General features: G+C 45.1%; 1 protein-coding gene across 1 annotated transcript; it reads left to right on the forward strand.

The window, feature by feature from the left end:
- The first annotated feature begins 24013 nt into the window (after window positions 1–24013).
- Window positions 24014–48767, forward strand: LOC119398715 (uncharacterized). Its single transcript, XM_049417605.1, has 10 exons — window positions 24014–24251; window positions 27500–27610; window positions 27709–27930; window positions 32073–32157; window positions 33947–34111; window positions 37452–37673; window positions 38824–38959; window positions 40324–40408; window positions 43603–43679; window positions 48529–48767. The coding sequence occupies exons 2-8, from the start codon at window positions 27549–27551 to the stop codon at window positions 40326–40328; spliced, it is 897 nt and encodes a 298-aa protein (XP_049273562.1). The 5' UTR covers window positions 24014–24251; window positions 27500–27548; the 3' UTR covers window positions 40329–40408; window positions 43603–43679; window positions 48529–48767.
- The last annotated feature ends 23322 nt before the right edge of the window (window positions 48768–72089 follow it).

Here is a 72089-nt window from a genome sequence, read left to right on the forward strand (position 1 = left end):
ACATCGATCACAGTGCAAAGCACGCCTGTGACCGAAGGCCATTACCTCATTGATTGGCAGAGCGCGCTTCTCTCACACGTAATAGGAACGTTACTCCGGCTTCGTTCTATAATGCCGCATTGGAGGACGTATATATAACCATAGGGCTGCAGTCAACGCGTTTATTCGCCGACAATCCACTTAAAACGCCTACGGCGAAGCGCCGCTGCACAAATTTGCATACGCGCCGCCGACCGCTTATCCACACTTTTGCGGCGACAGTGCTGCCACCTACAGCCTGATCTCGCGGCGAATATCGTTGATATGACTTACAGGGAAGGAATTTATAGATATTCAGTGTATAACCAAGCGCCTTGTGCGCCTACACTATAGTCGGATATAACTTCAGTAGTCAGCGGCATTTCCTCCTCAAAGACTGATGAACACAAGCCCGCACCAATGGGCTCGCACTCGGGACTCACGTCATGAGCGGGGACGGGCACAGTGGACGGCCGGAGCATGCATGAGTGGGACTATTTCTTTAGTCGAGGAGGGCGATCGGCTGCCGCTCTTCGGTCATCTGGGTGGGGCCTCTCCTGACTTCTTAAGTTGTATCCGACTATAGTTCGAAAATCTTTCCTTTTGGATGGTGTGGAGACCTTAATAATTAACGTGTTATCTGGCGTACACACATGCACTGAATATCTCTGTGTGAACGTTCGTTGTGGTCAGGGAAGTGTCCCCGCGCACAGCATCGTGAGTCCGCAAAACATTCTACCAGCGGAGCTGTTTCAGCTTGGCAAATAGCGGTTTCCCGTCGACGAGATAATATAATCATCAGTACCTGCTTTGCGTGTGTAACGCAATAACTCGAGTTGCGCTCGCTCTCTTCGTCATCATCTTTTTCTTCGCTCCCCAAACACGTACGTCCTCACACGCACAACCCCGTTACGCCGAGTTGTGTGGCGTGGGATGCAATAACTCGGATGGGCGAGAGAGCGAGTACAGAGAGAGAGAGAGAGAGAGAAAGGAAAGAAATAGAAAGATACAGACAAAAGAGAGAATAAACAGAGAGCAAGGCCGAAAGAAAAAGAATGAGTGAAACAAGGAAATTGAGACAAAAATAGAGAGAAAGAAAACGTAGCACAAATGAGGAAGGGAGATTTAGGCAGAGCGAGAAAGGAAGCGAGAGAAATAGATACAGAGAGCAGGAAAGAAACAGGAAGAAATATAGAGAAAAACAGAAAAAGACCAGAAAAAGAGAAGAAGAAATACACAGAAAAAATTACACCATCTACCACTAAAGAGAACCATATCCTGATGCGCATGGGAGCGCATGGGCTGACTTTTAAAGTTCCGTGATTCCTGAGAGAGTGTAAGAGGGAGAGGCAACAGCGTCTTACCGAGCCCCTTACACAATCACCAACGCGCTAGTGCGTACCAGCGCGGTCTGACTAGGTTACAACGCGTTGGTTCATCGCCCGTCTGCAGAATTTCGTTCCTCGACGCCATCACATCATTGCTGAGAGAGTGTAAGGGGGAGAGGGAACAGCGTCTTACCCAGCCCCTTATATGGGCCCGAACGCGCTAGCGCGTGTCAGCACCCATGGTTCCCGCGCGGACGGTCGCCAATGGATGGACGGACACAGCCCCGAGAAGAAGCTGCTTCGCATCTAAAATAAGATAAACAAGAAAGGCCGGCCAGCTCCACTGTTCGTGCAACTAGAGCAAGCTGCGCAAGATTTCTTGAATAGCGAGGCTGTTTAAGCAGGAGGTAGGGACGTTAGCTTCTCGCAGAAACACCTCACCAAGTGATGACGTCACTACGCGCCACCTAGCAACACGTTATTTGAAGGAAAGGAGGAGGAAAGACGAGGACTTTAAAAGAGGAAGAGAATAAATAAAAAAAACCAAAAGAAAATTTCTTGACGAGGAAAGATTCCAACCCGGGTAACCACGGGCCGAATGCGAGCGTCGTAACCACTCGGTTATATAGTTTTTTTTAAAAGACAATAGTCTTTCTTGAGGAACTTAACCACAGAAATTTTGACCTGTATGTCTGTGTGTCTGCTGGCCCACCTTGCTGCTTTTGGTAATTCCCCCATCTGTGTAAGGGCACACCAGAGCATGAATACTACCAAAGGCGAAATGTCCGATCAGGACCTGGTCGGTGTGAGCGACGAAGAACTGCTGGACGGAGGGAAAGGCTCAAATGTCACACATGTCCATCGTATCAAGATTACGCGAGGCGACACTGCCGACCAAGTATTTGAAACTGAAATCTGGCTGCACGACACTGCCCAAGACCACAGGAAGCCGGCGATGTTGCTTTGAATATCAAAGGTTTTGTCTCAGGGGGGCCGAGGGCGGCTTACTTGCCCAAGTTCCTAAAAATGGGTCTTTCTGCTGACGACTGCAATCATGAGGTCCATTGTGCCAACTATGATGCAAACCACCCTACGTACTCCAGAGCTCGCCTGACTCCGAAGAAAGAAAAAGAAGGAACTACCATAAAAGTGAAGGAGAACATAACGTTCCGCGAAGCACGACAGCGTGCTTTTGTCGTTTCCCCTGAGAACATATTTTGCCGAAGTGCTGCAGCGGGGGCGGCACCAAACGACCAGTCGTAACTTCCCGGACCACGCCGCAGCATGCCTAGCCTAACGCCCCCCACCTCCACAGTGGGAGCAGCCAAGGCTACCCTGTCATCTAAGAACATGACCCAACCAGAGACCTCCGCAGGCTGTGGCAACAGCCAAGGCGCCGTGCAGGCTAAGGAGGTCCTGCGCACATCCGGCTGGTTGGGGTCGAAGGCTGCGTTACTCCAGACGAAGCCTACACGACGTTCACATAGCTCTTTGTAGCGAGAGCCCTGTGCCTCGCAAGAGGCTATGTACACCAATTCAAGACAGAAAGCACAAACAGCGCCTAAGAAGCGGAGACTCTCGACCGCTCTAAGAAAGACGAAACGCCAGTTATAAGCACTGACAAAGGCCCTGTAAAATAAGTCAGCCTGCTTACTTTTAGACACATAGCTCATTATTTGCTCAACGTGCATACAATCATCTAGCGGAATGTTCGAGATCTTAGTAACCTCGATGATGTCTGGAACTCCTAATTTTAAACGAAAAGCGCTGTGTGTCAAAGAAACAGATTTTTGTTTAAAGTACACCAACTTCTTCATAATATATATTATTTTCCGGAAAGGTCACCAGGATGCTGCCGCATCATCTGGCGGCGTAGCAATCATAGTTGATAAAAGTATGGCTTGTCAGCAGTTAAAGTTCCAAACCGCCATTGAGGCGGTGGCTGTAGGAGCCAGATTCCTCAATAAACCCATAACCGTATCCTTTATGTACATTACCAACGCAGTATAAACTCCATAAATGCGATCTAGAATCATGCAGTGGAACGCCGAGAGCCATATTTGTTTCCTTGAGATTTAGACGCCCACAGTAGCCTGTGGGGGGATTCTCGCTGCGATGCGCGAGGTCGCCTCATTAAGCAACTTCTCGTTTCCTCTGGGGCTTGTCTCCTACATACGAAGGAGTCCACGTATTTTAACACCACGAACAAATGATACTCTGCCATAGACCTTAGTATTTCATCACTGATGTTTTTCTCTTGTTTTGAATGGAATGCTGAGCAAAACCCGTATGGGAATGATATCTTCCCAATAATCCTGAGTGCGCTGAACCAAAACAACCTTCCTCCACAAGGTCCCTCGGTGGAAGCTCGACTCAGCCGATTAGGAATAGTTCCGAACCCTTACTCACGTAACGTGGGCTGAGACTTCCGCTCTAAACATAGAACATGCTAATATGTATTTTTAACTCTTCCGAGTGACGCCGCGTATAAATGAATTCCCGAAGCGAGACGCGCAGGTTCCAAAGGCCGTGTGCTTTCTAAACCTGATGAATGAGGACTTTTCATTTCAGAGTGGGCAAAGATAAGGTCTGATGGCCCCCAAAATTAACGTATAAACTCGAATACCAGACTCGTCATCTGCGTGGCAGCGCAGGAGCTCGTTAGGAGTGTCAAATGAGGCACCTCCACGAGACAGGTTAACATAGAGCCATCGAAAATTGGGGAAAACAATCGCAATTCGCAAGGGCGAAGCGATGAATGCGACAGCAACACATTGTAATTTCATACAAAGTAAAGCTGGCCGCTAACTCTTTCGGATTCGATCTCGCGTAAGTCTACAAAACGCTGGTGTAAGAGAATACGGCCGCTCCAGCGAGAGAAGCGGTTTTCGCAGTCTCATCGTGTTGATAGCACAGCACGCAGAAGGGTGTAAGAGCCGCCCGCTGATGCCTGCCGAGATAGCGCGCGCGCCAGCGATCGCGCCCTTAGAATCAAAGTTCACAGTTGCTGCTCGAGCACAGTTGCCTTATCTCTTTCTATTTGCCCTATCCTCACATTACTCACCTTCACTGCTCTTTCCCACCCCTTCCTGAACTATGCTATACGAGGCTATGCCGTGCCTTACCTTCTCCCCTCATCCTTTCCTTTCTCCTCACTCTCACATCACTCCTCATCCTCACTTCCCTTTCCCACCCTTTCCTAAACTATACTATACAAGGCTATACCGTGCCTTACCCTCTCCTCACCCTGTCATTTCTCCTCACTCTCACATCACTACTCATCCTCACTTCTTTCCTAAACTAAACTATAAAAGGCTACGCCATGCTTTACCCTTTCCTTCCTCTTCTTTCTCACGTCACTCCTCATCCTCGCTTCCCTTTCCTACCCTCTGCTAGACTATACTATACAAGGCTATGCCATGCTTTACCCTATCCCCTCATCCTTTCCTTTCTCCTCACTGTCACATCACTCCTTATCCTTACTCCCCTTTCCCACCCTTTCCTAAACTATACTATACAAGGCTATACCATGCCTTACCCTCTCCTCTTCCTTTCTCCTCACTCTCACATCACTCCTCATCCTCACTTCCCTTTCCTAAACTAAAACAATACAAGGCAATGCCATACTTTACCCTTTCCTTCCTCTTCACTCTCACGTCACTCCTCATCCTCACTTCCATTTCCCACCCTTTGCTAAACTATACTATACAAGGCTATGCCATGCTTTACTCTGTCCCATCACCCGCTCCTTTCTCCTCACTCTCGCATCGCTCCTCATCCTCACTTCACTTTCCTAAACTAAACTATAACAAGGCTATGCCATGCTTTACCGTTTCCTTCCTGTGCACTCTCACGTCACTCCTCATCCTCACTTTCATTTCCCACCCTTTGCTAAACTATACTATACAAGGGTATGCCATGCTTTACTCTGTCCCATCATCCGTTCCTTTCTCCTCACTCTCGCATCACTCCTCATCCTCACTTCCCTTTCCTAAACTAAACTATACAAGGCTATGCCATACTTTACCCTTTCGTTCCTCTTCACTCTCACATCACTCCTCATCCTCCCTTCCCTTCCCACCTTGCTAAACTATACTATACAAGGCTATGTCATGCTTTACCCTATCCCCTCATTCTTTCCTTCCTCCTCACTCTCGCATCACTTCTCATCCCAACTTCCCTTACCACCCCCTGATTATACCATCTTTGGCTATGCTATGCTAGCAGCCGCTTGGCACATACCCGTTTTTTCTGGCATATACCCTCTTCACCCTCTCCTCTCGTTTCCTTCCTCCTCACCCTCGCTTCCCTTTCACACCCCCTAGCTCTACTCAATCCATATCTATGCTATGCTAGGAACTACTTGGCACACACCCGCCTTCTGCTGTTCACGCGAATAGGCGGAACGAAAAGCTTAAACGGCTCCGCTGTCAAAAATATTGTTCTAATTGCATATGCACGTAAACTGTCCATCGGGCTCAGGAATGAAAGAGGAAGGTTCAATGCAAATATTCTCCTTGAACGAAAGGTGGGATGGGCAGGTTAAGGTGGCACTAAGTCTTTATGCATATTTTTAAGTTTATGCATGTTGCACACGATAACTGTCCTCCTAATCACGAATAGTTCATCAACTCTCTCTTGGCTCCGATTTATGAATACCATTAGTTACCTGCTACATATATAAAACCAACTGATATGGTCAAATCATGTTAATACAACATGCTCATCTGCTTATCATGCGCAAACAAACAGGACCATCAGAGGTCAAGCTGTTGGTCTATGTTTTGTGAGACCGCAATAAGATCCTGCAAGAGTTAAGTCCCACATCAAAATAAAAGGTTCACAAACTCGTGATTGCACGCCTAAAACAGCTTTCACTTATGTTTCGTGCTTCCCAGAGAAATAACTGGCCATCAATGCTCATTGGCACTAATTACACCACTGATTACCGAATACTGAATTTCACTGATTCAGTGATTACTGAATCGCAGCAAGTTACTGAATAGTAACTGCATGGCAGGAATTTCTCCACTCATTCAGGACTGCACCTCATGAACCTGTAACGCCACTCCTCTTTGTAACACAGCAAAGGCATTCATGGTATTTTAATAAATAAGTAAACAAACTTAAATCACGCATCTAGTGTTAAGAAATGTTGTGAAATTATTAAACTGCGACTTTTTTAGCTAATGTAATGTTTTGGGTGAGCAAAACGTAGAACACCGAGAAAATAAGCAGAAGAGCACAGCGATATCTAGAAAGAAAAAAGAATCTGGGTTGAATGACCCGCGCAATATATTTCGTACGGCATTTCAGTAACGCGTCGTGCACGCAGGTTACTAAACTTTCGTCTGTTGTCAATCTTGCGTGGCCTTGCCTCGTATTCACGCCGCTTGTTCCTGGAGAACCTTGGACCGAGCGGCATGTAGCTGGTTGACAACTCTTTGTTTTGGCCTTGCTTACAGATGAATTCCTGTAGTAAAATAGTACAGATATCAAGTATGAGGTCTAAACATAATAAAATACTACAATAGTATGGAAAGTAGGGCTAGTTCGTAAGGTAGCATGCTCGGTACTGCGCGAAATGACAAAGACGGAGTAAGATATAAGAGACGCGGACGAGCGCCGACTCGCTCGTCGTCTGGCTGCTGACCTGTTTTTACCGATGCACAGATATTCTCAACACACAGTTGCCATATAACTAGAGAGGTGATAGAGGCCTTCCATATTAACCAACTGGGTGACGCATGCGTAAGTCAGGCACTGTTCTCTCTTACCGACAAGGTGTTTGCGTAGCTGCTCAGCACGTGTGCCATTACGCGATAAGCAGTGTTTCTTTTCCCAACTCTTTTAAGACTTCTGTTTTTAAGACAATGTTAATATGTCATTGGTCTAACCTTCATGTGTTCCTCAAATAAATTTTTTTCAGTTGCGAGTCAGCAACTGTTGTCCGTGTCCTTATTTGTTTTGCGCTATCATCGTTGTTTTCGCGCTGTACCAAACATGATATCAGCAAAATAACACGCGTAGCGAAGAAACAGCGATTATTGGAAAATTGTGCTTTGACAGGTTTTGCATGGTGGCTTTGATAAGTAAAAATGAAGTAAATGAGCACGAATAGAACTGCACCTGTCCCCGTAAGGCTGCTAGCTCGTAAACACAAGCTTTCGTGGCGTGAGGAGGGAAAGATTGTATCGATCCGCACCCATCCCACGAAAGCTTTCTCAACCCAATGTCATTTTGCAGTGCCTCTGGGATCTGAGGCATTGGCTGAGCCTCACGTGCTCTTACAGCGCCTCCAGGATTGGCCGGCCTTTGAGCAAGCGACGAAGTCATGGGATGAAGTTATGATATCCTAGTCATCACATGACAATAATTTTATGCCTCACTCGTGTTGACGACAATCCCACCGACGTATCACTCTTCGTGCTTGATGAGGCAGCTAAGGCTTCTGCCTTAATAAATTTCATACATCATAGTAATGCGTGATGGGCGCAGAATACTAACCCTTGCTCTGCTGTCGATGCGGAGAAACCGTGCCCTCTATTCATGCCGCCTGTTCCTGGAGATCCCGGTACAGAGCTGGATCCTTTCTGACTGGTCCGTCTTTTCGCTCCGGTCATATCTGGATTCCTGTTGTAAAGGAAGTACAAAAATCGCCAATTATAGCTCTGCGTTAGTAAGATAACATGTAAAGTGAAGAAAAAAGCGATTATCGCTCAATTGTTTTCACACATCTTGCATCTTGCTTGTGATGATTGAATATGAAGCAAGAGAGCACGTATAGAACACAACCTGCCCTCGTTAGGCAGCAACAACACTTATTGAAGTGCGGTATGCAATTCGCCTCGGCTTGGCTACTGAGGCGTTGCAGTTCATTTAGGAATATTACGAAAGAAAGTCAGCCGGTCCCTCATGCATTTGCCTATCAATGATGAACCAAAGGTGCAAGCCATCTTCTTCCTCTTCTTCTCCGTCGATTGTATTGATGCCTCCCCTCCCTGAAAGCTATCTCCGCACAACGTGATTTACCACTGTATCACGTGTGGAGCGTCCCGCTTTGGGCTAGGAAACTAGCACGACCCAATGGACCTCAATGAAGCTTTACCATCCATCCATCCGTCCCGCAAAAAGGGAGGCATTCGAGCCTTTCTGCACCTCACGTGATTTCGAAGTGCCTCCGGGATCAGCCCACCTTTGAACAGGCGAAGGTGTCATGTGATGACGCCATCATGTGATATCAAGTTATTTACGTCATTAGGGAGTTTTCGAATAGGGGCCCTAAACGTTTTTGGGTCCCAGAGAAAAAGCGTCAAGGCCACTGCGCATGCGCGAGACCCAGACAGCGTTTAGGTGTTGCGTTGGGGACGCTATTTCTCGAATTTAGAGGGAGCCCCAAAGCCTGTCCCACAACCTTTCCGTCAAATACAGATGACGGCACCCACGGAAGCGACGGCTCTTGGCTAAGACTTGACTGACCTAGAATAGGGGGAATGTCCAAAGCGCCGCAGACCCTCTTCGAAAACTATTCGCTCCTGCTTGAGCCAAAGCCAGCCCACGCAAAGCGCTTTGAGGCCCCAAACTTTTCGGGCCCCTATTCGAAAACTCTCTATTGTGACTCATCATAACGTCACGAAGTGTGGCGACCTGCGACGTTATCGCCGGATGATGCATTTTTTAAATAATCACTCGTGTTAATAATAATATCTAAAAGCTTGGCATCGATAAATCACAATTCTACGCGCACGGACAACGAGACAAGACAGTGTAGACAGATTGGGAAATGGTTTTGCGTCCATCGTCAGCTGACTGAGGGTTGACTTCGCGAACGCAAGGCCAACCCCCGTCTACGTGCTACGAAGAAAGTTTCAGACATCGTTACAATTGCGGCTATTCAATGCATCAACTCGCTGGCGTGAATTCACACAGATTGTACGGTACATTCCAGCCAAGGAGAACAGCCGTAACTCCGTTGACCAGTGCTCCGACTTGCCGCTCGCCCCTCTGCAGGAGTGGGCGCGTCCAGTTTTCGAATTCGACGCACGCGGCCTATCTCGCTTGCCGCGTGGCTACAAAAGTCTCACTAACCATATTCGAGAAAAGTCGCCATCACTTCGCAGAAAAGAACCACTGTTTCGAGAAGGGAAGAATACCGTGTTCGGTTTGCTTAAACATAGGGAACCGGCTGCGTTAACGCAACAGATGTAGATTAGTTTTATGGCAACGGTCAACATAAGGGCACTTCGCCTTTTCGCAACAGGTTTATTATTTAAACTGGCTACTACGATAGCATGCAACGGAAAATGAAGTTGCCGTCATACCTGCCTTGCGAGAAAGGCTCGCACGAGAGCCCAGCAGTTGTGTGGAGTTGAACAAAACCCAGACGCACTTGCCAAGAGCAGATGGGGGCCACGGGAAGGTGCGTAAACCGATGCTGAGACACAACTTTCGCAGCGACACGCGCGATCCAGACAGGCCGCTGTGGCCGCCAGGGTTGCCGTTGGGTAGATTCGAAAAGGAGCCAGAATTCAAGCTAAATGTAGCCAAAGTAGCCACGTCTTTTAATCTTATCGCCAAACTTGTAGCCAAATGGCAGAAAAGCGGTATTATGAAAAGAGTTTTCATCATTGAATAATATATAATACCATTTTGTGTCAGCAATAAAATAGCATACGAGCACAGTTATTGTCTCCTCATGCTTTGTCTTCAAGCTGTAAGCAAATTGCAAATAAATGAACATATTATAAGTTCCGTGCACCTGTATACATTCCAGAGAGAGAGTAAGGTTGGAACATTCCAGCCAACCAGGCAGTAGGAATACTAATGGTAGAAGAAGGTCACTACTATATCACTACTTGAAGCTGGTCGTGCTTGAAGTCTGCGACTTCAAGCACGACCAGCTTCAAGTAGTGATATCCGCTTGAAGATGACCGGTCCAACTTCATTTTGTAGCGGATCTCTGTGTCTGTCAAGTTCACCCGAAAACACGCGCCGTGCATCAGCACTACGAAACTGACTCGTAGCGTCAGCATCGATGGCGGGCAGCGTGAACAGCGTGCTAGCCACGCGTATGCCAACATGCGCGCAATTTCGTCAGTTTTGATCTTAGACAAAAGGCGTACTTAATTTCATCTTTAATTTGTAAGTTATATTTCCGATTTCCTAATTTTTATTTAAATTAATAAAACCACCGATTTCTTGGCCAATCCTCCATAGTGGGTGAGAGACACTGACTAGGAGAACAAGAACGTCATCACTCCGTCTCGGCAGGCGCACCGCGCGTTACGTTCAGGTGCCTCGATGAGCACCATACTCATGGCGGGGCTAGGACACGCGTATACACCGGCTGACGCGTCAGAAAAGCTTGGAAACAAAGGGTAGTCGTCAGGCTTGCTCGGTATTTTATCTGCAGATAATGATAAAAAATGGCGACTGAATGCGCTAACATAGAGGTTCAAAGTAGCCAGAAAGTAGCCATGGCGCCAACCTGAAATTTTTGTCGCCAGACTGGGTCGTAAAGTAGCCCATTTGGCGCAAAGTAGCCACCAACGGCAACCCTGGTGGCCGCTGTCTGGGATGCTCGATGCGCGCGTCGCGCTCGGGCGGTTCTATTCTTGGATGGGGGTGACGGCGGAAATGCGATCGCGCCGGTAGCGCTTGTCCTGCGGGGCGCCCCGACGCTAGTATCCTGGACCATTGGGGCAACGAGGGTTCGGAGCCACCTCCCACCTCCCCGCAATTTTTCGATTTTAAGTGCGTATATGTACACGCACACATACAAACACATGCACGAGCATACATAAAGTACGCTGGAGCCTCACTCGAAAAACAATTCTTGGCTAAGAGAGAGAGAGAGGTTTATTTGTAGAAAGGCAGAGAGGTCGGCCTATGCGATATTATGCTCTAGCCTGCTACTCTACACCGGGGGTGGGGAAAGGGGAGAAAAAAGAATGATGGATGACGATGGTAAGTAAGAGAGGTGAGTATGTACAGTCCCGTCTAGGTGGTGCAGTGCTATAGCCGCGCATCCAGTCCAGTGGCTTGTAGGAAAGCTGCAACCGCTCTTATGACCACAGTTGTGCTGTTGGCGTCAGGCCATGGGCCCAACACAACCTCATCAGTTAATGGCCTATTATGCACTCCTTCAGTCGAGGAAATCAGTTTTTGTCGTTCGCGTGCGTATGCTGGGCAGGTACAAAATATGTGCTCGGTCCGCAGCGCGCGGCGCGCTGCGGACCCATGCAGTGCACTCTAAAAACTGAAACTCCTTCAGTGAGAGTTATAGAGCTGTGTTACTCCCACAGATCTCATCATACTCTCTCTCAGGGAGGCGCTTTACTCTCTTTTTGCCAGGAGGAGTGAAAAGGCCTTTCACTCCTCCTGGCAAAGGAGAGTAAAGTGCCTGTTTCACTCCTGCAAACCGCGAGAGAGTTCAGAGCCTGTTTTACTCCTCCACCATATGATAGCCTGTTTCAGAGCTGGTATTACTCGACCACCTCTCCCAAATGGAGCAGCTGCAAAGATAAATCCGCCCAGTTTTGTATCTCCGACTGTGCCTCAATCGAGAGAGGAAACATTATACTAAAAAAATGGCTGCGGCTTAGCTCGGCTAGGCAGTGGTATAGACAGACGAGCCGACGAACGCGTTCGCTGTATAGGTTCGTGCACATCCGCAACGCCACTACTAATTTCGCGCGGCTGTGCGGCTTGTCACCTCTTCGCTCCAAGGCCACGCGGTGATACACAACGTAACCCGCTCAACTAGGCCAGTAAAGCTTTCGCTTTAAAAAATGATAAACTATATATTACAAGCCTGCTGGAGGGAACCCAAGTCTTAGGTCCTGGCGACACGGGCCCGTTGAACCAGGGCCTCTCGGGAGGCCCGTCGCATGCTGAGGGCATCGCCCCACAGCACTTTGGTGCTGAAGGGACGCAGGACGACATGGAGGGGAGCGAATAATTTTGCGGCACATGTATACCGTGACGTGGCACGACGTTGGGGATCCACCCCAGTTTGCGTAGCGGTCCGGGTTCTCGATGAAGTGACGACGAAACACGCCTCGTCAACTTGTCGGGACGAAAAGCGCTGACAAGCACAAGGAAACCGGGATCGTAAATGCACGCGATTATGTTCAGTACGTCGTACTGAAACACACCCCGCGGCGTTTTCACGACCGCTTGTGCGCGGCAAGCATTACTGTCACTTGTATTTGCGAGCGGAAAGCGAACGCCAGTAGTGCTTCGGTGACTTCCCATTCCGGCTTGGTAAACATGCGGTCCTATAATCTGCCACCTCTCTCTGCTCGTAATTTAATTAAGCGAGTTACCACACGCATTTTTGCCAGCGGCAGTTCTGCACCGACCTGTGCAAGCACAGAGGTGTGCTTGTCAGGGACCCAGCGCCAGTAGTCGACACAACACGCACATCTCAGCTATCTAAGCACCCCTCCGTAACACGTAAGAAATAAAATGCTAGCTTCTGTTTAATCGGCAGATAAAATCTAAAAGCAGAACCGTCCGAAAGACGTACTCCACCGCAGTACACTGGGACACTGGGGAGGAGCAACACCCATCTAAGCAAACCCGGAAACGCGTGCGCGAGTCACTTCCGGGCAAACACTGTTTCTTTAGGGGAAGACGAGGAACGCTCCCAACTCGCAGCTTGGTCGGCGTGGTCTTTTACGCGGAAGTTCGGGAACGTGGAGTTTGAGCCCCGCTAGTTTGACCTCTGCCCGAGCCGAAGGAACCCCACTTAGGCATCGCCACACGCCACACATATTTGGAGAACCGGTGCGGTGTTCAATCAACTTACACTGGAGGACAGCAGCTTCGTCGCAGGGAAACAAGGCTCCAAGTTCACGAAGGGACTTCAGCACACGACAGAAAAGCACATGATACCCATATATATTGGCATGGAAGCAGCCAGGCCTTAACGCGCAGCTCACGCCGCGAACAAATGACGTCTGGCTGATGGTACAACCAAGAACATGGTGTTTGTGATGCACGTATCTTAAAAGCAGTTCACTGCATGGCGCTTTTGAAGTGTGCGCACCGCACGTCAGTCGGCTCCTACCGCGAAGTGAGTAAACTTTCTTGAACCAAGCTATATCTTAGTAATACGAAGGGTCACTACGAGAAAAATATATATATATATATCAAGCAAGCTGCCGAGCGAGAATCGAAGGGCCGGACCTGCCCGACGAGCTCGGGGAAAAAAAAAAAGCACTCCTGGTCCGACCAACGCGCATTAATTTAACGACGTCCAAACGTAACAGGTAACTGCTTGCTTTTTTAAATGGTAATATGGGTAAAAAATTTCACTTTCGGTGTAACATTTTCCGAACATTTCCTCCAAGAAGTGCACATAACTTAATGTAGCTAACGGTTCAGCACATTTAACATGCCCTATATGCACCGAAATTCCAAGTTACTCTGATACTTGACTGCTTATTTATTCTGTTTTGCATAAGAAATTGCCTATAGTACAATTTATGCCTTGCCAATGTAATCAAAGTTTGAGGATATCAGAATAAATTATCTCCAACGAAACTCTGACTACACAGTTTTACGTCTGTCCCAGAAAATGGCTTGATTACAATGAACAACCCATACGAGTTCTTATAATCATGCTTGGTGAGCAAAATGACAGGTAGACAGTTAGCTTGATTTCACCATAAGTCCACGAGCTTACAGCAATGTGACTGGGATACACATATCTCGAAGTAATGATTGAGGAGGTAGGCTTAATATGCACAACAATGTAATAATTAAGTATCGGTGATTGTTTACAGGTACGTCACAGAGCCTCACACATTTTCATCACTTGAAATTCAGTCAGCTTAACACACTATATTTGAATTTCATTCGGTAAGACCGGCGTCACATGGGCACCTTTGATCGCGATCAGACCTGTTCCACACCAAATTTTTCTAATCGTTATTGGCTTCCTTACGCAAGATACAGCAGGGAGCCAATTACTGTTGAGAAACTTGATTCTGATCTGGCTTAACCGTGATCAGCAGTGCACCGTGTGACACCAATATAACATGCTAAAGGCTGCAAGTCCATCTATGTACCTTTTGGAACATTTACTTGCGTGTGTAGCATGTATGTGCGTTCTACAGAGCCCAATACTCATTTTGTTTTACTTTGTTGTCAGTGTGCAAAAAGTTCTTTAAGGCCGCTGAAGAGCGTGCACTTGACTCATTTATTGCCCATAAAATAAAGCTTTGTAATGCTGGCTGTAGTTGCACTGCCCATGCTCGTCCCTGCCATTCTTCTATCTCGTCTACTGGTACATATAAGTTTTCTAGCATGCCTTCTCGTATATCTGCGAACTTCAGTGCTTAAATGCATGTTTTTGCAGCTTATGTCGGCAAAATAAGGGGTGCTCACTTGGACTCACTCAAAAAAATAATTTTTTTCGCTTAACAATAAATTGGACAGAGATGCGCCAAAATTTTTCTCATTCGAACTCACTCACACTTAAAATCGCTATTCACCTCAGCTGGGCTCGCTCAAACTCATACTCATTAAATTTGTGCGCAACTAGACTCACTAAGACTTGGACACACGGATCAGTTTGAGTTGACTGACGGGTAAGCTTGTTGACCTACAGGGACTATTGTCCAAAGGAAGATGAAAACTAGAAATTCCTCACTACATGCTCTTGCGACTGAGTGCACAATAACATGATTAGGCAGGCACCTGTAGCCAGGAGGAGGGGGCCCAAGGGGCGCCCCCACCCCCTGAAATTGTGATAGAGGGGGTTTTTTACCGAAAAAAAAAATAATGAAAATAGGCGTTTTTGAAGGCTTTCAGCAAGTGCCCCCCCCCCCCCCAAAAAAAAAAATCCAGGCTACGGGCCTGTGATTAGCTAATATGTTTCATCCCTCTCGTGAGGTCTAAAAACCGTAATTAAAGCTAATATTCAGTAATTTCCTACAGAATAACTGTCTCATGGGCTAGTTAGTAAAACATGGTTACTAACACAGCGCGAAAAAATTAGGGCATGAAGACAAGAAGGGGCAGTCGAGGCTGTAAATTAGTATACGAACTGTTTATTTACGTTGACACACCCTCCAATATTTAAAGGGATGTCACAGTGGCGACAGATCTTTTAAAATAGGCCAGCAAAAGAAATGGAGCTCACTCAGAGTCACTAAAAAAAATTTTTTTTCCTAGGGCTCACACAGACTGAAACTCACCAAAAATGTACTCAGCCGGACTCACTCAGACTCCCAGGTCAATCTGAGTCTGCGTTAGTGGAATCGTGGTGTTCAGTATACATCGCCTAATTTCCTCTTTCAATTTGTCTCGACATTTATCGGCATGCAAAAAAAGCTCGGCAGTATTGGCAAGCAGTAAAACTGCTTGAATCCTTTATTGCCCATGTAGAGGTGGGGAAAGCTTTGTGAAGCTGTCTGTAGCAGCATTGCATGTGCTCAGGGCTCAAGTCTCCTTTCATTGGAGGGGAGGCCCTCATAGGGCGGGCAATTCACACATGCTCGGACACACACACACACACACACACACACACACACACACACACACACACACACACACACACACACGCACGCACGCACACACACACACACACGCGCGCGCACGCACGCACGCACGCACACACCAAACTGACCTTGACCTAACCTTCAGGTGGTGCAAAACTTGGCAGATGTACCTTAACACTTCTAAATGCAAGTTAATCTCGTTCACTCGAAGGCATACTAACTCAGCATTTCACTATACTATTAATAACATCATTGTTTCGGCTACCCCATCATACAAATATCTCGGCGTTCACCTTTCATCAGGTTTATCTCCGACTGTGCATATAGAAGCTGTTTCATCGAAAGCTTCTCAGTCTCTCGGATACCTCCATAGAAACTTGTGCAAAGCTCCTTCTAATGTATGCGCATTATCATATATTACTTATGTTCGTCCACAATTAGAGTATGCATCATCCACATGGTCACCATATCAAGATTACCTAGTCCGTTTGTTGGAAGCCGTCCAGAATAGGGCAGCAAGATTCATCTCTGGCAACTATGACTATCATTCAAGCATTAACCTAATAAAACAAGACCTTGCATTTCAGTCACTGGAAGAATGCCGCATCATTGCTCTTTTATGTTTGTTTCACAGGTACATTTATAGTAATAAATTTCACTGTTTGCCACTTCATTCTCCTGTGCGCACATCCCAACGCATTTACAACGCACGTAGTTTCATGCGCATTCATAGTTACACACAGGCATTTAACTCATAATCACTACCCAGAGCCATTGCACATTGGAACGGTCTTCCAGATAACATTGTATCCATCCCTAATCGTGAAACTTTCAGTGATAACCTGATTTCGTTGCACTCTAGTATTGTATAAGGTTGTTGCACCTTGCTGTTTGTAATCTTTGTATTGTTTCTTCTTTTGCTTTTTTTGTCTGTATTTCTCTTTATTGTTGTTTTGTAAATACTGCTGCCCACCTTACTCAATGCCCTTCAGTGGGCCGGTAAGGGATTTTGAATAAATAAATATAACAGGGCACGGAAGTTGTTATGGACGATCACAGATTAACGACACAGAAAGAAATTGCGATGTAAAGGCTTAAAGATATGTGAGCTCCAAGCAACTAACTCTAGCTGCAACGCAGAACATTTACTCACTGCATTGAGAACCTCAGGCACGACAGCGTAATATATTATTTTCATGCCTACTTACCTAAAAAAAAAAGTAGGCAAAAGGCAGGCGTCTGCGGTATTGCACTAGCCTCTTAATTCACAACTAAATGAATGAGAATTGACCAGTACCAAGGTGAACCTTCACTAATTCACGAGCAGGTATTTGACGCTCAGGTGCCCCATGGAACAGTAGCCTGCGCCGAGAAGTTTAGTTGAACGTGGCGATGACCCATCGTGTGCAGTGTCTCGAGGAAACACATGCAGCAATGCAATGATACCCATTTTCCTGTTTTGCTCGCACCACATCAACCGATTAATCGCGATTAAATAATTATTCAGAAAATTGGCGCGTCATAATATCCCCACACAAGGCACTACTGACAAAGTCATCTCTAGCGCTTGTCAAATGTGTGTTGCAAGGCTACAGTTCACCTGCCGAGGGGGGGCCCGAGCCCCTCCTCAAAAATGCAGGGGGGCCGGGCCCCCCTGCCCCCCCTGACTTTAAGCTTTGCATGTGCTCATCCCGCCTTTCCAAGTTTCGTCTGCTGGTGCAGTTTCTGTGCTTTCTTTAGTGTACCTTGTCATTTATGCACATTCTTTTATGTTATTTTAGATCTTAATTTATGGAAGTGATCGATTTTGATATATGGTCTTCTTATCTTAATAAGAACTTTTCCAACAAATTGCTGATATATTAAAAAACAGCAACGGGCATTTTCTCCTTACCTTAGTAACATAATGTGACCCATCTGTTCATTAAATACCCCTTGCAGTACTTACGAGGGCAGTGCCATTTCCAAATAAATAGGTAACAGCTTTTCATATTGTTATTTTTCTTCAAGCAGTATGTACAGCAGCAACAACAAAAGAGATATGCTGTATATTTCAGAAAATCAGAAATGCCTGAATGATAACCACTGAGAAATGTTAGTAAATCAGACTACAACGCACTCTTCTTTGAGCCATTCTAACTTGTTCACATCATAATCACAGATATTTTATCTCTTCCATCTATGCCTGTGTCACAATTCAATCAATCAATCAATCAATCAATCAATCAATCAATCAGTCAATCAATCAATCAAATTTTATTTTTCTTTCCTTTGAAAGAGAAGGAGGCGGGACTAAAAGCTGCGATTATGGCTTGACAGAGGCCCCTGCCCCTTTGGATCTTGGCATGGCACAGCATGAGGGTGGATACATGGTGTATACATTGCGCAAAGCGCACGGTTTACAATACTATTTTTCGGAAATACAGTAAAGGGTACATTGCAATACAGAAGAAAAGATTACACAATCTTCTCTAACACATATATAAAGTGACACTAAAAATAACACAATAGCAAAGTAAAAAAGAAAAAAAAAATCAAATAAAGATTTCGCACCGCGGCATCACTTCGGCTTGAAAGTAAAGGTCCAGCCTTTGTGGGGAAGCTTCTTGTCCAGGATGGCTGATGAATAATTCTTCTTTTCTTGCAACTTGATAGGAGTAGCGGTGCCGCCTAAACTGCACCACTCTTAATGGTACCATCACTAGGAAAACCTTTTCCCCCACTACATATATGGAGTCCACGAGGGCAAATTTGGGAGTCTCTCCTTTTGCCATGATGAGAACATCATCTTTTCTGTATGCTGAATTATTCAACGTGGCAGATGTTACTTGCCAGATTTCCCCTTCACTCACCACGTCTTGCAGCATAGCAGGAAGATCACTGTGCTTAACTTTCTTCATGCCAGTAGATGCCATGTTGCTGCTCACGCCGAGGCTGTTCAGTTGATATGACTGAAAGAGCTGATGCCTGACAGCTAGTGTTTTGCAAATGTTTCGAAAATTCATGCAGCGAGAAGCCAGCCGTTTGAAATATTGGTGTTTGGCCTCAAACCGCATGCACCAGTATTGTATCAGTGGCCCGTGCTGGCTGATCATTCTTGGATAATGCACCATAAAGTGCATCTTAGGAGTTATGCTCAAGTTTGGATATGTTGCCACAAAATGCTGCATAAACTCTTCGATCTTTTGCTGAAGATATGGCAGCCATGAGAATGGCACCTCTTCAGCCAACACTATATCAGTGATTTCTCGAAACTGAAGATAAAGTTCCCAGTGCTGGTTGTCCTCAGGTATTTGAGATGAAAAAATGAAGGGCAAAAGCCTCATCAGGCACCACTTCTGTGCTGCTGTGCCTTTCAAGCTTCCTTTTGGAGACAAAGAAGACTGTGTTATGTGTTCTGGTCGGTTTTTCCTGTCATTATACCCATAAGAAAATGTCCTAATCTTGTCCAGGTCAGCCAGAGACAGCACTGAATCACTTATAAGGCCACTGACAACACTCCGAAGAACATGAGACACAGTCCCCTCAAAGATGTCATGCATTACATCAGGTGGCAACTGGTTGCACACTGAAAAGTACTTTAACGACAAAAGTGGTGAAGGCCCACTGACACCGTACACACGCTTAAGGTCTTCATTCACTGCAATGGATGCAAGATGTTCTGCATGAATATCATCTTTGCGCAGGTTGCACATTGACTCATTAGTGATTCCTTGTATGTCATCAGAATGTGCCATGCAGAAACGACATATCCTGCCTTTTGAAAATGAACCACTAAAGCCACCAATGCTATGCATGGAGAGGTTGTCTCCACAAAAAGCAAGGACCATAACTTTTGCCTGTATGACTCCCCTTTCAGTTTGCAGCGTGAGACCTTCATTTTCTAACCGCTGCAAGTCACTTATGAGAGGTGAGAAAACCTTGTCGTGGCCATGCCTGCTTACATCTTTGTACCGAGCTACAAGCACAAGGTGAATGGCTTTGAGCTGTGAGCGGAACACAGCAGGAATGTTAAGAATACTGAAATAAACAAAGAAGAGCTTATGCACACCTCTCTTGGCTCCTAAAGCATTACAGATTTCAACTTCATCAGCGTACATTGACAAAAAAATGGTATTTGCTTCTGAAGTGGTTAGCACACCTTTCAAGTTTTTGTAGATTGTGCCATCTCTGAAATCGTGCAGAACTTCAATGCCATCCTGGTACTGCAATGCAGATGACTGCATAGGTGAAGAGTAGAAAACTGTGTTGGCAATATGTGGCACTTCAAGGACATTCTTTAGCACTCTTGCTATTGGCACATACTGGAAAGTTGACACACCTTGCGGAGTGAACTTGTGTTGTTGCGGTGCAGTATACGGCAGATTCTGTCTGGCAAACAATTCACGGGTGTAACTGGACCGACAACACGAAAACATCTCGTCGACAAAGTCACAGCTGAGGAGCTTATTAAGATTTTCGCTCGAACTGAAACTTGATGGGATGCAGTTCTGAACTTCGGTACAGAACTCTTGCATCGTTTCTTTCAAGAGGTAACTGAAGTCCGAGAAAACGTTTTCTGCAGCCGAGTAAGAGATTTTGTGCTCTTCCGTGAATTTAAAAAAATATAAGCAAAGTTTCTTTTTCATATTATCAAGGAAATGCGCGAAGGCAGCAGTCCCGCTAGAACGACAGTGACTTTCAGGCGATGCGTCAACGTCGATGTCATCAGCAACGATGTTACCGGAGTCGATTTCATCAGCAACGATGTTACTGGAGCCTGCTGAAGGCGGTGATGGAGGAATGCCCATATCCGCACGGCTAGTGCCGGCATCGCCACATCCCTGCGGCAGCGCGTCGATGCCAACAATGCTCCTGTGGCATCTGTACGCATGCTTTTTTAGCGAGTCAACAAGAGTATACGTTTTTGGACACCCCTCTATGCCGCACGTTACACGGAAGTTCGGCTCCCAGCTGTGCGCGCCATGAATATGCGTCAACAGGGGAAGGTACTTGACGTCGAAAAAAGCACATTTCTGACAGCGATACAGCTTGTGCGGCGGAGCCGCCATCTTAAACGCAATGCGATGGAATCGCAACACAGCCTCAATGCCACAGACATGCCATAGCGGGAACTATCTCTCTCTCGTTACCCTGTACTCGGCCAGACGGTCACCGTTTCCTTTCTTCCTACAGCAGGCAAGCACTGCGTCTAACGGCAAATGTCAGCCTGCCGCCTTCTCTTTTTTTTTACATTTCTTTTCATCAGTATTTATGGCACCACATAAAATAATAATGATCTATCATGTGCAAATCGTCTGCTTCTGCGTCGATCATGCGAAATCACATACGAAACTGCCAACATTTCTCATAGAAGCTTCATATCTAAAAACTTCAGTAGTCTGTAGCCATGTCAATTCAATTTTACAAAATACTTTATTCAAAAATTGAATTAAATTGTGAGAATATTAAATGCTTCATAGGATTTTATGATGCACTGCGTGATTGCGGCCCTCGCGGTCCTACTTGTTCTAGGGACCGTACTTGTTCTACTGAGACTTGCGCGCGCATGCGCGCGCATTAGCGCGCGCTTTTTCGTCCCCCGCTGCCCCGCTTTCGCGGTTGTCCCGTTATTCGACCAACGACGTCTCTCTTGAGGGTCGTCCAGGCTGGTTCGACTTCGTGCATAGCGCTGGCTCGGCCATGGCCATCAAATGCCTCGTAAGCCGCGGGCCTTCGAAGTTTTTGATTTCTGTAAGTGGTGCACACAGAAGAGAAGATCTGCAAGATGCGTTCAGAGCGCACTCGTCATTGCGGTCCGTGGACGACAATGCGATCATTCAGGTAAGACTTGGTCTCTTCGTTTGCAGCTGAAAGTTACGAATTCGCACGAGAACGCGTACAGGTGCTTGTATGTTCACGCGTGCTTTGAAAACTCATATATAGTTTTCATTCTCTAATCATAGTTATTATTCTCCAGCTTTAAATTACGTTTTTCTATCCGAAAGTGTGATATTAGGTTATTAGTTTCCTTATCCACAGATATTCCTGCGCTAAACGCACGTTTACATGCGAAGTATTTCGCTTTTTCTTGCGCATGTTCACCCCTTCAATGCGCCAGCTTCGCTTGTGCTTAAGGCGCATGAGTTTTTAGCGTGCACCTCTGTCAGCCTCCCGTTATCAGAAACGGTGTGGCTAGGGTTACGTCCAGACGTGCCGTGGTTGCGTCCTATGCGCAGACTAAAAAACTCCTTGCTGTTTTGTTTGCATTCAGATAAACTTGAATGGGAAGCAAGTTCCCGTTGTAGACAAAATACGTGTACTAGGCATGCACATTCAATGTAACAAACTCAACACTTGCACACCTCAAATGGTTGCTACGAGCGTGGACCACACAACACGGCTTATAGGAAGGGTCTAGAATGGTCTTCGCGAAGCAGATTTAATAAGACTTGTACAAGCATTTGCCATCAGTAAAATCACATGCATTCTCCCTCCCTTATCTTCACCTAACAAGGTCTGAGGAAGATAAGGTAATTCACTGATACACAAGCTATACAAGTTTGCCCTTGGAGTGCCAAGTACAGCCTCTACTGAGAAACTTTTGGCTACAGGCACCTTGAATACCTTTAGCGAGCTCTCAGAAGTACACCTGACAGCTCAGTACCAACGCTTATCGAACACCCACACAGGCATACGTATTTTAGACTCCCTAAATATTATCCCAGCACTGATGACCAAGGAGAAATTTAATATTCCCCACCAGATTCATGAGAATTTTGATATCCCTCCTCTCCCTAAAAATATGCATCCTGTTCACCACGAGCATAGAAGGCAACAACGAGCTAAATCCCTACAGAAAAAGTTCTTTAACTGCGAAGATGTGGTCTATGCCGATGCTGCAGAGTATCCGTGTGGACAGAAATTCGCCTTATCAGTTGTTAACTCCACTGGCAGTGTTGCAATGGTAGCATCCATTCGAGCCTTGTCTTCAGAGGAGGCGGCGGTGGCACTCGCCGCAACAACTGCTAATTCGTATGTCATTGTAAGCGACTCAAAAACTGCCATATACAACTTCGGAGCGGGTAGGGTTTGTAGGACAGCCCTAGCCATTCTCTGTCGTAACCCGCCATCACAAATTGTTACATTAATCTGGACATCTGCTTATGCAGGTCTAATTGATAATGAGGTGGCCCATGCAAGCGCTCGAGCTTTCACGATCTGAGCGCAGGCTAGATTAGGGGATGCTTCAGAAACCAATAATCTCCCCCCTGCGCTTACCTCTAAAAACAGATTGGTTACATACCACGATATTTGCGGGCATTATCGCCTAGGTCGGCGAACCCTCCCGCCTTTACTGCGTTGGTCCTCACGCAGGCGCGAGGTTCGGTGGTGTAGACTCCAAACCTGCACTTTTCTTTAACGCCACAAAATTTACCCCAGGATGTACCCTAATTCGCACTGCAAGTTTTGTTCTGCCAGGCGAGTGGACCTTAACCACATTATGTGGCAGAGTAAAAATCACTCCCCTCCCCGAGCCTTCGTAAACAATTAAGTAGTCAGGAGCTGTGGGAGGCTGCCATGCGCAGCTACAACCCCGCACTTCAGGAGGCTATCCTGAGGTGGGCTGAGGTGGTAGAGGAGGCCTACCGCGAGTAGGATCCCTCACCTTCATCTCGCAGCCCCTTTCCCTTAAGATGGGATAACTAAAGGTATTTCTCTCTCTCTCTCTCTCTTTGTATCTGCTGTCCCTGAGAATATATGACGTAAGTTAGGGATGGTCACCTTGTGGTCAGTGTGAAAGGTAAGAGGGTCCACTAGGTATACCGATATACTTGCTGCAGCGGCTACAAAAAAAAAAAAGAAAGAAAGCCTGTATTTCTGTGTAATTAGTTGAAGTTGCAGCTGTGAGCACTAAAGAAAAAAAGAAAAAAAAAAGGCAGGACAGCAGCGAGGTTCTAACCAATGTCCTCGCAGTTCTGAGCACGACACGTTAGCCCGCTGCGCCACCAGGGCCGATCGGTTCGGTGGGTCTAACGGGCTGCATTTGTATTGTTGTCATGCTGGACGTAACTGCAACGGCTCCTATCGTCACGTCTAGACGTAACGCTAGACACTCCGTTTCAGAAATGCTAAGGCGTGAAAACGTCGACACCATGTCTTGTCAAATTGCTCCCTAGTTGTGCACGTAATTAGCTCGTTTTATCACCACACATACACATCGGCCGTTACTGTAGAGTAATTTGGGACTATGACAATAGTTTGATTTCTTGCACTTTCAGTTGTACAGCAAGGAATTCGACACGCACATCGACATAGATGAAAATACGATCTTGCAAGACGGTTGCTCCATCAGGGTCGTCGACGTTTGCTTGATTGCTGAGGCAGCCCCGTCATATGGAATCGCAGGAAGCTCGTAAGTAATGTCTCATTTCGTGACAGTTTCAAACGTACCACTGGTATGGTCAGGAGAAAAACTAGTTTTTATATCAGTGCGCGCCTTTTTGCTGTATTTACCCGCTTAATGAGCGCACTTTTTTTTTTTTCTAAAAAGAAGAATGAGACTTGGTGGTGCGACGATTATGTGGGGTAAAATTTTCGCAGGAAGACTCAAGCTGCAGGTCGGAATTTTTACGTCTACTGCAAGCGTAACCAAAAAATGCAGGCTAAATTCGGGTGTCGCACATTAATTTCACTTTGCATGAATTCCTCGCGCATAGCACACAAAAATCATGAAAGAACAATGGAGGGAGGGTAGCGAGAAACCGCCCTTTTGGTGCTTTTGAATATCTTAATCTACACTGCCTTTAACTGCCCTATACTCCATCCAAGCTATTTAGCTAAAACCGCACTGTGCCGAGCGCCACCACCTTGTCAAGGTTCGAAAGTAAAGTTTCACATTCCTGAGCTCACCCTCCTCATGTACAATGTGTTAATTGGAAAACGGGGGAAAAAATAATGATAAAGGCAAGTTACGAAAATTGCGATGTATGTGGACCTTCGCGCGGGGTTTTAACGACGCTACTGGAGGAGTGCGCGCCTCTAGGCGAAAAACAGCGGATCCGGTGTTGCTTTGTTTGATATCTACGCTGGTGCGTTGGAATCACGTGGCATCATACGGGGAGCCATGTGCAACCCTTATATGCGGTAACGGAGGAAGCTAGCACTTATCGCAAGGCTCAGAATATAGCCGGTTATCACGGACTGAAAACATGCCGTGCGCGTCGTGCAGTCCAGTGTACCGCGTCGGTAATTTAGCGTCACTAAAGAAGAGCACATTGTCCTCGATTCATGCAGTATGTGTGGAGACGCAAAGGTTGCGAGGGAAGGGTGTGGGTGTCGTTGGGGGTGCGATCATTTTGCAGGGAAAAAAAGATCAAATGTTGACGACAGAATTCAGGGATGCGACTATTACGCAAGTAAATACGGTATTTACAAACTGAAGACCCACAACCACTGGCATAAATCCCGGGGGGGGGGGGGTCCTAAACCCCCTTGTGTTCAGCCTGGGGGGGGGGGGGGCACACTGCTTGCAAATGTCCCCCCTTGACATTTATTTTTCAAACATAATATGTTTGAATTGCTTGACAGTTAAGTATAGTGTATTCAACTTTCTCTAATGTCTGTTTATTTTGTAGTGTGTGGGTCCTGTGTTGAATGCTCCTCAGCTATGTGAGACTATTGAAACCGCGAACTGCCACTCGACCGGTTTCAGAGAAGAGTCAGTAAAACAATGCAATTACGCAAGCTGGGCTCCCATGCTCACCATTTAATTTTATTTCAGAAAATCATCTAATTTTTTATATAAGTAAAATTGACACCTATATTTATAAAAACAAAATGGCCACTATGACAAGATGTGTGTCCCCGCTTGTGATTTTTCTGGGCTTACGCCACTGCCCACAACCATCTTGTTATCACCTTTGCTGTGCCTTTCGTCTTTTCGGAACTTGCTTAATAACTTGAAAACCTCAACCACATGTGCAGGACAAATTCACGCTGGTACAAAACTTGGATGAAAAGGATAAAGCATTACTCCTATTGTATGTGACTCACTGGGTGTTGGATGTGATTTGGAAGCTGAGTTTTCTTCTTGCATTTCATAGGCTTTGGCATATGACACACAGGGCATTGCCCTCCCTCTAGTGATGCAGAACTATCGGTAAATGGATTATCGATAGCATCAATAGTATTTTTGAAACTATCGATAGTATTACTATCAATAAACTATCAATAGTATTACCAATAGTGCAATCCATAAAACCATCAGTAGCATATTCTACAGGAATTATATAGTGCTGTGAATAATTATGCTGTTGTTGGCTGGCAGTATTGCCAAAACATTCACGATAGCCTACTAACAGCAATACTCAGTTCCTTTATGAGGAATATTTTGGCGAAATAAATCAACTATTTCTGCAGAAAATGCCGGTTGATGTCCATATATAAAATTCATATTCAAAAGCAATCAGTTACATCTTAAATGAACGAATTTAGTTCTTGATACTTATATGTTGGGACGTACAACCTCAACAGTTACTACTTCATATTTTTACTTTGAAATCAGAGAATGCAGTGTGAATTTGAAGCCACGCAGTTCTGCCATATGTAAAGACTTCCTTTCTGCTATAGATGAACATTTCAACTTAAATATCATGTGTCATCGAAGCATTCTGATGAAACAACACGAGCACATCAATTATTTTGCCCTTCAGCCTGCTACTCCTGCTCCACCATTTACCATGCACTCAAGGAACGAAGTTTATGCTGCAATGAGTTCGCACAGTTGATATAGTATCGATAGTGCTATCGATAGTTCTGCATCACTACCCCCCTCTCCTTTTCAGAATGCAGCAGAACCTCCCGTAGTTTATTGTTTCTTTGCATGACAGTGGTTATTGAGGTTACTTGAACGTTGGCTATCTCAGAACAATGGTTTGAAAAAAGGTTAAAAGTGGGGCTCTTGTTCCAGACCCGGTCAACCCAAAGAAGGTGCCCAATCAGCATCGTAACACTGGTTCCTTTATGAATTCTTGGTTGTAGTGTCAGTATCATTTTCTGTGACTATTAGCTGTGCTTGTGCTGTTCCATAGCAACTGCAACTTTGTTTTGCATTGCTGTGACTATCGGTGGACAATGAAGTTGCCAATGAGGTAAAAAAAGAATTCTGCTACAATGGTGAGCACATAGTGTAAACAGTAGAGAAGGCACAGCAGAGTGAAAGTTATTCTAGCATGACTCAATAGTGATGTCTGGAAACAAGCTGATGCATTTGGAAGTTGTGCACTCACAAGTGAGTGCCTTGTTATGTAGCTGCTCATCTGAGCATTAAAAATTTTTGTTTCCTTGTGTACACTTTGATATCTTTGAAGCAAGTTGTATCACATGATTTTGCCTTTGCAAGGCAGTTTTTTTTTGCACTCATTTGCTGTTCCCAATTGTCTGTGAAGCTTGTCATGCATGAACACTGACTAGCACAATTGTATGAATTGACTCTATCCAGCCAAAGCGTCTTAGTCACAGCCACTAACAAGAAGGGAACTGGGCTCAAATTATGTTTGTATTGCTATGATAACATTCATTGTTGTAAGAGCAACTTAATTCTGTCTGTGTTTTTCGTTTCCAATTTTATTTCTCTTTGCTTTTATATGCTTTTTTGTCTAGGGATGTCTCAATCGTTGCTGTGCCTGAGCAAGATGAACCAGACGAGATAATGGCTGCATCATCAGGCAGTCAACAGCCACTAACAAGAGAGGAACGGTGCTCAACTTATAGGTTTGTTTTGTTATGATAACAGTCATTGTCATAAGAGTAACTTAATTCTGTCCCTGTTTTTCCTTTTTGATTTTATTTCTCTGTGCTTTTTTGTCTAGGGATGTCTCACTCGTTGCAATATCTGAGCAAGATGAGCCAGAGATAATGGCTGCATCATCTAGCATCCATTATTACCAAAAGGCAAAGGTTCCATTCAAATTTCCAAAAACACCATTTGACATCAAAGCTCAACTGACTCTTTGCAAGCAGGGCGAGGTGCCTTCTTCACTGCGGAAGCGAATTGTGGAGTGGCTCTGGTTTGAGCTATCGTCCTACACACTGTAAGTGTAAAGTGTACTTATATGGGTATGTGTAAGTGTATTTTGGGTTATTAGCCTAAATGACCAAGTTACTTTATCGTTTTTAAACTGTTTATTTAAAGCCTTCATTCCTCTTTGAGACACCTTAAAATGCAGGTGCATTCATATTCCATTTTGAGTTAACAATGTGATAAACTAGCTTGAACATACTGCTCAATGAATGCAGTCAATGTACATCAAAGCCACAGTTGAGCGTGCTTATGTATATAAATTAAATATCTAATTTTGCATGAATGGCTCTGGCATCCATGGAATGCATTTTATGTAGGAACTGCACTTCTCTGATCAACAGTGTTTAGCATGCCTGACTAATGCAACATCAGTGATCATTTGTTTGAGTTGATTCAGGCAGGGTTATTGGTTGCTCCAAGATTGTGCCATTATTTTCTTTTCTGAAGTCCTGAATGTGCGACTCGTCTCTCCTTTACTGTTCGAGCCATCTTCCTTCGTGTATGAGCCACTGCCTCACTGCAATGTGTCTGTACAAACAATAACTGTTTAGCGGTTAGCAGGCCCATGTCAGTGGAAGTGCAAGTGATGATCGGTCTGCTATTAACCGCGGAGCACTTTAGGGGCCCAGGCTGTCGTAGCCTGGCATAACGCAGGCAAAACCATGATCTGTAGCATATTGAGCGCGCACTCTCACCAAGGAGAAGTCTTCCTCTTGTTCTTCAAGCGCCTCGATGGTGATATTAAGTGCGAAGCACTTCAGTGGCCCAGGCTGGGATATGCTGTCGTTGCTTGGCATAACGCAGGCAAAACCACGTATAAAAATAGAAAGAGAAAGAAAGGGAAAGAATAGGAAGAAAAATTGAAAGAGCAAGAAATAGATAAAGAGAGAGGAAGAATTAAATGAAAATTAAGAGTGACAAAAAGACACAGAAAAAACAGAAATGGAGAAAAAGAAAGACAGGAGGAAAGAAAGAAAACCGAAGAGAAACGAAAAAGACTGCCCAGCTCCAAACTTGCTTCAGGCTTGGCCTCACTAGTGCAAAGCTGTCTTCAATTTTGTATGAGTGAACTGTCGACACAAGTGCCATCTTGGTAGCATGCTTGCCTTTGGATAACAGACTCCTAAAGGACCCCTAAGGGGCTTGTCGGGTGAGGCTGGTTGATTTAAAGGGACACTAAAGGCAAATGTTAAGTCGATGAGACGCAAGTGGATCACAGCCCTGCAAAAACGGAACTTTTGCCCAACCCGCACTGTTCTCCACTGTAACGTCAGGTTCTTTTTTCCATGAATCAAACAGAAATGCACAAGCAGCATTTTATTACTTCTTGCAAAGCTCAGAATGTTCTTTTTTAATCATAAGTAGCTTGAATAGTAGTGATAATTTGTAGTCGGGCCTCTTGACGTCATTGGGCTCATTTAAAACGTCGCACTGGTGGCACATATAGTGTCCTACATTTACCTCAATTTCTCGATTACTAGAGCACTGCTATTGATAATATTCACGTTTTAGACGTTCTCAAACATTGACGTTTCACTCTGACATAAATTTTTATTTGCCTTTAGTGTCCCTTTAAGCACGTAGCTGTGACATTTGTCTTGAATACATAAAAAACCCTCTTCTGAAGATGAAATATGGCAAAAAATTAATAATTTAGGGGCCCTTCAAGATTTTACTCGAGAGCCTCTAGAGTTGTTATTCCAGGAGCCAGCATATGGCAACTCTGCATTGGTCTACACACCTGTGGCTGCCATGCTCGCATTCAGTGTGTTGACATAACACAGCAATAAGCCACATAAATATCCGACTTAGTAAGACATCTGGAGTAAATTTTTTGTGGCTGCTGGGGTATGCACCATTGTTGCCCCGCCACGGTGTTCTAGTGGTTATGGCGCTTGACTGCTGACCCGAAGGTCATGGGATCGAATTCTGGCCGCGGTGGCTGCATTTTCGATGGAGGCTACAATGTTTGAGGCCCGTGTACTTAGATTTAGGTGCACGTTAAAGAACCCCAGGTGGTCGAAATTTCCGGAGCCCTCCACTACGGCGTCCCTTATAATCATATCGTGGTTTTGGGACATTAAACCCCAGATATTATTATTATGCACCATTGTTCTTGCATAACGAATTGAACTGTAGAGCTCAAAATATGAGATGAAAGATGAAGAAGCACACATGGTTGTTTTTACAGCTGAGTGAAAGGCAGGTTAAAACTACCTTTTGTATTATTTGAGCAGAGGCAGACAATAAGGCCCGTATTCGCAAACCAATCTTATCTTAAAGCTATAAGGCGGCCTTTTATAAGGAAGGGAAAAGTGTAAGGATAAGAAAAGGTCTCAGTGCATTTCATAAACTCGCCTTATTCGGTTTAAAGGCAGCCTTACGGAAGGCGGCCTTGTCGTCATAAGGAACTAGCATGGGAGCGAGGCTATGAACTTTTACTGGCTCATTGTTGGTTTATTAGCAAAAAAATAAAAAGGTGCATGCTCCTCACAACAATAAGAAAAATGCAGGAAAGCATACCCGTGCAAGTTTCGGTAAGAACACGCCTCGTCTTGCCGCACAGTTTGCTCCTTTTCTTCGTTAACGTTTTACCGTTGTCATAGCAACCGGTGGTTCGCGTAGGCGCGCCGCCACATGCGGAGACAGACGTGCCAGTCCACGAAGCGCTGGTTTCTACGAGGGCACTGACAGACACGTGAAGTTGCAAGTGGTTTTTGTCCGTATGCCTGCGTGTGCGCCTGTGTGGCTGTTTGCATGGGTCATACATACGCTTGTTATTGAGTGCGACAGAAAGGTGAAAATTGAATTTCACTGAAGATCCAGCGCTTGTAATCAACTTAAAAGTGTCTCATTGTGATAGTGAAAAATTGTGATAGCATGCGGTGTTAGTGAAGGACAACACGAGAAAGTGGGAGCAACTCAAAGCAGCAAGAGTGACATGAGCACCGAGCAGCGGCTACGTGGGTGCAAAAATAGGTAAAAATTATCCCATCCTGCAGTGAAACACGTCAGCTTCCACGCCGTACCGCGACTGATTTTTTCACACGTTTAATAATGTGGGAAAGTATGGCTAGGGTATGTCCACCAAGTCACCATTCACAATTTGAAAAGTACCTGCGCCATAGAAACAGAGCGCCACCAGCGGGAGCATTGGCACGAGAAAACCGACGTTGTGGGGGCTCGTTTCCAGTGGCAAGCTTGGGGACATAAAGTGCTTGCTTTGAGAAGCGGAATCTGCTCAACAATACACAGTCACTGAACTCTTCCATGGAATTTTGATGGTTGCCGAACACTCGCAACGTTGATTGCACATATATGGACGCCAATTGTGTACGTCACGTTTTCTTTAATGACTTTGTAAAGCTTCTTGCGTGATCAGCCATAGCGCGCCGCATAAGTGACGCCTTAAGCTACCTTCCGGGCTACCTTATCGAACGCCACCTTATCACGGCTATAAGGTTAAGAAAAGGTTGAATTGAGACATAAGGTTTGTTTATGGAACGCGTTAAGGTGCCAAAAGCGTAAGGAGGGCAAAAGATAAGGATAAGGTTGGTTTGTGAATACGGGCCTGAGTCTTAACCTTGTTCCTGGAATGCAAGATCAGTGAAAGGTCCCTACCAAGAGCCTACAGAATGCTCACATTGAAGAGCAAACAAGTACCGAGACTAAGCAAGAGATGGTAAAGGTTTCTGTACCCGGCATAACTTAACTGTAACAAATGGGAAAAAATGATACATCGAGCTTTCAGGAGTTGTATCATTCACAAGCCACACAAGTGAGTAGACACAGGACAAGCGTTTGTCCCATGTCTTGATTCGTCTGTCTTGCGAATGTGTTATATTTCATCTTGAAGCTTGACTGTCTAGCACACCTGCAAGTTTTGTTGATATTTGAAGTACCCATCATAAGTGAGGCACGCAATCTTTGTTGTAGTAAAGACCTTTGGTTAATGCCTAAGGCTCGGTATTATAAGCAGGCTGTGTGTTCATTGTTAGGGTGACAAAATGTCACATTACATGACAGAGGGGATGTCTCTAAATATTCAATCACCTGAATTCAACTGCCTCATATTTACAGATGCATAGGGACCAAGATCATGAAACTTAACTGTGTTCTGTGGCAAGATTGTTATACTTTTGCTTGTTGCAGGTACCCAGGACCACTGTATGCTCAGGCAGCAAAAGAACTTGTGCTACAATATCCTCAGCTAAAGGATGGTTGTGGTGAAGGACATGTGAGTAGTTTTTGTTTCCTCATAACTTTTTTAACTGACAGTGTACCTGTAGGCCCGTATGCTGTAAACAACTTATTTTTTGTACAGAACTACTTTTCAGAAATTTTATGTCTTACAAAAATTGGCCCTGTGCATAATTTGGGGCAGAATATTGATTTATAATTTTAGAAGCTTGATATCTATCTTGCTCCTTTACTTTAAAGAAGGAAATTGTGGCAGTAACCTGTGAGCACATTCTCTTTCAAAACACAAGCTGACTGTTGTCTGTTGTTGCAAACTATGAATTCCAATTAGACAAATTACGCAGTCGCATCTCGCAAACATAGTTTCGTCGTCTCAGCACAGTGCAAGTTGAGATACATAGAGTCTCAGAAACGCATATTTAAACGATGGCCATCAACAGGCTAAAAAATGCAAAACGCACTTCCAAGGATGCAGTCATGTCAGAGCTTTAGAATTTTCTTTCTTTCAGTCATCATGCCTACTTGTTCAGTCTATTGGTGCTGAGAGGTAGCAGTTAAAGGGTGCTCGTGCTAAACTGGATGCTCTAGTTTGTTTTTTGTCTTATTGAGCCTCTCTCCTTTTCATGAAATCACTAGAACTGAGCAATGAGCTGAACAGCTGTCAGCTTATGGTAGCTTTGGCAAAAAAAACTGTACTATGGAAACGAGTTTACCTCAAAAAAGGAATATTTAGGTCCTGGTTGAGGCTGCAGAGTTTGGTAATTACTTCAAGAGGTATCCCCTTTCAAGAGTAACAGCCATTTGTGCTTTCGTGTTTATCTATTGTAGAGTTTCTTCTGTGATTGCTTCCTTAAGAATGAAGCATGGTGTAATGTTGATCTACTTCTTCTGTCTAACCAGTGACCAAGAGCTTGCAATATGGGGAAGAGGGGAGCACAGAGGGGCCTGTCCCTTTTGCTTCACTAAATTTATTGCTTTTAAATTAATTTGGAAATTTAATGTCGGCCAAATTCGTAAAATAAGTCATTTGCTGCAGTAGATGTCATGGACTCATTGCTTGTAAAAAAACTTGTGTTCCATAACATAAAATGAGATAGTGCTGATGTTGTAATGGCCATAGATTTTGATCATATTCCTGAATCTTATATGTGCTGCAGATGACCTTTATTCGTATTGAAAAGAAAGCGTGTAAAATATGAGAAAATTGTGCATGACCATGCGCTTGTGCACCTCAATAGCGGCGCTCTTATACGCACAGTTCATGAAGAAATCCACATTTGATGGTTCCACAAATGGGATGGGGCAAAAACAATGAAGTGGACACTGGTGATAAAAATTTAATGTAACACCTGCAACCACGCCATTATTAATATTATTTGGTTTGTGTACCCAGAAAACACGAAGACAGGAAATTGGGAGGGAACAGGCTAAGAACTGCCACCGAGAGGGGCACAGCGGGCGTTAAGTTTAGAAAACAGTGGGTGTGCCAGTTCCCAGTGGCTTCACGCAGGCTGAAAAAAAGCAGCATTCCTAGTCGTGAATAGGATATTTTAGCTGTTAGGCCAAAAACTTGCCCATTCTGGAAACAAAGTGCTGCATCATGACTTAAATACACCGTATGTTAGGAGCCACACGTGAAACACTGTCCGCTGAATAAAAACCCAGCATAGTGTTTCGGCCTGCGTATAGCTGCCAGTAACTGGTGTGCCTTCTGGTTTCCCACATATGGCATTTCACTGGGTACGTTATCTCTTGCTATGGAATATTTTGCTGATGTTGCGAGCAAAAGTACTTATTGTTGTGTCATGATTTTTAAAACTTTGCAGTTTTCATGGCAAGCTGCCCTAAGGTTTAAAGCCAAAAATACCAGAAAAAAGCTCCCAGCAGGCATGATCGAAGTGGATGCAAAGAGACGCATAGCAAGAGAACGTAATTCTTCCAGTGGAGGGGGCGCTACCAGTACTGAGGAGCCAAAGTTCCTTGAAAGAAAGGTAAACACGTCCAAAAAATCATGCCTTTAATTCAGATGTTGCTTTTGGTTCAGTGACAATAGAAAAATAACATTGTGGTCCGGTCTGTGCTAAGCCTACACTACACATCATGCATTCATAAAGATGGATGAGCGCTGCACAGTCATTTGTTGTCATGCAGACACTGCATGTTGTCAGTGAGCAAACGTGCATTTCTAAGATTTCTCTTGTGAACTACGCCACCTCTATATTCGGATGCAACTTAAGAAGTCCGGAGAGGCCCCACCCCGACAACCGAAGCACGGCAGTCAATTGCCTCCGCGACTATAGAAATAGTCCCACTCACGCTCACGGCAATGTTCGCCAAAGGCAGGGTCACCGGCCGTCCGGCCCACGATGTCAGTCTGGGGTGCGCGTTCATTGGTGCAGGCTTGTGTTCATCTGCCTTTAAGGAGGAAATGCCGCTGACTTCTAAAGTTGTGTTCGACTATAAATACACTAAGCAATTGTGTCAAACAAAGCTCGCTCCGCCCCTTGTGTGTGCATGAGATGCGATGCTATAAATACGAAGTCCTGAGGAGAAAGTAAACCATTGGCCGTCCTTTGTCATGTCGTTCTTTCACAGTGTGTTTCTTTTATCGCTGCCTTCCATATCCAAATAATGAATCACCAACTAGCCCAAGTTTTATTGAAGTGAAACCTCGTCCAGCACTAAGTGTTTGTCCCTCTTCCATGTGTCCATGGGAGTGGTGTAGGTCTGGCTGCACTCCATTCTAGATGCTCTGTTGGCTGTTCTTTGGTTTTCCTGTTTTGGTCACGATTTGGACAATGATAATATCTGGGATGTAACGTCCCAAAACCACGATATGATTATGAGGGATGCCGTAGTGGAGGGCTCCTGAAATTTCGACCACCTGGTGTTCTTTAGGGTGCACTGACATCGCACAGCACACGGGCCTCAAACATTTTCGCCCCCATTAAAAATGCAGCCGGCGTGGTCACGATTTGTGAAGGAGATACTGCTGATGTTTCACTGCTTCTATGTCTTGGATGTGTTTCTCGGCTCCGAGTACTGTTTCATCACATGAAGGTGCTGTTGTATAGTCCAAGAAGTCATTGCACCCTTGCTTTCACCTCATTCTAGAGTTGTGTCTGCTTGTCCACTTTTTCTTGTCTTTTGCTGCAGTACAGCTATGCAAAATATCGATTAACAAGCGCAAGCTTCAGTGTTAGTGCAGCTGTCATACTTTCTGCAGGCATTCTCGCTATTTTTGTTTATGTCAGTTGCCACCATCACTTTCAACTTCCTTCTATCTGCACTTTATAGTAATAGTATTGCCTTATGTGGTGCTTGTTGACAGGCCTGTGTACAGTTCAGTGATTCTAGGTCCGTCCTCCATCTTTTTTCTTTGTGCTCCTATGTACCGCAACATTACTGCATTTTAAATTTCACGTTTCTCTCTTACATGTCAGCAAAGTAACACATGTAGGGATGCTTAGAGCACAAATGCTGACTAAAAAATGTCCTTGTAGGTGAGCACTTAAAGGGGCCCTGCAACACTTTTTCAAGTAATCATCGAATGGCTTCATTTGAAAAGCTTATTGCCTCACAAATTGACTGCCGCAAAAATTTTTAGGATCCATTAAGTACGAGTGGAGTTGCATGGATTTGCTGCACGCTTTATGTGCTTGCTCTCTGCTTCCATACAAGCGAGCGTGCTGAAAGCTAGGCAGGGAGGGCGATGACAAGGGGGCAAGATTTGCCTGTTCATCAGCGCGTGTCATGACCTTGAGCACTTTCATTTTTTCTTGAAATGCACGACTTACTTTCAGTGTGATTGCATGTGGGCACGTGGCAGCCACGGTAACTATGGAGCCCATGATGCTTAAATCAGCCAATGGTTGTAGACTTGGGTATATGGTGCAGTGATTGCGGTGTATGGCATCATTTGTAGAGAGAAGAGGGAGCGATTTCTAGCTGACTGAGAATAATGTAAATTCCAGGCCCCGTGGTGCACTCTAATGTTTGGCTCACATGTTCTGAGAGGCCTCGAATACTGATCAGCAGCATTTACTGACCGTGCTGAAAAAAAAGTTGCAGGGCCCCTTTAAGTTTGTCCTCTTTCATCATCTGCATACGTTTGGCTTTTGGTCTTTCTTTCTTCTTGAAACTCTGCGATGCCATTTAACAAAATATGCACAAAGCATTTCCACTCCTCAATGTGAAGAGATTTTTTCTTTTAGGCGCATCGGAGAGCACATAAATCATTGTGGTGTAGCGAACAGTTTTGAAAAAAAATTCTGTAGGTAAGGAATCATAACCGTTGAAATGACAGAAGCAGAACAGCTGTCATTTAATTATAAAGTTTGCATAGCACATCATCTTCGCAACATGTATGTGTTTCTTTTTTTTTGCTCTGAAAAATACATAGGAAGCCACATAAGCCATGTCAGATTATAAGAAAAATCTTAAAGGAAAATTCAGAACACCCAACGAGTCATAAATAGTGTAATGTGAAGTACCAACTAGAAACGTAATGGCAGTCTTTAGGAAGTAACTAAGTGCTTGAAGCACTAAATGGTGCCTATAAAGCATGGGTTTGAATCGTGCTCTAACCTATGCATTTCTGCATTTGTTTTCTTTCCTCGTGTGAATGGATGCCTCCAGTTACTTTTAAAAATTTTAGCTGAGCGCCCACTCGGTAGGCATTGCTAATGGACCTTAAAGGAGTACTGACACGATTTTGAGGCTCCCCAAAAGGGAAATTTTTCATTTCCATGGTGTGCACTATCAACGCTCTCCACACAACGGAGCCAGACAACGCGTATAAAATATTTTACTTTGATTTTAAAGCTTTCATCGCCCAGAATCTGCAAGCCAACCTCACCACAGTGGACATTATCACGACAGGTCAATACAGTGCACCGGGTTTGCGAAATCTGCATCCTGCATGCAGCCTAAATCGCAAAAATCGCTGTCAGAGCCTCTGGACGACAATTCACTCGTCGTTGTTTATGTGAACCACGTGCGACTGACAGCAAACTGACAGCTGTTGCTAGTATATTGTGAGTTGCAGTCTTCCCGTGACGTCAGACTTGTGTTGACATGTCACTGCGAAGCCACCCCCTCGATACCGAAACTGAAATTGCTGTTTTAAGGTAGCGGTGTTAAATACATATTCAATGCATTCCTAAGCACTATGACACTCTTTTTAGGGTTCTCGACATTCGTGTTTTTATTTAGAGCCACAACCCGAAAATACTTAAAATTCATATCAGTACTCCTTTAAGCGAGCTTCACTGTAGTGTCTTCATATCTTTTGTATGTGTACATGATTCATGTTAACTTTTTAATTTCCAGAGAGCATTTTGGAATGCGCCTTTTATGACTGCGGATGATGCTAGAAGCCTGGCAGCCCATATAGATATGATGAAAAGGGAAATTCGCATGGCCGGTGGGAATGCCGAAAAGATCAGACTGTCCATGGATAAGACTTTCCACATTCGGCGGGATTACATCAAGTGTAACCCATCATTGCGAGAACTGCTTGATGTCTACCCAGCTCTGGGCACTGAACGAGAAGTAGGTGTTGCACTTTTATTGTTTACTGCATCAATGAGCTGCTGCCATTGTGTGGCAATGACCTTACATTTTACTAAGGTGCGTATTTGGGCCGGTTGGTACATGTTCAACGATACGAGAAACAGCGCGACACACAGGACAGTGAAAGAGACGCGCAGCGTCTCTTTCACTGTCCTGTGTGTCGCGCTGTTTCTCTTACATTTTAGTATGCTTCCTTATTTCTGCTATTTTTTATTGTTACTATGCTATACCTTTCCCATCCACCTTTATCGTGTTATGAATCTTTTAGAGGGATGGAAGAAGAAATTAATAGTGCAGCGGCTTTGAACAAGGCTAGGAAAATGCCATGTTCTAGGTTTAAGCGACAACACGCAAGGAGGGCACGAAGGCTTGGGTTTGACAACAATAGAGGCCAGCCTACAATGACAAGTCAGCAAATGCATGCTGAAGCTAAAGTCAAGAAAGGGAAATAAGTATGAAAAACTTTTATTTGTTGCTTTATCTATTTCTGTGGTGCCTGTATTGATTTTTGAAGTTAACTTTAAATTTATTTTCAGCATTTCTTTACTTTCGGGCCTCGGTTTCAGTATGTCTGCTACACACCATCGTTATAATGTGGTCTCAATTTTTGAGATTTTGCCACTTTTTGTATGCTTCACCTTCTGTTGCCATTCTTCTGTTTTAAACTTAAAAGATTTGTAACCTAAAAACCACAAACGCGTGTCAAAGTTTCAAAAGTTTTCTTATTTTGGTTGTGTTACATTTTTTCTTCTTTGGACAGCATAAAAAATTCATGGAAGTTATTTGCAGTGAAGCATATTAAAATCAGCTGTAAAGGTTATTAGTTTGCATTCAATTTGGTCGCGATATCGGATAATATCGTGCTAGGCAAGAACAGGGTGCCTGTGCTGCAATCTTCAAATATTCTCTTGCCATGCTGTGAATGCCTTTTTAAAATATAATTTTCAGTTCCATGCAGTTTTAATATGCCTATGTAAAATATTAAAAAAAGACAAACATTATCAAGTGGACATGCATGTTTGAGTGAAATTATCCTAAAGACCAAAGGTTTAATAATGTTTCGACAAGGGCCCTTAATGTACATAAATGCTGAACTATGGCCTCTCATTTGTGGTGTTCTCTTTTTTAGCTGCACAATGAGTTCCAGCGGTTAACTGGAGTGAATGCTAAGCAAAAGATTTTGGAACTTGTAGAAAAATATGGTGGCAGAATTTTGGCACTGGCTTCGAGAAATGGTCATCGAGCACAAGACTTCGACAATGAGTGTGAGTTTTCTCTGTGGTGTGAATATCTAATTGATATGCAGAAAAACATGTCATGAATTGAGATGCCAGCATGTGCTGTACTGAGCACTTAATTGCATCTGTACCATGATTTAATATGCATGAAATCATGGTCATCAGTCTTTTATAGCATCATTTCAAAATATGCATCTAATTTATCATACAGAATAACGTTTTAATGGCATTACTGGGCGAATACAATAACTATTTCCCAAGTGACACTTGGCTCACCGGCCTAGCAGACTTTTGGTATGCATATTGTTGTTGGCTAAAATGGAATAGTACTCTTCGTGAAAGCACTGTCCAGCATTTCCTGTGAGCAGTAAAGTCTTTGGAAGCAACTGTAAGCATCTAGTCACTTATGCCCAAACATATCAAGAGGTGCCACCCTTATACTCCGGTCACACTGGCAAATTTAGTGTCATTTTGAGCGAGTGCACTTACGCTCACAGAGTGTCACTTTGGCGGCGCGCTGCTACACGAGAAAGAGAAGTGTGCTTTGGAAATGATGGCAGTGGCAATTGGTGGTTTAGTAGTGCAACATATATTCGTTATTTTTGGCAATGCTCGCTGTTTAATAGCGTATTATAGGCATGAACATAATTTACAATTAACTTTGCGTGCAAATGAAGCAAATATTGCAACCGCATAACATCATTTGCCATCGCGAGCTGAGACAAGACAGTGTTATATGAAAGACGAATCGAAAACAAAAATAGCGGACTCCGGTGCAAAAGGGACGCATAGTGGTGACGGGCGTTTGGAGCAGGTTTTGGCAGCACTCATTTGCTCCTCCCAAAGGTGTATGAGCGCCCGCGTCTCTGCGTCGGACCACGTTGTCTTCGTGGAAGTGGCACCCGTGGCACACGCCATCGCAAATGACTAAAGAATGGCTGACCTACACATGTGCAAGGAATTAAACAACGCGACGGACGCGACCATTGCACGGCATGTGCTCCCGCATCTCCCTAGCGGATGTGACCGCAATCTGCCCGACGGCGAGAGTAGCGAGGTTTTTTGTTGTAGATGATTTGTTTGAATACATGGCAGTATTCCTAATAACGAGAACGATGGTTTAAAAATACCATGATTGCCGCGTTTTGCATTAGTGTATTTATTTGCAAAGCACTGCTGCCGAGGCTAGACACTCCACCGCAGCGAAGTGAGTTTGGCGAACGCACTTGCCGGCAAGTGTACTTTGCAGCGAGTGTCACTAAGCGTTCCTTGTGACAGCGTGTAAATGACACTAGCAGCGAAGTGCACTCCCTCAAAGTGCACTTAAGTTGCCCTGTGTGACAGCGGTATTAAAAGTAATGGCTATTGACACTACTGTTTTATTTTCACAGGCTGATCATCCTTCCCTGCATCCCATATCAAGTCTACTAGTCACAATCTCCTACATGTGGACCTGCACTTTTCAGCGTCAAACATGTCAGCATGCACTAACTTTCTTTGTCACTATCCTGCAATTCTCATTTTCTTCCAAAAAATTGTTAACAAAAGTTATTGCATGTGTTCACAATGCAGTTTTAATGTACATTTAAAGTTTTTCCAAGCAAACTTAAGTTTAGCAGCTTTTTTGCTTTCATGTTGTCTCTGGTCAGCTATGTAAAAGTTTTAAAACAAAAAAGCTGTCACAAACTTACTCAAAGGAAGCCCTCTAACCAATGGGAATGACCCGCTATTGTGGTGCGACATGAAATCATGGTCACTGGCCTTGCGCATGCCTTCCAACTGTTTGTGGCGAGGCAGGTTTATGGAGGTTGACTGCAATGTCATCACAATGGGCTAGTGCCATTGGTTGGAGAGTACAGTGGAACCTCAATTCTACGTCCCGCAGACTTTCGATCACCCTCATTGTACGACAAATCTGTTTGGTCCAGCAAAACCGCCATAGAAATAAGATCAAAAACCTCAGTTATAAGACTCAATTTCATACTGACCCAGCATCTTACGACTTTCCAATACCATCCGAGAAAAAAATTGCCTTTTTCTAATCAATTCCAACACCCGCCAAATACTCACGAGTGCGAAAGAAAAACTTGATTACAAAAAAAAAGAGAGAGTGAGACGGGTACAGTATGCCTTCTTGGAATGGAAAATTTATTCTCGTAGCAGTTCATTTTCTTCTGTGATCATGTTTTCTTGGCATTAAGATCGCTTCTGGATATGCCCCGATTGTGGGCATATTCCACGGCCATTACTTAGACAAGCTTGATCTCACGGATTAGGTTCACCTAGTCGGCAAGCTCCTCTTTGAGATCCAGATTTTTTTCATGTTTTTGGCCCATGGAAACTTTTTCTGGTCGTTTGCTAGCTGACATGCAGGTGAAGATTTCCTCCCTTTGTTCAGGGCACTGACAGTCGCAGGCTTTGAGCATGCAAAAAGGACGCGTCGCAGCTACCTTCAGCGTGCAAAGTAACTTTTCCATGATGTGAGCGTTCATAATAACAGCTGCACATCGCCAATTGCACTGCGAACTCGCTACGAAATCTCCGTCGCCATTATGTGATGGCGATGACAGTGTATCCTACTCTTCTGACAGGAAGATGTTGCCAACGCGGTTTCAGTTTTGTTTTTATGTGCAGGGCAGGCCATTTTCAGACTTCTTTTTTCAAAAGAAAGATATGTGTTAGAACAGATTTTTTTTTATGATGAGAATAATAATTCACTTACACCACCTCTAATTATTGGCTATCTCTTAAAATAATGTAATCTCTAGAGCAGAGTCGTGCCGCAGGCTTATTCAGCGGTCTGTACCTGTTTTTTTGGCGAGACTGAGCATTACTGCCTATATTCATAGTTTCTCTGTTATATGACGGATTGGCATGGTCCCTTCACAGTCGTATAATTGGGGTTCCACTGTATCTCGTGAAGGGATTCATTGCAGTGATGCTAAATTGCATGCAACTATAGTTGTTCTTTATATTGTGAAAGAGAGCGTGATGAGTATCAAAAGTAATATCATTTACCTAAAACTTTGGAAGTGTGGTTCAAGCAAATTAGTTCTATTTTGCCAATTTTTGTTGTTTCTTAGCTTGTCTCAAAATGATATTCTATGGGTCACACCTTGTATTTTCACGAAGTGGGATCTGTTGAGGAAGGTGTTTTTCTGGGTAACTTTTTTAGTGCTTTTCTAACAAGCTGCACAGCAGACAGACCACAAAGAGCGGGAAGGTAGACAGGCGAGTGCAGACTCTCAACTAATTTATGGAGAGAAGCTAATCAGCCTTAAATATCGATGTTTATCGGTGTACCAAAAGCAAAGATTATAGATACAATTAGGTGCATGTGAAAGGTCATGTAAATCAACAGTAGCTTGTAGCACGCAGATATACATACTTTTTGTCTGACAAGCTTATAGAGGGTTGTCTCATGCACCCCTCTCTATTTTTTTTTATATGGAAAGCCTATGTTATTCTGTGGCTTATGTATTTGCTCTCCCAGGAAATAATGTTTGCATCTCTGAAAACAGGCTCACAACAGCACTCCAGGCAGTGTGCTGGCAAATGCAAACGTGGGCTCTTAGAAAGTGATCACGTACATTCCCTTAATCTCGTAAATGCACCTTGTGCTTTCACCTGTGTAAGACCTCCCGCAAGTTAAGGGCACCTGATAAACAACACCTATTGTGCATGATACATATTGGCTTTCCACCTTATGTTGAACAAGACATTGATTTCTTAATGACAGACTAGCACTGATTTTCCTTTGACTCACCATTTCAAACTTTCAGCTGCTTGCCTGCAACAGCTTTCAACAGTGACCTTCCACATGCACCTGACTGAATCCATAATCTTTGTTTTCGGTACGTTGATAAACGTTTAAAGTGACACGTCGTCATTGCTGGACGCTATCTCAGGCAGATTAGGTTCGTTCAATGAATCGGTTGTGAGACTGCTCGTCTGTCTCCCTTTCCATTCTTTCTTGGTGTCCTGGTTGGTGAGCAGTTTGCTGGAAGATGAACCCATACCTACTCACCCAGCTTTCGACACTTGTTACACATATTTCTGAGTAACTGCTTTACATTATTTGAAGGATGGACTGTGCACCCAGAGCTCTTGTCCCTCCTTTTTATTTTGGACCCACCATTCCATGCTTTAAGCTGTATCTGACAAACAAGCTGTCTTTTATTGGTACTCTGGGGCACTGCTGGAATATTCGTATGTACTTGGACAAATGCAATGGAATTTAGACGAAGACAGGAGACACAGATAAACCCAGACAAGTGTCATCTGTGCTTATCTGTGTGTCCTGTCTTCATCTAAGTTCCACTGCATTCGTCCTAGCACTACTGGAACTCCTTTTTCCATGCACAGGTTGTCTGTGCAGGCACAGTCAGCTTGATTACAAAATTTACAGTGGGGTCAGTGAGCCATAGTACCATCTGTTTTGAGGGGTTGTTGAATGCATTCACTGTTTGTTTTTTGTTACTTCCAAGCGATGCATGCCATTAGAACCTTCTCTTTAATTTTTGCGAGGCTGAGGGAATAATTGGCCATAAAAGGAAGCTCTCTCAACTCACCCACTTTACGCTTTCATCAAGCTTTGTAATGAATGACACTGTCTGCGTACATCTTGTTACAGTACCCCCCCCCCCTCCCTCATTTTTTTTCCCCTGCAGATCACTATGCAGCAGCAGTTTTGATGGCCATACCACGAGTAGTGAATGAAAGCCCCACGACTATCATTGCTCAGCTGGTATGCACACGATTTGTTGCTTGGTATGCGTCTAACATTTTAAGGGGTCCAACAGGTAAACTTTAAAATAGCAACACATGAAGTCTCTAACCTTGTTTTGCTGCAGTGCAAGTTTCATGCTGGTTAACATTTCCTTCATTATAAATATTGTTATGACAAGTACTTTATAGTTCTTTCTTTCATTTTTTTTTTCATGTGGGCAGATATTAGATTGGGGCATCAAATATACAGCTTGAATTTTCGGACTGTTATGGTGTGATCAGTGTGTGTACACAAGGTCTCCCTCTTTAGCCCTTGCTAGATATCCCAGCAACAGGGCAAAGGTTGAGGAGTTGGAGATTTTCATGCTTTCTTGTATTATCAATTGTTTCCATTGCACAGTAGCCTCATTACAGCCTTGCTGTCTTCGGTGACTCCAGATGTATTGAAATGATTACCGTAAAATCCCAAGCAAGCGCACCCCCCCCCCTCCTGTGGTGGAGGATAATCCGACGACATCTGGAAGGGGGGACCCTTGCTCAGTCATGGATAAAAATTCAAGATGGCAGCGGAAGAGCTGCTAAGATTATAGAATGCACAGCCATGTTTCTAATGAATTGCTTTACTGAATACACATACATTCACTGTTTTTGTTTGCCTTTGTCAGGCGAATAAAAACGGTGAATGACACATTGAAAATGGCGGTAGGGGAGAGGAGAGCGCTTCCTCCATCATTGGTGCATATTTCAAATCTCCTTATAAAGGGAGGGGGGCACTTGCTCGGGATTTTGCAGTAGTGTTGCATAAAGTTAGCACCTGGGAAATGGAAGTCACCCTCTTTGGTTTGCAATGCACAAATGTGGCAATCATAGAAGATTACGTGGTTATTTGCAAGTCTTGATTGTGATAGCGGTGTAGACAGGCACATAATGTGCAGGGTAATCAGTTGTGTTGTATAGTTGATATGGCGTGTATTCTTTAGACAATACAAGCTTTTCAATCAAAATTCTATGACAGTCCGGCACTTGTCGTTTTCACACATGAACTCTACGTCGAGGCAGAGACACTTTGCCTCAGCTTAAATGACGTTGACTTGACTAATTAACAGAAACTTGTTAATGGACTTTTTAATTATTGATTTTACGACAGTTGTTTATGGGTAATTCCATGCCAAAGTCCCTTTCATATTTTGTTCTAAATAATTGTGGCCAATCATTTTAGTGCACTATTTGCCCTCCTACAGTATTTTGCCTAGAAAAAAAAAATTTCAGTCGATACGGGTGATTTGAATATTGCCCAGGAGGGTGAAACTACTCGGTCATTGACCTCTACACTTTTTGACACGTTTATTAGCAACTATCCAGCCATGTAATATAGTTAGTATATAATTTATAGATTTTGCTGAAAAAAATCCCTCAAAAGTACAGTACTAAACGGAGTGCCAGAAATCTCTGCTGGTTGGTAGAAAAGGGATGGCACTTCCTTATTCGCTCCCGTCAGTTTTCATTACTTTGACTCACAATATTCTTTGTGGCGAAGCAGTGCGGCAATTTCACGCCCAATTTGAAAATAAAGAAAAGGTTATGCAGTGTCTATAAACGCAATATAACTATATCCCATGACTGGATAGTTGCCAGTAAGCTTGTCAAAAAAGTGTAGAGGTCAGTGACCAAGTAGTTTTGAAGAGGGAGACGAGCAAACATAAAAATATTTGTGAAATGACTCATGTTCAGGCATATGCAGATTGGTATGTGGTCCATGTAAAAATGCATGCTTGCACTCATTTCGAAGGGTAATCGGAGTGATTTTTGTTTTAAGCAAGAAAAAAAGTTATCTTGAGCATACGCCCCATCCTTCGACACCGCCCTGTAAGTGCACTGCTTCACTTCACCGCACACTTCTTTGGGGCAACGGAAAGATGAGACAGCTACATGGTTGTATCCTGCTTTGCATTTATTCATGTTTTGACATGTGTTTGGCGGCTTTCAGCAGTGCCACCAACAGGGTTTCAGATCGTTAGTTTCGCAATAACTGTTATAGTGCAATAAATGTACATAACACTGAGGATACACTTTTTCTTTTTTATTTGCACCTAGCGAAAGCGTGATTCATGCCAATCGTGCCTCGAAGCTGACCGCTGCTTCTGTATCTTATGCTCGGCGCTTCGGCAGAGGTGAACTTTGCTCCGGGGATCTCGTCCCCGACAGATCGAGTGACATTCTCTGGTCGTCTTCCGGTTGCCTTCCTAGGAAGCACGTAACATAAGCATTGCGAACGGTGAGTATACTGCTTCCTAGTCATACTTTACACGGAGAGCCTGTACAACTGAAAGGGAGAATGATAAATATCTAAAAGGACGGTGCCGCCTTATGATTGTTGAGCTGAAGTCATTGCATGCAGCATGAATGGTGAGAGCGCTGTGGGGTTAACTTTCTGACTACATACTTTCAAGAAGGTTCCAGCTTTAAACGGAGGCAAGAGGACTGCTTATTCAAGGGTGGGTGATATGATGGAAGAAAATGTCAAAGTGGGCGTGCCGGTGCTACTGCACCTGAAGCTTCCTCCTGTGAAGGTAAGCATCAATAACTTAAATCGCTTTCATTTGTTGGCTTAAGAAATTACTGCATAGTTATGTCTCGGGCTTTCTTCTTCAAGGGAAGTGCTTGTTTTTGGTCAGAAACATGAGGACGAGCGCCTTTCTTTTTTTGTGCGTGTTTGACCGTTTAGAACTGCCGAGAGAAATGATGTCTTCAGTTACGCTCGTCCTCACGTTTGTGACGTACAAACAAGCACTTCCCTTGAAGAAGAAAGCATGAGACATAACTCCAGTAATTTCTCAAGTCAACAAGTGAAAGAGATTTAAATTATTGATGCTTACCTTCACAGGAGGAAGCCTCAGAGGCAGAAGCACCAGCACACCAACTTTGACATCTTCTTCCATCATACAGCCTGCTCGAATAAGCAGTCTTCTTGCCCCCGTTTCAAGCTAGAACCGTCTTGAAAAGTATGTAGTCAAAAAGTTAACCCCACAGCGCTCTCACCATCCATGCTGCATGCAATGCCTTCAGCTCAGCAATCATACAGCGGCACCGGCCTTTTAGATATTTATCGTTCTTCCTTTCAGTTGTACAGGTTCTCCGTGTAAAATATGACAAGGAAGCAGTATACTTGTCATTCGCAATGCTTATGTTATGTGCCTCCTAGGGAAGCGGCCGGAAGACGACCAGCAAATGTCGCTCAGTCTGTTGAAGACGAGATCCTTGGAGCGAAGTTCACCTCTGCCAAAGAGCCGAGCGTAAGATACAGAAGCGGCGGTTGGCTCCGAGGCACGATTGGCACGAATGACGCTTATGTGCCAAAAGACAGGATATGGTGAAGAAGACAGGAAAGCGGCTAGCCGCTTTCCTGTCTTCTTCACCATTTCACGTGTTCGTCCCTTTTTGGCTGAATATATTTCCTTGATAAAAACCTTTTTCTCGCTTAAGACAAAAATCAGTCTAATTAAACTTTCACAAGTGAATATCATATGTTTACCTTTCCAAATGAGTGCAAGCATGCATCTTTACTTGGACTGCATAACAATCTGCATGTTCCTATACAAGAGTCACTTCACACATTTATCTGTTTGCGCCTCTCCCTCTTCAAAACTACTCGGTCATCTACCTCTACACTTTTTCAACATGTTTACTGGCAATAGCCAGCCATGTGATATAGTTGTGTTTATAGACTGCAAAATTTTTTTTTCAGTGGGCCTTTTTCAGGTCTGAACCGCGCCTCTAGTGGAGATAGCTGAAATCGAAACTGGGGGTCCATGGCCTCCGAAGTTGCCCGCTGCGTGCCGGTGGACATTCTCGGAGGCCTGGTATTTTTCAGAAAATTTTGCAAATCTGCCACTCCAGGCGGCGCGCGTGTCGTAACCGCCGACGCGGATGCGCAGACTACCCTAATGAAAAGGCCCATTGTCATATTGGGCACAGAATTGTCGTATTGGTTCATCACAAGCATATCATTAGTCAGAGTAGTGGACACTAATGGAGCTAATAAGAAAGTGCCATTTTTTGTCTGCAGCCTATGTTTCGCTCAGCTTGGCAATGTTCAAATCGCCCGTAAGGACAGGAGAAATTTTTTAGAACAGATAATGAAAAGGTTGAGCGCAATGTCTGGGATGTTTGGCATGGAATGACCTTTTATTAGAAAGTTGTAGTGTGTGCCAATATATGGCATACCCATCTTTTAGGATTCACTTTTGTCCAATTTTTAGGGAGGTATAAAAACTGACCACCTCCATTGTGCAGAAAATGGGAGGGTTGTCGTTGTGCCATGCTGCTCTTTGGCCAAAGCTGCCCTTGCACCATAAAATTCAACATTGCTGTCATATTTCTTCTTGGGGAAATGGCAAGTTGACTTAGTATATGAAGTGTGCAATTATTAGAATTTATTAAATGCTAGATATGCTGAAAGGTTTATTGTGCTGCTGCCATAGGTGCACACAGATGGGAACCATGGCATACACCACCAGCAGTCATGGAAAAAAGTTTTCAGGATCTGAATTTCCAACGAAAAAAAATCATTTCTTAGTGGTCAGGCAATGCAGGTCAATGAAAAGCATAGATGCTTGATGATACTTGTGTGCTCCATCTGCTGGATCGTACACTAGCTGACGGGCTATTGAGGCAGTGCATGCACGAATCGTTTTCCGCAAATTTGCAACCTGCAAATTTTCGTTCATGGCTTTATAATCCAGTTTCATGAAAGATTTTTTTGATGGTATAAATGCAGGACAAAATGAAAAGGCTTGGCACTGGAATTAGGCTTAAGTGCTTATCAATGCCTTGCTTTAACCTCTCTTGTGTTTTCATTCATTTCGCAGACACCTGGAGAAATTCATGCATATCCAAAGCTGCTTCACTCTGCCGAGCAAGCTGCGGAATCATCCAGCATCTTGGTGTCCTTTGAGAGCTTGCAGCTCACTGCAGTGGATTTGGTCGACGGGTTCGCTTTGCTTTTAGCGTTGTTCTGGACATTTAATGTCAAGTATACCCAAAAAGCAAAGCGAACCTGTCTGCTGCTTGAAACACTAATGGGGCTTGACCCCAGTGAGCGCCTTCCGAGTGTGTTTCGGGCAGCCACAGAAGTCATGCGTGAAATATGAAAACACGAAAAGAAATCGTGTGTGAAAAATAAAAGTTGCCTACGTGTTCATTTCTGTCACTGTTTAATTAAGCATGTTATGTCCCAACACAAACAGAACACCATGGTAATGTGCAAGCTGTGCTATGACTATAAAGTAAAAACATTTATTTGTCGGGCTCAGAAATCATAATCCATTTTGTTCTGTAAAGCAAAATTTTTTCGTTCATCAATGTGGGGTGAAATTACAGTGCACCATTTTGCAACCCACGTTGCAGACGCAGACAAATCAAACTGTGTCAAACATAGCCTTGAACTTGCTCTGAAGGGAAATTTAAAAACTGCACTCACTATATGAGCAGATCTGAAACTCCCCCTGAAGGAGTGTGTTAACGGAATCGAACTCTCCCCGAGAGAGTGAAAGGATCTGTTTCAATGGGATAGGTTTACTCCCGCAGAGGAGTGCTTTCACTCTATAGCAAGCGGAGTACTGTACTCCATGAGGAGGCGTTGTATCACTCTCTGTCTAGAGGGAGTTGTTTCACCCCGGAAAAGGGAGTGCCCAGCGGGACAAGCCAAAACTCTCGCAAAGGGCGTCCGGGCACTCCCTTTGTTTTAAGAGTGTGGAAGTGGGGAGAACGGTGGAGGGCTTTCTTGGCGCGCTCCCTGTACAATGTATGCATGGGCAGCGAGTCCTGTATCTTTATATAAAAATTGTCGAGGCCTTGGCCTGGGTTTGCATTTGTATTTGCGGCGCAATCGTTATGTGAATGGTTGAGTAATGTTTTTTTAAGGATCCACTCATAAAGCGAGTACGGGCCGCTAACATTTAAAACTGGAATTTGAAAGCTACAGCACTGCCTTGCTACGGCTTGCGCTGGGCGATTTCGGTTTCTTGTTGGTGCACCGCGATTATCGAAAAAATCATGGCTGATCCCATTTCACGGGAATCGGTATAGCACGAAAGTGAAATACGTCTTCACGGAAAATAGTTGAGCGCTTATTCTACGTTGTTTGACCACAAGGGCGAAGGAATGAATGCTATAGCAACAAATTGTATTGTCACGCGAAGAACGGAAAGCGCGCACCTTTCGGAAACGCTGCCGCTGCAGCGAGCGAAGGGACCTTCGTGCTCTCTGTAGCGTCAACGGAGACTTGCACTGGAAGCACAAGAAGTACAAACCGCCCCCATCACGAAATAAGCGCGCGCGCACGAGAGACACCTCCAGTAGAGGTGCGCTCGCATCGCAACACGCGGGGCGACGACATTTAAAGCGCGCCCTATGCGCTCTTCGCGCCATCTCGCTAGTTATAACAAGAACACGCTGAAGCCACCGAGCTCCGAGTAGCAATGGTAAATGGTGTATATAAATAGCTCGCATTTAGTAAGCTGAAGTTGTACGCTCTGTGGCCGAGTGGTTGCGCGCCGCGCGCTGCGGACCGAGGGGTCGTAGGTTCGACTCCGCGCAACGGAACACTTTCTTCGTTTTTTCTTTGCTGTCAGTGTTTATTTCGCAACGTCATATCCGTGACGGAAATACGTCAGTGGAGGCGTGGTGGACCCCGGCATATAACACTTTCGTGTTAAAAGTTTTCGATTGGACGTGTTACCCGATGCACGGGATAACGTGAAGATTATGATCGGTTGTTAAATACAATCAGGAGCATTATACCATTGCATGCACATTGCGCAATGCTTAGTTATGCTTGCATGCATACAACTGGCCTCAACACGCGCACACATGAGCGTGCATTCACATGGCGATCCCGAAAACTGCAGAGGTCATAGGATTTCTGGAGAAAGGTAGATGAGGCGCAACAGTACTCGATCATGTTCATAGTATTCACGTCTCACACACACACAAACACACACACACAAACACACACACACACACACACTCACTCACTCACTCACTCACTCATAGGGGTTTCACTCAGCTCATACTCGCATCTTCTCAGACTCAGGTACTCCTTCATGTTCATACTGACATCTTGCTGCGCCCATGTGCGTATTTATTCAAGCTGAGCATTGAAATGAATGTGAATGACATGCTACATGAGTGAGTGTGCTTGCCTATTGGCCGCGAGATCGAGTGGAGTCGCCGCCCGGCGGCTACTGGCTGAAGCGCGCCTAGTGTGGATTGCTCCCTGCGTCGTCTGCTAGCCACGTCGTGTTTGCATGTGCGCGTACGTCCTGCACGTTCTCAAAGGTCGGTTTACTTGTTATGTTAGCATGAGTTTAACTTCTCGCACGTATACCTAACATGGTGTACAGAAGCAAATGGGCTTGCTCGGCTGCATGCGCACTGTAATAAGATGAGTGAGTGCGACTTCCGAGAGGGCAGTGTATTGGTGTCGTACCCTTCGTTCGCCAGAATCATCTCAGTGTTGGTGCCGCTTTATGGTCCAAGCACACCCTAAAGTGCGCTTGGCACAGTCCCAAACATGAGGAACATTAAATAGTGTGTGAATGCAGCGTTTCAGTGACTCGGTGGTAAACAAAAACGAGGCACATGCACTTTCGCGTTGTTGTTAGGTGTATAACCACGGCACTCCAGTTCATGATGAGGTTTAGTTGTGCTTAAGATGTCCTTTTATTGTGCGGTTGTGGCCCCGCTACAGCGAAACATTTCTATCAAGTGAAGTGTGAGACTTCGGTACTCAAACTGTCCCTAAAAAAACAGACAATGGAATGACGCGGCAGTGATAAAACTGAGTTGCCGCGCGCAATTTATCTTGGGGAAAAATTTATGCAGAACCACTCGTGTGCTTAGATTTAGGTACGCTTTGAAGGACCCAGATGTTCAAAATTAATCCCGACGGCGTGCCTTACATTTATGTAGTATAATTTCACGCAAAACCTCATCCTTTCTTCTTACATTATCTTGAGCGTTTGTGTGGAGTTGTTATAAATTTATGGAAGGCAGCGGACATTATTGGTTTGAAAAGAAAGGCACTTGCTCCATAAAATAACGGGACCTTTCTTGCATCATTGTCGTGTACGTAATCAATCGATGAAAGCTCTGTGCTAAACTCTTACCTGCGTATATATGCGTATTCGCGTGAACAGTGCTATTGAACTCATTGCACAGGAATATGGGCTGGTATACAAATGAACAAGTAAACACTTAAGTAGTTCAGTCGTGCTACTGCAGTGCGTAGTACACAAAACACAAGCTAAACAGGTACAGAGAAAACAACAAAAAACGTCATACAGTGTGTAAGCGCAGACTGTCATCCAGGGCGAGCATCCCTTTCATCGGCAGATTGCGCTTCTCTCACTAGTAATAGTAACGTTGGATGATCTTCGTGCATCGATTCAACAATGAAGAGCGTATGTATTACCAGTAAGCTGCAATCAACGCATTTTATTCGCCGACAATCGGCTCAAACCGCTCACAACGAAGCGCCGCTGTGTGCATTTGTATACGCGCCTCCGACCGCCTCTCCACACTAACGCGGCAACCGTGCTGCCACCTATAGGTCGATCTCGCGGCCAATATATGCTCGATGTGTGCTCGCTTTCATCGGCCAGAAGGATCGTGTACTGCAAGACTGTTTCATACATTGTCATTGAACAAATTGATGCAAGTTGTCTGATGAGCATTGTTACTGCCGTCCACGTTTACGTAGCCCAAACATCACTTCGTGTGTTGCCTAACTTCCTGTTGACTCCAACGCCTCCGACGATCACTTCTCGTCTTTAGTGAGGCATTTCTTTCGTCTTAAAAATTGGGCACGATTTAAATTACTAAGTACTCTACTGCGAGAGAACGGCATGCTGTCCCTCATAGCCAGGGACCGGACTTTCACCCACGTGCTTAGCAGCGCAGCACTTCAGTTGTTACAGGCAACAACGACTGACATGCGTTCCTATCCAGGCAACAACGAAACGTGGCAACCTCAAGCGACAAGGGGACTCGATAAAGGATCACAATGCCGAGAGAGCAGCACTTCATGAAAAACGGAGCATTCAAATCACGCATGTGACCGGGGCAGCTCGCATGTATGTACGCCCGCATTTCTGATTACTAGGCGGCGCCTAGCTTTTCGCGAAATATGGCGTCGCTGCCACCGCCACTGAAATCTGTAACTCATAAAAGCGTCGTTCAAAACAATTCCGGCAGATCGCGCGCATAAGTGAGAATCTGTTTCGTGGGAAGCAAACGCATATTTTAATTAAAAAGGGAAAGGTCCGGGTAAGCGCTCTGTTGACCTCCTCTGCCGCTTGCGAAGGCACCCGCTCGCTTGCAAGTCGCTCGAGTTCACGATGTCAAACGGCAGTGTAAATTTTGCTGGTAGCGGGGCTGATGCCAAGGGCGCTACCCTTGACCCCAACATTGTGAAAAGAAAATGAAGGTCATCGAGTGAGATCTCTTCCCGTTTGCCCCTGCGACCAGACACTATGGCCGATGACTTAATTGGCACGAGAATGTTTTCTCCGCCTGGCCGCGTTGTTTCTCTTGGCTCACAATGCCCATCCTCCGCGACGTTTCGACTTCGTTATCCGGTTCACCTCTGTACTGGTTACAGCGTCTGCTTGACATGCGGTTTGCCTGGGTTCAAATCCCCAATGTGGATGTGTGTTGACTCATGCCTCTCTGTCCAGTGTCCTAGTGATGTGTATATGCATGCTCATGAGGTAAAAGGCTGAAAACAAGCAAGACAAAAATAGGCAGCCCAAAAAAGAAAGTTTGATAATCTTTTTTCTTCAAAAAAATTGAGAAAAGTACCACCTATTAGGCAGGACAAGTTTCAGCCAATGTCCCGCATAACGAGATTGTCGGTATGCGGCCCATTCTAAGCGGCCTTGAAAAGCAAGAAAAACTACTACTGGACAACAGGCCGAATATAGACCAGAACACAGCGACTTCCATGCGCATCGCCATATTAGCATCGCGCGTCGCGCCATCTATCGCACACGCGACGAAACAACATGCGCGGGCTGCCACGCCAGCAGACGCTACACAGAGCAAACGTGAAACTTCCGAAACTCAGCCCGTCGGAGAGCGTGTTTCGCGTCTTTTCTAGCCTGGACATTTTCGCTGATTTTATTGGAACATCAAGAACATCTTCCTCATGCATGTCCACAATGTATACAGTACGTGCTGAGTGGGCTGCGGAAGCAACCTCGTCAGATACGTACGCTGTTACATTTGTAAAAAAAAAAAACGTTCTCGCTGTAGTACGCGTGAATCGTAATTGCAGTGCAGCTCGCGAAAGAGTGAAACGATGTTTTGTTGCCCCTTATTACAAGTTGTGCACAAAGTTTTGTGAAAGCTCATGATTTCAGCATGCATCGCGTAATAATTAGAGTATGCTTTACGGGTACTTTCGCGGAACGTAATTTTTGTTTCACGGACCCTCTTACAATAATGCGTCTTGCTCACAAAAGCGCGCTATCGCAGAGTATAACTTGAAGTATCGTTCAGCGATCCCTTTTGGAAGCTACCTGCGCTATTATATTCTTGTAACGATGGTGCTTTACAAGCGAAACTGTGCTACTCTTAGTTGAGCCGGTTAGCTACGCCTGCGACGTAAAGGACACTGGCGCGAGTACTGTTTACTTACGTGCCAATATATGTATTATGTGCAGCTGGATGCCTCGTGTCCAAATAAATTTGGGGACATCAAACAGTGAAATGAAAGCAGGAAATTCTGCCAGCTGTTGAGGAGCACTGTGCCATTTATTACCTTTTGAAGACGAAATCTCGAAGGCGTGGATGCCACCAAAAGCACTAAAGCTTAATACTACGTTGAAAGTGGCAAAGCATGCTGATTGCTTGTGCTTGAAAGCACTACCTTGCAATGGATTTTCGTCAAAGGAAACGCTTAAAGGTATGAAGTGCACTCCCACACAAAGCTCGCGCCTGCCTTCAACCCAGCTGCGTGTCACGCAAATTAGGTTCCCAAAATGAAATAGGCGGGCATCACACTGCAGAATACACGCTGTTAGTGTGAAAATACTCGCGCATTTTCACTCGGCTCCTAGTTTTTTTTTTTGCTTGAATCGCAGTTATCCACTCGCGGCGAAGCTGAAAACACCGCACCGGCACTATTTCCGTGGCGCGTCGTAATCGTCGCAGACAACGCGAATATCCTCTTGTTGCGCAGCTTGTTTTGGCATCCAAAGACGACGCAGCAGTGTCCAGACGAGCTCTTATACGCTGAAGCGGCGTGAACGGATAGTTTTTCGCACTTTAAAGCCTCAGAACTGCAGCTTGCCCTGTTTACCTGGTGCAGCCCGTGCGCGCCTTGGCAGCCCCGGTCAGCCTGGCGTCTGGGTGCGAGAGTATCCGCTCGGCTCGCCAGCAGCCTGGGTGCGAGACAGGCGTGCTCTGGTGTATAGAAAAGCCGCACGTGCATGGGACGCATACTTTTGGCCTTTATATGCATAAGCCGCATATACAAAAGCCTCAAAAAATAGGCCGCTTAATATTCGGCTACGTACGTTTAGGCCCCTTACAGTGAGCCATTTATAAGCGCCGAAAATCTGACCTATTCTCCCGGTTATATGCGTTGTTTTAAGCCGGACTTGGCTAAGAGTGCAGGTGGAATTGCTTTGCCGGAACACATACGGACACACTCCAGGACGCCGATTTCACAGATGGCGCACGTAAGGTTGCGTGTAAGACATCTAAACGATTTTGAACATACATGTTTACAGTGCAAGCAAGTTATACTTCGATCCACGCAAGCTATTGCTACCAGCGCAAAGGGTTTGCACAAAACTGACAATAACGTCTCAGGGCTCCTTTACCTTTATGCCAAACTTTTTTGTTCCATGGTTTATTACGTGTTCCTTAACATTTGCCTTGCGAATATTTAACCCGTATGTTGCTGTCCCATATCTCGCAACAAGTGTGAACTTTTGAAGCCAAGAAGTCTGCAGGTTATGAATTCGTGATGCTCGCTGTATGTACGCAGTTTTCATTATCTGAATATCGTAATCGTCTTTTATTTTGACTTCTGTTTGTACATGAAAATGCACAACACTGCTGGAATCCACAGCCATTGGTAACCAGAGAGTCTCAATAAATATGCAATTACATAAGCAGATTATGTTAACAAAGCAGGTAAGTACACTTCAAGAAAACAAGAGATGAACAAAAAATGTAAAACATACAGAAAAGAATCGTATTCATGATAAGACAACTGCATTATACATGTTAATGCATGAAACGGATTCTATCTATACTGAACGAAAATATAAATACAGAAAAGAATGTCAAATATCATTTTGTTAGCCATTTAATCAATTTATACCGAAACAGAGAACACAGCAAAAGCGAGTGCTAGTGCTACCGTTTATTAATTTTACTGGAAAAGGTATCTTTTAAGTGCACAGGAAAATCTTGTTTCTTTTATATGTAACGGTATATCGTTCCAGACATTTACTCCCACAAAATGCAGTAGTCGTTTTTTATAATCATTCTTAGCAGGCGGAAGAATGAAATTGTGCATAAAGTGCCGCGTCTAGTAAGTTGGGAAGAGAGAGAAATAAACGTTTATTTGTGAAACAGTGTTCCGAGCGATGCTCGGTATCGCCCTAAGGTGGGAGGGCTCCCTAGTCCAGGAACCCTCTGGCTTCAACTGCCCTCTTGGCCCTGATGAGAAGTTGTCGCTGGTCTTCCAGGTCCTCGAGGGCGAGCTTGGCCTCCCACGTTTTGGTTAGGTGGTCGTCGTTCGTGTTTGATGCTGGATTGACGTCCGAGGAAGACATTATTCATACATGATATCCTTATAAATATAACACTTCCGTGAGAAAATAACTGACCAAAATAAACGTTTATGTTCAGAGACTATTAACCAAGTGCAGGGTATTTTGTGCAATGGTATGGTTACAATAAAACGCATGGCGGGTTCAGCGCTACAAACACTTGCCAAAGTTTTAAGTTGGCAATTCACGCTGTGAAGCGAGGGAGCGGTATTTCATAGTGAAGGTTTAACCTCCCCAAATAAAGCACTCAATAACATTGGATAACATCAAATCGGATTTTTTTCCCCTAGACGAAATAATCTCGACTTTGCACTAGGCTCAAAAGTTCCGTATTAGTTGTCATTTTCCCCCTGATTTAAAACACTGCGGTCCACATGCGCATGCGCGCAAAAGAATCTGAACAGACACGAAAGAAAGCGTAGTCTAAATAAAAGGTACATTTTATTATCTCAGACAACAGGACACTTATATATGCAAAAGAACTTTCAAAAGGAGCAACAATAGGCAAAAAGGAGCAACAATAGGCATTAATGTTCGTCAGATGTTTGCATAGTGAATCTGACGATGGTATCCGATAGTCTCTGGGAATACCTCTACAACAAAAATGCGCATACGCTCACAGCTGAAAAGACCTACTTATGCCAAAGGGTTTGCCTACTTGGCATGGGCCACACGTGTCCTGTAATTTAAAATGTGGTATAGGGGCCGCGTCTCCTGAATCCGATTCATACATGCACGGCGTCTGCCTGCTGCATGGCTGGGGGCAATACGCCCGCCAAAGAGTGTGTACTGCTGCCTGCTTAGTGAGTGTGATATTTAAGGGTGAATGATATTACCATGCACTGCCTGAGAATACTACAACGGTCTCAAAATATCCCGCTGTTCGAGCTGCAGTCATGGCGGCGTTGAGGTGTACCTTACCGTAAAATGTACCGCTACAGAAATGACACTTAGGCTTAGCGACTAGCTGAGTGAGTACGCTTATGGCGCGAAAGGTCCCCTCTTCGCGAAAATCTCTTCCCGCATACGTCACACCCATGAGGTTGCTCGCCGGTGTGGGTCAGAACATGCCTCTTCAGGTTACTTCTGTGCGCGAATGCAGCAGGACAAAGGTGGCAGAGATACGGCTTCTCGCCCGTGTGCGTGTGGGTGTGCGTTGTCAGTGCTTGTTTAGAACTAAATTGGCGGCTACAAAATTCACAGCTGAACTTCTTCACACCCGAGTGAACGATCATATGTTTGTAAACGTTGCATCTCGATCCAAAACTCTGCCCGCATACGTCGCACATGTGAGATCGCTCTCCGGTGTGGCTTGCGACGTGCCCTTTCAGCGTGCTCAAGAGTGCGAACGTGGCGGGACAGAGGTGGCACACGTAGGGCTTCTCGCCAGTGTGCGTACGGGCGTGGCGCTGGAGTGTGCCTCTCAAAGAAAATTTTCGGCCGCACACGTGGCAGGCGAACGCCTTCTTCCCCGAATGAGTCAGTGCGTGGCGCGCGAGGCTTGCTTTCGTGGCGAATCTCCGTCCGCACTCGTTGCACTCATGCGGTCGTTCCCCAGTGTGGGTCAACATGTGCATTTTCAGAATATCGCTGCGGGTGAACGTGGCCGGGCACGACAAACACTCGAAGGGCCTCTCGCCCGTGTGCGTGCGACTGTGGATCACCAGGTTGCTCTTCTGCACGAATTTTCTGCCGCACACGTCGCAGGCGTACTGTTTTTCGCCTACGTGAGCGAACAAGTGTGTTCGCAGCTGCGACCTGCACTTGAAAACTTTGTTACAAACGCCGCACTGCAAGGACCTCGTGGCTGTAGTCTTGCCGTCTCTCTCTTGCTGGGAGACACTGACCTTGTCCGAGGACCTGCGACTGAAGAACACACTTTTTTTTTTATCTATACGACGGGAAGGAGATGTTGGCGCATAAATAAGGCACCGGCTACTTTCTTAGCTCTTAAACGGATCGAGCATACAAGACAACAAATAAACGTACAAACAGTAGATGGAAAAACATAAAACACACATGTCAATGAACAGCGTAATAACGTAAAAGAAAATGTATCCAATGCAATTAATAAAGTCCCTCATACCGTCCATAGTCATCAAGGATATGAATGCTCACATATGGGCGACATAGCAGCTAACACATCATAACTATATAGGACATACATGTAAGTAGAATCTTGGTGATACGAACCCGGCTGATGCGAATTCGTGAAATTCCCGGCCGAATTCCATTGTGTCCAAATGAGCCAAAATTCGGATGTTTCGAACACTTTTCCGCGTCGCGACGGGTGATACGAACATTGGCACCGAAACTGTCGAGCAACGATCGAGAGGAGCGAGCGCACACTCTGTCAGAACAATGGCTATCGTTTGCCACAACAGCTATGGACGAAACCGTGGTCGCTATCGACGCGATCGCATATGGTGGCGACGAAACTACGAACATACATGCGCATCCGACGTTCACACTGGCAAACCGACGCTGCTTGCCGCAACCGCGGCGGACAAAACCGCGGTAGCCGCGATCATCGATATAGCAACGACGTAGTTCTGAAGGCACGTGCGCGGCCCTCGCACGCGGATTGAAAACGAAACTACCGTTTGCCACGACCAAAGCGCACGAAACCACGGAAGATGTCGACACAATAACCGACAGTGACGCTAGACGCAGCGGTCGATTAAAGCATATGATGTCGTCAAAAGGCACGCGGCGTTCCTGTGGTTCTTTGCTTATGACGGTGGTGGAGCGGACTATGGCACTATGGTTTTCGGGTCACCTCATTCGAAGCTTTCAGGCGCGCGTTCGCGGCAGCCAGCTGCACCGTCCCTTTGTGGTCCGTTCGCGTGTTTTCCATGAAAGACATACACGAGTTAGTTCAACGGAAATAAATGTTTCGTGCGTATATCGTGGTTTGAAAACAGACTTGACCAGTTTTTTGTTGATACTAAATTTCGGGTGATACGAATATTTTCGCTCCCCTTGAGATTTGTATCACCTAGGTTCTACTTAATAAGTAGGACACACATATACTAAGTGACCTTAAAATGTCTTAGTAATTTCGAGCAATGCCGCGGTCTTCAAGAAAACGATTGGACGCTTTTAAAGCGTTTGTAAGGCTACCGTTGGCAACGTACGGACCCAGAAGTTTGTTTATACTGAGCACTCCGCGGTCTAATGCCACAAGTTCTGATTGATACACTGCGAATTATAGAGAAATCTTAGAACGAAAGGAGGGGAATTTTTTTCGTCTTTAACGGTAGCTTAGTCATCACGATGTAAACGGAAATGAATTAAGGTGACGGGGAAGCGCCTTCCGTCACAGCTCAGCCGGTAGAGCATCGGATGCGTATTTCGAAGGTTGCGAGTTCGGATCCCACCTACTGAAAGGGTGAGAGAGAGAGAGAAAGCTCCCTAAATGAAAAACAGAATTCTGCGGGCGTATGTAAAGGCACCTACATGCGGCTCTGTATAGGGGAAAGGGATTCAGGACAGAAAGGCCCTAGTAGGAGGAGGGCAGGAAAGGAGAAAGAAAATGAAGATATTATGATCGTGGTATGTGCATGTCACAACGCAATGGTTGTGATGTAAGTTACATTACAGTTTATCAAGTAGAGGGGAATCTTAGGTGCTCGTTTCCCTCTTGATAAAATACTAGTGAAGACGTACAGATAATGCAGCCAAGGAAGGCATAGAAGACGCTAATTAAACTGTTTCAAGTGCATCGTAGTAAATGTGATATAGATGTGGAGAAAGTGGATGAAAAGAAAACTCGACTCTGGCAGCGCCCGCACCTGCCGCCGGCAAGTTGTCTTTTCGTCCGCTTTACTTTATTCACATCTACGTCACAATTATTACTATACACTTGAGGTAGGGTGACTTCGTTTGGTAAAAAAAAAAACAATTTTGGGATTTTGCAATCACCTGATAGAAAATTTCTTCAGCTTTCAGAAAATATATCACACTTGGGAACTCGGGGCTTAAAAAATATTTTTTTTGTCTTTTTTCTTTGACGCGTAGACAGGACATGCGCGCGTATCCATACGTAATTACTGCGTTTTTCTCAAAACAAAATTTTTGGAGTTTGTGTATCTTTTTTCTCGGAAGCTATTAGACATAAGCAAATAAAAATTCTCATGTTTGTTAATTAGTGGTGTTCACATAACTGGAAATCAGTAGACTAAGTGCATTTGTATTTTTTAGTTAAAAAGACACCATTCATAAGCGGCAATTTTCGTACATCGACAAACGTAAACAAAAAAAGAAATCTAGTTTTTCTTGTACGCTCACAATTTTAGTTCCACTTCTGTAACGCGCTAGTAGCTACCTTTGCGCAAAATTGCAATGCTCTTCGAATAGCAGATTTTAACAAAAATACATATGTCGAAAAATAGAAAAAAACTAAATTAAAAAAGAACACTAAATACAATTTGAAACTAATCTTGAGCCCCTATACAACCTGCGTCTACCTTTAAATACCTCGCAAATTTTATAGCCATAGCTTTCATTACCACCTATGTACAGCGAAATTTTTAAACTCACTTTCATGGTCTCAACCCGCCTTAAAACAGTTCAGTTGATGGTCCTTATAGCTTCCTTGACTTCGTTATATGTGGGTATAACAAGTAGGACATACATAGCGGGTTTTTCGAGAAATGTGTCCAAAATCCACAAAAATCGGGGAAATGCGGTATTTGTTTGATGCCTGCCCAATTACTTCTTCGTTAGCCGCAGTCATCTTAAGATGGCTAAAGACATAATTTTGGACAGTAACTAGAAAAGTGTGATTAATTGATTTTTTAATTAGTTGAGTTAGGCGGCTATATCAAATGGGAGAATTGAAGTCCTACATGCGAAGAACCCGTTCCATCTTTGAGATTTCGAAAATGCGGCCTAAAGTAATGATTCCATGAAGCGAAATTCACCCAAATTCAGCAGCGAAACCGAAACTGAAACGCAGAAGAGTGCGACTGCCATATTCTTCTCAGACGTCCAGACACCTCTGTAATTGTTGCCTTGAGCAGTGACGTCATTCTGGTTCTCTGTTCCTGGCGCTCATCGGTGCTTCGGCTTGTGTTTCTCCGTTGAATTTGGTTGAATTTCATTACGCCACGATAATCACTAGAGGCCGCTTTTTCTATATCTCAAAGCCGCGATGCGTTCTTCGCATGAAGAGCTTCAATTCTCCCGTTTGAGATAACCGCCTGACTCCACTTATTAAAAAGTCAATAAATTTAACTGTCATAATTACTGCCCCAAATGATGTCCATAAGCGTCTGAAGATGCCTGCCGCTACAGAAAAAGCAACTGCAAAGGCAGCGAGAAAATATCGTATTTTATGATTTTTGAGGACTCTGGGTAAGCGAGAACGTAGAACACTGAGAAAACATCCGGAAAAAACAGCGATATCCAGAAAGAAAACACAATCTGGGTTGAATGACGCGCACACTAAATTTCTTACAACATTTCAGTAACGTGTGGTGCACGCAGGTTACTAACCCTTTCTCTGCTCTCGATGCGGCGGAGCCTTGCCTTTTGTTCACGCCGCTTGTTCTTGGAGAACCTTGGACCGAGCTGGATGGAGCTGGTTCGCACGGCTGCCTTTTGGCTCTGGTCACGGCTGGATTCCTGTGTTAAAATAGTACAAAAATCCTGTGTGATAACTCAACATTAGTAAAATAGCACGCGTAGTAAGTAAAAAAATTCGGCAGATCCCACGCATTGTGGGAATCGATGTAATGCGAAGCAGCCAGCAAAGAGCTGCATACATCGCCTTGTTTGTCTTTGAGCCAAATGAAATCATTCATGTCATGGCATCTAGTTCACCATATATCGCATGTTTGCCATGAACGCATGCATGCACAATCTAGTGTACACCATGCCAATGAAACGCATATTCTGGTATTAAATGCATGACCTGTCGCTTATGTTCATCCTGCACTCGTGTCATGTCATACCAATTTTGGTATATGTCACGTTAACAAAACGGCCGGAAGCGCATCATGACTGTGGCATGTAAATCATACCGTACATGACATGCATAACATGATTCGCATGTTAAGACCTCTCATTTATGTCCGTCATACAGTCACATCGCGCAATACCAATTTTGGTGTATATCAAAGGAGCGAAATGGCCGCGAGTGCACCATGAGCGTGGCATGTAAGTCATGACATACATGGCATGCATGTCATAGTTTTCATGTTACCACCTGTTATTCATGTTCTTCATACAGTCACATCGCGCAATACCAATTTTGGTGCATATCAATCTAGCGAAACGGCCGGGAATGCACAATCAGCGCGGATGTAAATCATGACACACATAACCTGCAAGTCATGATTTCCATGTTACCACCTCTCATTTACGTTCGTCATGCAGTCGCGTCGCGCAATACCAAATCTGGTTACATCAAGCTAGCGAAGCGGCCGCGAATGCATCATGAGCGTGGCAATTAAATCATGACATACATGACATGCATGTCACGGTTTTTATCTTAACAACTGTTATTCATGCTCTTCATACAGTCACATCGCGCAATACCAATTTTGGTGTATATCAATCTAGTGAAACGGCCGCTAGCACATCATGAACGTGGCATGTAAATCAGGTCGTACATGACTTGCATGTCTTGATTTTCATCTTACCACGTCTCACGTTCGTCATACAGTCGTGTCGCGTAACACCAATTTTGGTGTATATCACGCAAGCGAAACGGACGCCAATGCACCACGAGCGTGGCACGTAAATCATGGCATACATGTCATGGATGTCATGATTTTCATGCTACCACTTGTTATTCATGTTCTTCATAAAGTCACATCGCACAATACCAATTTTGGTGTATATCAATCTAGCGAAACGGCCGCGAGTGCGCCATGAGCATGGCATGTAAATCATGTCATACATGACATGCATATCATGATTTTCACGTTACCACGTGTCAGTTATGTTCGTCATACAGAAATGTCTCGTCATACCAGTTTTCGTATGTATCCCTTCATTTAAACGGCCGCGAGCGCCCCGAGACCATGCTATGTAAATCATGCTGCACATGACATGCGCGTCATGATTTGCATGTTAGGACCAGTCATTATGTTCGTCATGAACTTTTGTCACGCCGCACCAATTTTGGTATATATGAAATTAACGGAACGGCCGCAAGAGCCCAAAGGCCGTGGAATGTAAATCATGCTGTTCATGACATGCGTGTCATGATTTTCATATGACCTGCCATTTATGTTCGTAATAAGGTCATGTTATGACACACCAATTTTGGTATACATACGATTAACGAAACGGCCAGGAGAGCACAAAGTCGTAGGCGGCTAGATAGATAGATAGATAGATAGATAGATAGATAGATAGATAGATAGATAGATAGATAGATAGATAGATAGATAGATAGATAGATAGATAGATAGATACGCTCAAAGTCGCAGAAGTTCGCTAAGAAATGCTTCGCATTTAAAAACGATTACCGCAAAATTGTGCTTTGAAACATTTTGCATAGTGGACTTGAAAACAAGGTCACCTAGATAATAGTGAGCTGTTCTAGCAGCAATATTGGGAACCAGCAGATTATGCGAAGCTTCTTCGAACAATGTTTAGCGTCTGCGCGAATCTATATTGTGGTATGGCTTAGTTCAGAAGTGGAAGCGTCTAGGTGTACTTATCCGCATAGCTTTCAGTCCATATCTACAGTGCATTGCAATTCACGTGAACTACTGTACTCATCAGCAGTCACGATTTGCCAATGGGAGAAGCCGACGAAGAATCGTGCTATATGTTGTGTCCCCGTTTTTGCTTTGTATCCTTGAACCATTTCTAAGCTGAACCGGTAACCGTTATTATCTTCTTCGGTTCAGGATGAGTTTGGGTTTGGGCCCATTCCGAGAATATTGTTGGACTTGAGCCCCGGCTAAAACTCTGGTTCGTGCACGGTTTTCGGATCGGGTACGGCTCGAAACACATCAGCGACGCTATGTACAGGTTAGCTTATTCAGTTATTACTCTCGTAGCAAAAAAAAGACACCATATAATAACCTCGCAACTTCTGCAATGTGTATTATGTTGTACATTATGAAACTGCGATTGTTCATGCTAATATGAAGTTTATCAAAACACGAACAAAGAATGCGCGACAGAAAGCAGCAATGTTGATAAATAAAAAATAACCTGGATTGAAAAACGAGCACTAGGAAACTCTTTTAACATTTCAGAAACGTGTGAAGCCCAAAGATTACTAACTTTTTGACTGCTGTCGATGCGGCGGAATCTTGCCTCGTGTTCACGCAGATTTTCCTGGGAGTTTCTTGGACGGAGCTAGAGGCCTGTTGAGACGTCCGTGTCTTGGGTTTGGCCATGGCTGGATCCCTGTAATAAAATAGCACATAAATCACCTATCACAGTTCGACATCAGTAAGCCAATACTTGAAGGATACTGAACAAAACATTTGCCGCCGTGATTTTCAGCCGAAGTGAAAGCTCGGGTGCTAAAATTAGTTAACACAACGTTGCTTACAGGCATAAACTGGACCAAAATAATGAATTTAATGCGTTTTTCATAAACTGCCGCGTCTGTCGGCCGTGCCGTGAACTAGGGAAGGTGACGTTTAACTTTAGTGGAAATCGGTGCGCCAGCCACGCCAGCCATCGTCCGCGTCTCCCAACCCGCTCCGCTCTCATTACGTTTCCTGAAACCAGTACGAACGGCAGCCGCACTGATAGATGCTCCCGGGAGTGGCATCTATCAGTGCCTCTGTGGAAAGTGGAGAGAGGGATGTAAAGGAGAGGTGGAGAAAGGGAAGTAGCAGCACATGAAAGAGCCTGACCTGCTCTGCGAGGAGGCTTGACGTCACGGCCGTCGATGCGCAGCTCCGCGCGCGCTGGCGTACAGCCGCCGCGCGCACACAATCCTCCAGGAAGACAGCCAACGCCTCGAAAGTATGTGAAATAAACTATTTATCGGAATAGTGCTATCTTCCAAAAAGAAAACCCTATTGCAAAAACCAGCGCCGTTCCAGTACCCCCAGCGTGATACCAGTCCTTTTTTTGGCGCTGGACCGCACTGAGAACACTGGTATACGCTCGAATTCACTGGGACTCCGGTGAAAGCACTGGGAAAGAGCTTGGTCGCACTGGTAGAGCCACTGGCTTTGCCGCTCTGACGCTGGCGCTCACTGGGAAGCGCTGGAGACGCTGGAATTATCACTCGCGTGCGCTGGCACATACTGGAGCGCGGCACTGCAGTGCCGCGCGCTGCTTTCAGTATCGTGCGCGGCGGAATGCTTTTATTATCTTTGAATATCGAATGTATGATTCGATGGTATCGATAGATGCTATCCTAACGGGTCCCAAACATATGTCACAAATTCTAACTTTGCAGAGAAAGACGAGGAGATGCGCACTATTTTCATGATATACGTGAATAAATGTGAAATCACGGTAACTTTTAATGTTTTCCTGTCGAATGTGGATAAAAATTCGTTAATAACTCAAAGCAGCCAACACTGATCATTTTGCTTTCTACCACGCTTTTTCTTTATTCATGCTGTGCCAAAAACGTCGTTAATTTTTGCGGAGCACGTAGAGCAATGAATATACATTTTGTGCATGCCGCTCATATATATCAGTTTTGCATCCGTGATGTGTTGCAGTAATGACTTCATATTGTAATGTTTATAAGTCTGGAGGCGTTGGTCTGAATATACAGAGCAAATCGTTACATCGCCGTGCAGTTGGCAAGAAGTAAATGAGGTCTGGCTTCGCGACCCCTCCGAACGGAGGCCAGAAAAACAGCCGTCGTTCGATATCGCCACACCGGAAACGCATCGCGGGCAATTCTTGTACTTCCACTTACTTCAGCAATACATTAGGTAACAGTTAAAAAGGTTTCGAGGCTAAAATGCAGAAACTTCAACCATCGCAACTCATCTGCGCTGAGATCGGTCCTACCCAGTGCGGCTCCCAGCGAGTGTTAGGCCTAGCGTACCGGCCGAGTCCGTCTACATGCCACCGGCGCTTCTTGGTTTAAGTACGCGCAATTCCAACGTGTAAGATTTACTGTAAAGTATAGTCTGGACATCTGTTAACCTAAATTAACCATTTTTTCTTGTGTACGGTGTCCGCACAAGGAGCGATGACCATCGATATGGTGGCATACCATCGATGCGAAGCGCTTTCAGCAACGTACGCAGGCTCACCGAAAGCAGCCCGCCGCACTCGCCGGTACTTCTCTGACTCATACGTCAGAACACATACCTATCAATTGGTACGCGTTAGTGAACTAACACACCGGCATCTTTTTTCAACTAATTGTATTTGTTTTTGCGGAGCGGTTTTATAGTTGTAGGTATCGATAGAACTGCAAGTCAAAATACAGACACGCCCGCCCCGCAGTAATATCGTCGCTCGCGCGAGAAAAACTACTCAGTATGAATTCCTGTAGGCGCGTATTTATCGAACGAGTCATCATAAAGCTTCTGTACATGTTCATAATTAGCAAGGGCGAGAAACGGCTATTAAAAATCGGCAGTAAGAGCCGTCAAACTGTACCCGGCACCTCGATCCATTTGATATTTTTCGGAGTTAAAACGGGAATTCTTAAAGAAACCTAGCGCTCTTTTTATTTTGGGCATTTAATTCGTTGCCGGCCACCCTTTGTTTGTGTCGAATAAAGAAGCAAGCGTGATTTCGAAAGGAAGATCGCGTCTTCATTGAATACGCGACACCGAAATGTCAAACGAAACGCCGTCTTACTGTATTGACTAGCCCTTTTACAGCTGTGTTGACGTGTCACAGCGTGGCGCAGTGGTAGAGTGCTCGCTTGGAGAGTGAGAGGTGGCGAGTTCGAATCCTCGTAGTGGAGTTTTTTTTTTTTTTTTCATACGGCTTTTTTTTCCCTTTTTTTCATTGCACTAATGCTTTCTATATGTTTTTCTTTACTAATATATTTATGTAGGGCACGTAGGCACCGCCGTTTTAACGCTGTAGAGCCGTTTTGCGCTTGAGTACACAGCGCCTCCCAGTAAAACGCCGCTCCAGCGGCCCAGTATCCAGCGCGACGCTGGGCCCATAATCAGGCATGGCGCTGGACGCTGGTACCCAGTGGCGCTGGGTTTTGCAATAGGGAAGCTGGCGCCACTTGACCTGGTTCGGCGCCCACCGCACCTAAAGTCCCTTGATATATAGAAAGTAGCGACACTCTTCTCCATATCATCTCTCAAGTGTCCAACCCGTATCTATCTCCTCTCCCAAACGACCACCGTGCGGGCGCCGGCCCTATAACCCGGCTCGCGCCACTTTCCTATCCAGAATGCTATGCCACGCAGATAACGCGCGCGTTTCCCAGGCGACAGCCAGTGAATCGGGGAGGTGGAAGGCGGGAGAGGAGGGTGCTCGGCGTGGCAGCTCGGTTAAAAGATAGACGGTACTTTCCCAAAAATATCCAGGGACTTTAACGGCACCCACGCTCGCGCGCCGCCTACGTCCCAATTTTGCGTGTTCACGTGGCCAGCTGTGTTTTCCCGGCCCCCGGAGGATGCTGCCTAGCTCGGTGCTCTTTAAAACCGAAACTGCGACTGGGCGGTCTAAAAACGTCTCTAAATAAATAAGCGTCGCGCACTTGCGCAAACGAGGTTTGCAGCCGTGATAAGTAGATCATAAGCTATCTATTGCAACAAAAAAAAACAAGGTGCAAATTTTTTGTGTCAGTGCTCCTTTAAGAAGGCTAGAATAACGCGGTAGGCGTTCAAAGCATAGCAAACGCGAGGAAATGGGTGAAAAGCAAAGCATTCCAAGAGCACGGAGAGCGAGAGAAGAGAGTACAAACGGTTGGGAGGTGGCTTTGCGTCCATCGTCAGCTGACCGAGGGACGACTTACCCAACGCGAAGCATTCCCCCTTCTATGTGCTATTACGAAAGTTTCACACAGGGTAATAAAAAAACCGGACATTCAATGCATCAACTCGCTTACCAAAACGCACAAATTGTACACATTCCAGCCAAGACGAACAGCCGAAACTCTCGCGGCCGCCCCTCTGCCAGAGTGGGCACGTCCCTTGTTTTAGAAAGGTGCGCGGCGGTTTTCGAATTGGACGCATGCGGCCACACGAACATTTTTCACTTGCTGCATGCCTACAAAACTCTCACTAGCCATATTCTAAAGGAGTCACCCTCACTTCAAAGAAAAGAAGTGCTGTTTCTAGAAGAAAATAATGCATCGATTTCCATGAAGATCAATGGGAAATGGCGAAGCGGCTGCGTTAACCGAGAGATGTAGAACAGTTTAGTGGCAACGCAAAACAGCAGCGCACTTCGCCTTTCCGCGACACGCTAAAGATTCATGCGGGCTAGTACACGATGGCATGCAACGGAAAAGAAAGATGTCGTCATACTTGCCTTGCGAGAAAGGCTTGCAGGAGAGCCCAGAAGCTGTGGTGAGTTGAACGTAATCCAGCCGCACGTGCGTCGAGCGGATGGGGTGACGTGAAGGCGCCTCAGGCAAAGCACAAACGCAGCTATCCTGACGAGACGCGCGATCCACACAGGCCGAGGCCGTTGTCTGGCGAGCTCGATGCCCGCGTCGCGCTCGGGGGGTTCCATTCTGAGCTAGGGGTGACGGCGGAAATGCCGTGATGCCGTCGCGTCGGTAGCGCTTGTCTTGCGGGGGCGGCCAGTGCCTCGCACCATTGGCGTGGACGCAAAGGGGGGAAGGGTTCAAACCCCTGCCCCGAAATTAGTTTCAAGTTTACGTGTCTGTACTATAAGAGTTCTTTATTTCCAAACCTGTTAATCGGATAAATCGGACATGTTCTCTCCGCGCGGTCAACGTATGTATTTTGTTAATGCAGGGGTATCAATTTCATTCCCGCAAGGGCCGGGACTTTGAAGCGGAGGAGGGGTGGGGAGCGATATGAAGAAAATGTCCCCTCACGCTGCCATTTCATAGAGCTCATTTACGATATCTAATATATGGGTTATTTCAGAACAGGATTTTTGGCGTCCAGATTCGAGAAACACGTCGATACTGATGCCCAGAATGACACAAATGTGGACGCCGATTCTAAGATCTAGAAATTTCCTTTCGCGGGTATGTTTTAACACATCGTGACCCCATGATGTGCCTGTCGGAAAAAGAATGCTTGAGACCTGTCCCACCTTTGTAGGCTACCCGAACAAAGCGTTATTAATCGCAACAGGCGAGTAAATAATGCGAGGACCACTCAGCAAAGTCACAAACATCTTATTCGTTGTGAAGCAGCGGGCCGGGAGCGAAACGTTTGCAGGCCGTGTGTGTGAGACCACTGGTTTAATGGCTTCAAGCTCTCGTTAACTCGGTCATATTTGGCCGCAGCCCGGCTATTTCGGAATATCCTCGGAGCACTCCAAGCACGAAGCGACGCAAAGGAGGGAAAACAGCGTTTGCGAAACGAAACGGCTACAGGCCTTCAGTATTGTGTGGTCGCCATCCACAATCTTACCACAATCGCATTTTGACGACCAAGGCTTGAGCGGCTGCGGCAAACGTGTTTCGTTTTCGATTTTACTCGGCGCACGCGAACTGCATGTGCGGGCTCTTTTTGTGATCGCGTCGATAGCGACTGGTGTCAAAGCTACCACATGCAAGAGTATCGTTTTCGTAGCGTGCCTTCAGAACTGCGCAGTCGCCATCCATGATGGTGCATTAGCGAGCCAGGTTTATTCAGCAGCGGATGGGGTGCTCAGCATTTTCGTTTCGACTCTGGACATAGGCCGCGCGCGCGCCTTCAGAAATGCGTGGACGCTACGATCGTGTCTTTGGCGACAACGGTTTCGTCCACAGCGGATGCGGCACTCAGTAGCTTCGTTTTGACTTCGGGCAATGCGCGCGCAATGTCACAAAACTCAAACGTCGTGGAAGCTGTTGATGATGAAGAAATTCAGCCGTGGTTCGCATGCTGGCACAAAACTAACTTCCTACATTGTGATAGACGGACGATCAGTTCCCGGTCATTTTTCTGGAGAAAAAATTACCGTCGCGTGCGCGTGGAGGTGCCGGTACGCAATAAGGTATGCGTTCAGGGCACGTTTCAGCTTAAGTCACAAAAGTTTGAGCCGTGGTCTCATTAAGAACAAAGTCGCAAATGACGAAAATTAAGGATTTCACACTGCCATTATGCGAAGTACCGGATTTACGTATTCATCCAGAAAAGAAGATGCATTGATGTAATAGGGACTTGTTTATTGTTTTGTTGATGTTTCGATAATTCGGCATTCGGTTTATTCGGACATTGTTTTCCAGTCCCCTAAAATCCGAGTTATAACGAGCTTTTACTGCATAGCTTTCGCGTTCATATTCTTAAATAGTTCTAAGCATCCCCCGTAATATCCGTTCTTCCTTTCGATGGCGCTTGTTATGACTGGCAGTCGGTGGCGAAGCGCTGACCATGAGAATCGGCGGACGAGGCGTTCTCACACTGCTAGAACACCTGCATCCTTCCTGGAAACGAAATTCCTGGGACGGCGAGTGACCAACAATGGGCAGAATCTCGGCCTCAAAGTCTGGGACGGCAAGGCCGGAGACAATGGGCCACCTGGGCTTGGCTTGGTACGCTGCCGAAGCCACCTGACGGGTATGTTTGGACGGGAGTCTCCACAACCCTTTTGCTGCCTTCGGGGAAAGAACTGCAGGGGCAAGCACGAGGAACCTGTTGTCCTGCTTCCCCCACCTGCGTGCAGTCAACCGCCGGACCCTTGCTGCTTCAAGTGTGCAACGACCCCTCCGCGACAGTGAAATGGACTGTGCCATGGTGGGAGGTGTCGTGTGTGTGATTGGTGGTCATCAAGAGGGAGGAGCCAAACTGAGGGGTTAAAACGACGGTGCTGAGTGAGAACTGGGGCTCTGAGCCCTCGGTAACAGGCTAATCCAATTCGCTCGTCGCTGAACTCTGACCTTGTCACGATGTAATTGAGTGTACGAAAAGTGCCAGTAAACTTGTTATTGTTTTACCATCTTGCTAGCATCAGTTCCTCAACCCGGAGACTCGACTACGCTACCAAACAGAGTCCGGGTACGATTCTGCCCTATCGTAGCAACGGCATGGTTGCCGAGGAGGGATGGATTCAAACACACCGGCAAGACACGCTAAAGAAAATTAAAGAACTCGCGCCTTCGTCACACAAAAGGGAGATTTCGATAGCCGTGCAGTTTTAACCGCGGTAACGACTCATAACCGCGCTCGCGCGAGTCGTGCCATGCGACGACGACGCTTCTCTCGTCGGAGGCCTGTCTTCCAACTCTTGCCGGTGGCTAAGCCGCTGCTCGGCACGTCGGTAACTTCGACACGTTGGGATTATCTCTACTACTGTGCTCATCTCGTCGCGGATTCGCACAGGCGCAGTGAAACGCTAAAACGCATGCACACCGACGAATTCAGTGCGAGCTTTCCAGCGACGGAGGAAGCGGGGAAAACTTCCCGGCGAACGAAAAAAAGTTTGCTAAGCCTCTATGTTACGACGTGCTGCTGCTGCGAGGCTTCCTTGAAAAACCTACGCAGCTCTATTTCCTTCGTTCCGAATCGGAAAGAGTGAGTGAGTGA

Source organism: Rhipicephalus sanguineus, chromosome 7, assembly GCF_013339695.2.
Source record: "Rhipicephalus sanguineus isolate Rsan-2018 chromosome 7, BIME_Rsan_1.4, whole genome shotgun sequence".
Lineage (NCBI taxonomy): Eukaryota > Metazoa > Arthropoda > Arachnida > Ixodida > Ixodidae > Rhipicephalus > Rhipicephalus sanguineus.

Excerpts from the sequence above, each read along its gene's own strand:
- LOC119398715 (XM_049417605.1), top strand. The coding sequence starts at position 27,549 with ATGGCTGCATCATCAGGCAGTCAACAGCCACTAACAAGAGAGGAACGG. Across the intron at positions 27,611-27,708 it reads GAACGGTGCTCAACTTATAG|GGATGTCTCACTCGTTGCAA; the intron begins GTTTGTTTTGTT and ends TTTTTTGTCTAG. Across the intron at positions 32,158-33,946 it reads ATGGTTGTGGTGAAGGACAT|TTTTCATGGCAAGCTGCCCT; the intron begins GTGAGTAGTTTT and ends AAAACTTTGCAG.